A 72,089-nucleotide genomic window follows, 5' to 3' on the forward strand; every position below is an offset into this window, starting at 1 on the left:
TGCCACTTCAGGAGGATGCATTCGTCTGTATCGTGTTTCTTTTGCCGGTGGAACCTGCAATACTTGTTGGGTCCCCCTTCGACGATATCTTCATGCACTCCTTCTTCGGGAACACCACGATCCCCTGGTCCTCCACGTGCACCAGGATGGTACCCACAGGTTGTGTCAGCGGGTGAGATAGCGTGTGGGGTTCAGCCTGGGCCCCTCGGCATACTCACGTTGATGTGGCCGCGGCGCCTTGCGCTCCTCCTGGGGTGCTTTGTCCTTTTTACCTCTCCCTTCCTCCTGCTCCTTCTTCCTCTTCTCGGCGGCCTCGGCGTCAGCATACCGGGCTGCCATGTCTATTAGGTCGGTATAATTCCTGGGGGGTACCTGATGAGGTCCTGGTGGAAAGCGCCCGACCTCAAGTTGTTTCGAAAGATCGGCATGGCCGACTTCCCATCAAAGTTGGCGACCCCCATGGCATCCTTCTTCCACTTCCTGAGGTACTCGGCTAATGACTCCGAGCTCCCCTGCTTTAGATCACACAGGTCGGCGATTTGCTTCTTTCGCTGCATGCTGGTGGCGAAATGGGATAAGAACTGCCTGGTGAGGGCGTCAAAGGTAGAGATGGACCCCTTCGGGAGGGACCCGAACCAGTCATGCGCCTGTCCGTCTAGGGTGGCGAAGAACCCCCTGCATAGGATTGCGTCGGTAGCCCCAGTGATCATCATGGCAGCCCTGTACCTGGTGAGGTGCGCTCGCGGGTCCGTGGTCCCCGAGTACGCTTTGAGGGTGGGAAAATGAAAATCTCGAGGTAAGGGCTACTCCATGATGGTGTTTGCGAACGGGGAGGATAACACATCCTGGGGCTATGGAGACCCGTCTCTCTCATCGATCTTTTTCTGGAGCTCGTCCATCCTCCTCCGCAGCTGCTCGACCTCTTCCCGATGGGAACTTGGGGCTCTACCATTCGTTTCACCTGATCGTTTGACCCGGGAGGCCTACTCATGTCGTGGTGGGGCTTGAGTCCCCCGACCTGGTGACCTTCGCGAGCCCGCCTCTTGTCGCAGCTGGGCTCGCGGTCCGTGGCTTGGTGACCTCCGGGCGACTGATTGTCGGCGTGCTTGCCTGCGGGAGCATGATTCTGCTGCCGGAGGCTCGTTGGCGACAAGCCTTAGGCCCAACCTCTCTCGGGCTGGCACCCGGCTGCCCAACCTCTCCATGGCGGGCCTGGTTTGGTTTGACCTCCTTCCATCGTCCTCATGACGTCGGTCACGCCGTGAGTCCCCTCCTCCTCGTGTGTTCGTCTAGCAAGGCGAATTGACCTCCCCCTGGGTGACGGGCGCCTAGGGTGGCCGGGTGCTTGGACCGCTGCGCCCCTGGGTGGGAGGAGGTGGAGGAGATGCCGGCACCCCCTGGTCGACGCCTGGGTCGGCCAGTATGCTAGCTCGGAGACCTTGCGCGACCCGGGCCAGCGCCGTGGAAGCTTGCTCGAAGACCGCCACCCTTTCGCGGACGAGAGCTAGGTCCAGAACGGGGGCGACAGAAGGTGAAGCACCGCCGCTGCGGTGGTTGGTGAGGCGATCCCTCATGTCTCCCCCCGACCTGACAGAGGTGGCCAGTTGAAGGTTGGGGACCCCGTTGGGGCCGTTCCCGGTTGCGACGAGCTGGGTGCCGCGAGAATCGTTGGTGTGGCGAGAGTTGGATCTCGATTTTGCCATAGTAGCTGGTCGCGGTAGACCACTGAATGTAGAACACGCTTGAGCTGGTACAGCAGCTCTCAACAAGAGCACGAATGATGGATTTAATTAACGCGGGATGGACCCGAATCAATAAATCCGGATAAGAACGTAATATAAATAATAAATAAATAATACGAGACGACGTCGTAAAGGCCGTAGAGACCGTATATTATATTAAATGCCATGAATTGGCTATTACAAAGATTTAGTAAGACAAAGTGTGTAGAACATGGAGTAGGTGTCCTAACAAGGTGAGGTGGGGGGTTTTATACGCAACAAACCCCCCAACCGCTCCCCCTAAACAGGGGGGCGGTTAGATCACCCTTTGACCGGGGACCCTGGTCGACCGGGTCGGGTCGGGTCCCCGAGCCCGGGTAGTGCCGAGCTCGGGTAGGGTCGAACTACCCGACCCAAGCCCAACATCACTCTGCTCGGGTCGGGGCACCTCCGAGGTGCCGTGGGCCGGGGTGCTTTTGGGCTCCAATGTGGTGCTCTGGGTCCGCGTTGCTACCCTGGGTCGGGTCGTGTGTATAATATATCTGTCAGTGATAATATTTATGTAAAATTTGTTACAAAATAATGTATAAAAACTTAGATCCTATTGGTTATACAAAGTTGGACATTCTGAGGAAGTATGTGTTCGATCTTGACAATATTTACATCTCCATGTCGTCCTAGTAGAAGTTCCAAAGTCCATTTCATTTGGAAAGCGATGTGTTTGTCGTTGTCCTGGATGAGTAGGACGCCTCGTAGAAAGTGGTGGAAGACATGTCAAAGGAATTGTCCACTGGATATTTGTGTCTAGTGGAAAGAAATTATCTTCATAGCACCTTTTGTAGTTATCGATAGAGTACACATTAGACATGAACGAGTCATAGTGTTCCCTATGATACTTACACACTACAATAACATGTGGACATGGTAATCTATCGCTCTTCCACTTTCCACATTTACACATATGGTTCATTAAGTGAACTTCGACATTTGGTGCTGAACCTTGGGAGACGTTTCCTGTGGCAAGAGCAATGGCGTACAATCCAATGGTGTCATTAAATCTTTGAAAGGTTGCATTGTTTGCTTGTTGTTCTACTTTGTAGCTCGTTGCCAATAATCAATGGCCAGCGCAAACCAACATCTTGCATCCTTTGGCCCGCGGTACGTCTGTCGGCACATATAGCGACTAACTTGTTGAAAGTAAGTGTTGTTATTGCCGTGACTGATAGCATTCGACAACCCTTTAGAGAATTATTAAAGGATTCAAATGCGTTTGTTGTCATTACGCCAAACCGGTGACCACCATCGTGAGACAATGTCCACGCTTCGGGCTGGATTTCAGACAAATAATTGTATGCTTCTGGCCAGTGATGTTATATGCTTTGCATTAATGAACGGAATATCCTTTTGCTAACGGCAGTACCGGCTTCCCACACAAGGTCTTTTAAACGAGAATTTTTTAACCTGGACATCACATTACTTCTAATGTGTCACAAACAGGAGTGACGCTTCACCCGAGAACTTCGTAGTTGAGACAAGCTGTTAAATGCCACATCTATCCCGGCATGTCTATCTGAAATGATGCAAACTGAATGGATACTGGAAAAGACATGTGTTGCAAGCAGATTGAGAAACCAAGTCCAGTTGTCTCCGTTTTCAGAATCAACAATGGAGTATGCCAGCGAGTATATTTCCCTATTAGCGTTCCTTCCGACCGCTAATAGGAGATGACCTTTATACTTGCCGTAAAGGTGTGTACCGTCAACACTAATAATAGGTAGGCAAAATTAACCGTCGGTCGCTGGCTTAAAAGCCCAGAAAGCATACAAAAAATGCCCAAATGGTGAACTGCTGTCGGATTTGTTGAATACAAAGAAGGGAAGAATATTGTTTATACACAGTGTTACCTCTAAAGCACCTTTTGAAGGCACTGATATTGGTGAATGAATGAACTTCTTGCATGCCACCTCTAAATTACGACTTTATTATGTTAATTATTGCAATATAATTTAACTAAAATTGGTTTGTCTTCAAATATTCAAATATTCCCTAATATTTATATTGGCGAATACGCTATACTGTTTTAGAATATGGTTGAGTGTCTAAACGACTAAATTATTAGATAAAGACACCCAAAAGATGACTAAAAACACTAAATAGCTATGAATCTTACCATTTCCTATGCTTGGGAAGTAGAAAGAATGAATCTTGGGATGGGATCTTGCAAAGCTAGAAGATCCTCCTTTTGGCTTGAAGAATAAGCAAGGTTTCTTTTTAGAGAGATGATGGAGTGTTTGGAACTTAAGCTAGCATGAGAAATGAATGGAATGTCTTGCTAGGGATAGCTTGAACAACAAAACATGTGTGTGTCTACTTTACCCTTACTAAGGTTGGAAAGGCAAAAAGGGTAAAGGTACAAAACATAAGGCAAAATGTACACTTGGTTGACTAAAGAGACTAGTCAAATTCTAGTCCCTCGACTATTAAATTTTAGGATTTTTAGGAAGAAATTACCAAAGAAGGCTAGGATTAATTCTTTAATTAATCCCAATTAGCATTTAGATTTACGGGGTGTCACAGTCCGTCTTGTTCTTGTATATGAAGCTCCATTTATACCCCATCAGAAACTTACCGTCCTTGTCCGTAACCGCTTTACATGTTTCTTGGCCGTTCCAATTGCCCGACTTTTTACCCATCATCTTCCTTCCCACCATGCGTTAGGTTGAACCCTAGATCCCTTCATGGACTTGGCCTTCTTCTTCAACCTAGCTAGTGAGAAAGTATGCCATTTTTTCCTATGTATACTTAAAAATTTTGACGCAAGTAAATTTGCTTGTACATCAGCAACATAAAATTTTGCAATGCAATTTCTTGACCAGTTGCCCTTACACTTGTTCCTTTAATTTTTTTTCTTTGAATCTTTAGAAAATATTTGTTTAAGACTTGTAAATTGTATATCGTGTTGTAAATTAATTAAGATCTTTAAATTTCTAAAGTTTTCGAAACAGGCAATTTGAAAGACTCAAATTTATTTTTTTTTCTTTTATTTATTATAAATCTCATCATGTGTTTTTGTTAAAGTAAATAGATGGCAGAAAAGCATGCATGTTTTTATTGGAACATTTTATATTTACAAATGTAGTGATAATGGTCTATCAAATAGGCAAGAATGTCACTTTATAATGTTCTTTTATTATATGCATGCTATGTATCTATAAAATAATAGGATATGTGGTTCACAAATGAGAGCTTGATATCCAGAGCAACCCGAGTAAGTATAAACTTATTCCCTACTTGTATTTTTAAATTTATAATTTGCATATAGGTTGAAATTATTTCATGTGTTTTAAATAGTTAATTCTCTAATGTTATTATAAGTTCGGTTTACAAATGTAGTGAAATAAAGTTCTGTACAGTTTATGAAATAAGTTGTTACAAAAAAGCCACTGTCAACATAAAAACATACACCTATTACTAAGTTGTTACAGTTGGATTTGTAGAGTTTCTTTACCAATAATATAACCTCAACATCTTGCTAATCATCTTCCAGCAGTTCCTTAGACTGAAATCCTTGTCCATAACTAATTAACTTCAAGTTGTTCAGGACAGTAAGTAGACAACAGAGTTGTGTCATTTTTAATCTGCATCTCCTTATGTACTTTTTTGATAACCTAAACCATTAAAAATGGATTAGAAATCCATAAGTATTGAGAAAAACATTATAAGTGTACACTAACCTTTGACAGAGTACCATTCAGCTCAAAAGCTATCACACCTGACTAATACACAATATTGATGGCCTCTTTCATGACTTTATTCTTCAATTAAGCCTTGACTTTGCCGCAATCACCTCAACATTATAGAATGGTGTTCTCCTTATATTTTTTTACCTACAAAACAATGTATTAATTACATATTTATATTAAAATTGGTAATAAAAATGAAGTTTTATTACCTTTTCGGTATTCCAATGTATTCATCTTCACTGCCTTGTTGCAGAGTACATCGTGCAACACTTCGAAGTGACAGAAACCAATAGTTTAATACAAAAAATTAGATAAAGAGATAGAAAAGAAACCAAACATGAATATAGGAGTAATTGAAAAAAAAAAAAAAACTGAATAATTAGCAGATAATGTAGGTGAGAATAGAAATGTTTCTAGAAAACTGTGCTACCAAATTTGTCTGTCCACATGCATAATCCAGAAAAAATATCAATACAATTGTCAAAAAAAAAAAAAAAAAAAAAAAAAAAGGCCGATTTTTTTCAACAGTTATAGTGGATAGAACCTCCGCGTGGAATAAGCATTCTTTACTCTTACTCAGTTTGCCTCCTCTAACATCTAATACTTCATATGTTCTAACTAATCTAACACTTATTGCTTTTTTGGTGTGCAAGGGACTGATTTGCTTGATAGAAACATAAGGAGACGACATTTTTCTTTCTACCGAGCTTTACTTCTATAGAGGTTTAGTTATTCGCAATAATCTGGGATTGAAGTCTACCTGATTCGACCTCTTTATATTAGAGGTTGAACTAAATCAGGAGTTTTATAGAACAACGAAGAGGCAAGCTTTGAAACAATGAGTCATTTTGAAAGGATGCCTTCTATTAGATTTCAATCACTTTTAATTTATAATTAAAGTATGCAATGCTTTGGTTTTTTAGATTTTTTTATTTATTGTGTTTCTCTGTGTTTTGTTAATCGTGAGTTGCAAACGCATTTAATTCACCGACTCATAGATGCATAGGTAATACCAACAGCTGAACAAAATATTTTTAAACATCATCAGTAGATACAACTTAGTGTGAACATCATTTATTATTGCGTCTATCACCCCTAAACTATAAAATGATGCAGTTTTTAGTAGGTGGGAATGAAAATCATGAAATTGTTGCTTTATTATAGAGTTAGATTAAATTAGATTAGATTAGTTAATATAGTCATTTATTTATTATTCCCTATTAGAGTATTAGTTAATATAGTCATTCATTAGCTGATGTATGTCAATTTTCTCTTTTTCTCGAAGCTTCTCACAATTTTCACTAGCAAATCACAGGTCTGCCATTTTTCACTATCAGAGAAGTTTTCTATTAACAGCAAAAAAGCAACAAAAGGAACTGGTATTACAGAATGAGATATCATTGATTAAGTTGGAATGAAAAAAGCAACAAAAAGAAATTGGGCATTACAGAACATGATATCACTAATTAAATTGGTACCAAGCTATAATTTTGACGGGTAAGTAATTATTTAATTGTTCAGTTTTTTTTTTTAAAGAATAAAGTCAAATGTGGAAAGGGGCTAAGGTTTGAATGCTCGGGCTAACGTTTGAGCTTGAGCTAAGGTTTGATGTTTGGGCTAAGGTTTAAGCTTGAGCTAAGGTTTGAAGAGCAGATGTTTGGGCTAAAGTTTGAGTAAGGAGTAAACTTGCGGGAGTGGATTTGCATTTATTGTTACATTAAATGTTTTGCAAATCTATATGCATTCGGGTTTGCTACAAATAGGCAACCCCTCTCCATTGTAAATTCGTTCCATCCATCCCATTAGCATAACAAAGAATCCTTAGAGAGAGATAGAGAGTTATATTTGTAATTTCTATTGTAATATCCTTTTGCCAATACATAAAATTCTTCTTCAAAATTGTCTTATTGTGTGTATGATTTATTCTAAATCTTACACTAGAAATATTCTCAATATTTCCTGTCCAAGTTGTTATTGTAATTTGGTGTTGTGAACCCATATCGATCCTCACCAAGTGGTATCAGATCCCCAAATTGGTTCATAGATATATCTTTTTGTATCGTTTATGTTAGAATAAATTATGGTAAAGTGGTTGTACATGTCTAGGAAAAACTCTAGTTAAGACTTGGTATTTAAGCAGTCCATCTATGACTCACCTCTCTTCTCCATATATATTTTCCTGGTGTACTGTTCACAAGGCCAGTAGTGTTCTATTATACGATATTATTTAGATATATTGTTCAGGATTTGAATCAAGAACACCATTTACAATGACGACAAAGTATGAGATTGAAAAGTTCAATGTGAACAATTTCTCGTTGTGGAAAATGAGAATGAAAGCAGTTCTCAGGAAAGATAACTGCATAGCAACAATTGGAGAAAGACCAGCTGACTTCACTAACGATGCCAAGTGGACAAAAATGGATAGCAACGCTATTGCCAATCTTCACTTAGCACTTGCTGACGAAGTTTTGTCAAGTGTAGTAGAGAAAAGTATGGCAAAAGATATATGGGATACTCTCATAAAGTTGTATGAGGCCAAATTACTGCACAATAAGATCTTCTTGAAGAGGAAGTTATACACTCTCAGGATGATAGAGACATCCTCAGTAACTAAGCACATCAACACCCTCAACATTCTATTTTCCCAACTCTCGGCATTGAGTTATAAAATATAAGTGAATGAACATGTTGAAATTTTACTCCAAAATCAAGGAGTAATAAGAATGCCAACAAGGAATTTCCCAAAATTTCCAGAAACTTTTGGAAAACTAGAAAGAAGAGTGTTTACTAAACTTTTTCTCATTTTCAAAGTAAGGAATAATTCTCAATTCTTTTAGGAAATTAGGAACACACTTAAAACTTGTTTTCTAATTTGAGAACACACGGATGAACAGTAACATTACAAGCATCGATTCCCACATCCAACTTTTATTGCATTTCTTCCTCAACATTAGTATCCTTCACTTCTTCTCCGTCTTGGCGTATCTTTATTGCCTTGCTAAAGGTCACATATGTTTTCTCTTCTTTGACGAAGAGGTTAGGAAAAAGTTAGAGTCGTTTGTCCTTTTTGGGGTAAGGAAATGGCGGCGCCCAGGAGGGAGGAGATCGACCAGAGAAGCTGCTTGGCATTCACTTTGCCCTCTTCGTATTGTGTAAATGCTCGTGGGAGGGGATCTAGGTTTGCGCATTCTCGCAGCGGTGCTCCTGGTGCTGATAGGGCCACTGTTGGGATTTTTGGTCCATCGGAAATGGCGGCACGCGGTGGCCAGGAATAGATCCAGATCAATCGGCTTTTGGTTTTGGCTTCTAAGGAGACTGCTAGGGCTGAGTTTGAGGTGGTTGCGTATAGGTGGAAAAAACATTTCAAGATTTGGGTCATTTTGTCGCTGGAAAAAGCATTTCAAGAACTGGGTCATTCTATCGCACAACAAACAATTTGGGCCACAACAAAAATATACTTATTAAATGAATTTATCATTTCTAAACTGCAAGTTGGCTACTTAGATCCACCAAGTCTTTTCATTATTATCTACCAACTTTGATGATACAAGTTTTCAATTTCAGTTTTCAAAAACAGAGAATAGAAAACAAAGAATAGAAAACTGAGAATAGAAAACAGAGAACGAAAGTAAACGACCCCCAAGTGTTTTCACTATGGCAAAAATGGGCACTACAAGAGTGAGTGTTGGCAGCTCAAGAAGGATGGGGGCAAAGGCAAAAATCCCGAGACATCAAATGCTCAGGGTTGTGTTGTGAGTACATCAGATGGAGGCAAAGTTTTATTTAGTGAAGCAACAACAATTGTTGAAGGCAGGAAAAGTTTAGCTGATGTCTAGATCATGGACTCAGGAGCAACATGGCATATGACCTCACAGAAAGAATGGTTTCATGAATATGAACATGCCTCTGGAGGATCAGTGTTCATAGGAGATGATCATGCCTTAGAGATTATTGCTAGTATTGGTACTATTAAACTAAAAATGTTTGATGGTACGGTTTGCACTATCCAAGAGGTACGACACGTGAAAGGTCTGAAGAAAAATCTATTGTCTCTAGGACAATTAGATAATCGTGAATATAAAATTCATAACCAAGATGGGATCATCAAAGTAACCAAGGGTGCGCTTGTTGTGATGAAAGCTGAAAAGATAGCAGCCAATCTGTACATGCTTAAAGGAGAAACACAACTACAAAAAGAAGCATATGTTGCATGTTGCATCAGACAATCTTATAGTGGAATCAACGATGAGGTCTAAAGATTCTTGTTGATCAACATCTTCTTCTAGGCCTAAAAAAGGTTTCATTACCTTTTTGTGAGCATTGTGTTACAAGTAAGCAACATAGATTGAAGTTTGAGAGCTCTGAAGCAAGAAGCAAAGCTATCTTGGAGCTAATCCACACCTATGTATGGCAAGTACCAGTTATATCCCTAGGAGGTGCAAAATATTTTGTATTTTTCATCGATGATTACTCCAAGAGATGTTGGGTGTATCCGATCAAGCGGAAGACGGATGTATTTGAAGTTTTCAAAATCTTCAAAGCGTGTGTGGAACTTGAATCCGATAAAAGGATTAAGTGTTTGAGGTCGGATAATGGAGGAGAATATACTAGTGATGAATTTGATAAATTCTGTCTACAAGAAGGTACCAAACGGCAGTTCACGGTGGCATATACTCCACAACAAAATGGAGTGGCAGAGCGGATGAACAGAACCTTATTGGAAAGAACAAGGGCAATGTTGAGGACTGCAAAATTGGCAAATCCATTTTAGGCTGAAGCAGTCAAAACCGCCTGTTATTTGATCAATCGGTCACCATCAACCGCAATTGATTTGAAAACGCCAATTGAAATGTGGACTGGTAAGCCATCTAGTTATTCTCACTTACATACATTCGGGAGTCCGGCATATGTGATATACAACACTCAAGAAACATAAAAACTTGATCCAAAATTAAGAAAATGTGTTTTCTTGGGGTATGCCGATGGAGTAAAGGGGTATCGCCTGTGAGCTCCCACTACCCACAAGGTTATCATCAATAGGGATGTTGTATATGTAAGACAAGGTACAAGGAAGTGAAAGCACTGGGAATGAAAAACTAGTAACAACTACAGTACAAGTTGAGGGAAGGAAGGAAGAAGAAATTCCAGTTTCCTCCGAAGCAACAATAGAGCATGATGAACAAGATCAAGCTGAGTCTTCAACTTCATAAGTTCGACGATCAACTCGGGAGATGAGACAACCAGCTTGGCACTCAAATTATTGAGTAAATGGTATTTATAGAGTAAATAAGATTTTTTTTTTTTTTTACAAGGCTAACAACATTTTCGGTCAGTGTAACAACCAAATTTTTGGTCATTGCACTGGCCGAGTGCCGACAGGCGACAGTAACCTCTAATGGAGGTCAGGCTAGTTGCAACATGCAACAACTAAATCACGCCGCAGGCCTTCAATGTGGCAGCTGGCCAAAATTAAATAAATGCTTTGTGGCAGCGGGTCCTGTGTTGGGTCCCATACTTTTTTTTTATAGGACCTGAACTGATCCTTTATATGTCGGTTCCGGTCCGAGCTAAGCCTGACCCATGTCCGGTGAAATTCAAGTCTACTTTTTCTGGACCAATTCAGAACTAGTTCGACCTTAAACTACTCGTACCCACCTCTAGTGAAGATAACCTTCTTCTTCTTCTTCTTATTATTATTATTATTATTATTATTATTATTATTAAAGGTGATACAAATATACAATGCAAACAAAACCTCAAGTGCTCATATGAATCGGGTTTTGGCAACGTGACCTGACCCATTTTCACAACGGAACAAAACCCCAGCTGAATTGAACACTTGCAGCCTTCTCAGGGTTTATCACTGTCTTAAACCCTAGTCTACCTCTTTACCCTTCTCTCCCTCGTCTACAATGGCGGCCTCTGATCACATCCAGGGCATGAACGATATCGCTCTGAAGCCTCAGCTGCTCCGCTCCTTATTGTCCGAGTATGTTCCCACCGAAAAGCATCCATTTCGGAGGCCTTCCGATCTCTCTTTCGTTGTCTCTGTCGTTAAAACTCATCGTCTGTTGTCGGAGTCTGCCGCACCCTCCGTCGATCAAAAGTTAATTGATAATTGGAAATCTGTCGTAGATGCCTGGTTCAAACGTTTTCTCAATCTTGCCTCAAGCAACATGGTAAAACGAAGCTTGTATTATACAAATACTGCACGAACACATTTCTTTTTCTTTGCATTGAACCCTTTTTGCTTGCATGGATCGTTAATGTGATAAATGATTGCACAAAAGTGCGGTTCTTTCATATTTATTCTTTGAAAGGGGTGGCTTCTAGTCAGTGGCGGAGCCAGAAAAAACATTGATTGGGGTGAAAATTGACTTGAAAACATTCTTGTTCTATCTCTCCAACTAGAACTATGATGATCTCTTGGAACACATCTTAAAATAAAAATTTCACTATGTTGGTAATCAAACGAAAGTCAAATGTTGCTCATTAGAAACAGAAAAAGTGAAAAGAACTTAGAAACAGAAAAAGCAGAATTTAAATGCACCAGGTAGTAGTTGTATACTAATTATTTTTAGAAATTGTTGTCTATGAAAAGTATTGAATTACCTACGATAGCATTTTTTTTCCCCCTTTTTTAAGGAAAAATTTTAAAGATAAATTTGCACAACCTTTTTAGAGAATTTGATTGCACTAGAGATCATATAAATCCATCATTACTTGGGGGTTGACCATCTTTAGGATTAAACTTACTTACCCTTTGGTAATCCACCAAAACCTGATTTTGGGTCTGTAAATTAGGCTTTGGCACTTGTAAACCAATACTTATCTCAATTGGTCAATTCCCTACCCAGGAAAGCTTCAGCAATCAAAGCAAGAAAAAAAATAAAAATTCAGTGGGGGCCACTGCCCCCCGTTGAGTTGAGAATGATTTGAAGCAAATACAAATGTAAACACAGATAGACTCCATTGGTTCTGATCCAAGCATGAATCCTGAAATTGTGGTGGAAAGAGTTTCTTTTAACTTTTAAGCAATGACCTCAGTCAATAGTAGGGAATTTAATGTACTATTTTTCAAACCAATGCTTGTACCCTGTGAAGGTTTTTTTGTTTTTTGTTTTTGTTTTGTTTTGTGTGTGTGTGTGTGTGTTTTTTTTTTTTTTAATATGAATTTCCATTTCTTATGATATATCAAATGGAAAATCAATATTTTATAATGCAATATTTTGGAATATATGTGTATGAGGTTTTCTTAATCTGAATTATGGCGCTCTTTGATCTATTTAATATGTTTATGTGGATATTGGAAGTTTCAAAATTGTGAGATTAATCTGAACCATTGTGTTCTTGGTTTTACAAATGCCTTGTAGCCAGATAAGTGCTGGGCTGGGATATGTTTGCTTGGGGTGACTTGTCAAGAATGTAGTTCTGAGCGTTTCTTAGCTTCATACTCTTCTTGGTTTATCAAGCTCTTATCATATATTCAGGTATCCAAGCTGATTTCAGTGAATTTCATTATTTATACTGTTGTGTTATACTGCTATTATTATTATTATTATTATTATTATTATTATTATATTATTATTATTATTATTATTATTATTATTATTATTATTATTATTATTATTATTATTATTATTGTTATTGTTACATGTTTTCTTATTTCTTTTTTTGTTGTTTATGCAATGTATCTTTATTGCTCTTACTGACATTATTGTTTTAAATATGTGAACTATATACTAACTATTATGATGTGTATTGACAATGGTTGAAATATTTGTACCTAACAGAGCTGCTGAACAGCCTGAACTTAAAAACTCTTTAGATAACCCTAGAGATCAATGGAAATATTTTTCACAAAAAAAAAAAACAAAAACAAAAAACAAAAAACAAAAAAAACCTACCATTTAGTAGTTGGAACTAAGCTTCAATTTTTGAAGTTCATTTTAATAAAATTGCTATATTATGGTTACTTACATGTCCTCACTTGTGGTCTCTATGATATAGAAGTAAATTATGAACTTATCATGCATTCAAGCCTGTTTCTCTTGGAAAATTGCTGAAAGTTTTTTTTTTTCTCCTTTTTATTTATCGGGTATTAGCTTAATTTTCTTTCAAAATATTATAACCCTACTGTAAAACTATTCACTGATCTGATGGTTGAGATAGTGATGGCTAACATTAATTTTGCTCTACTGGTATCCTGAACAATTTATTGCAATTGGTGATCAATATATTTTCCTAAAGAAATTGTTTAATAAAGAATTGTTGGCTACCACCTAAAATCTAACAGGGTTTACTTGTATATGTCATTTAAAGTAGTCCCCAGCAGATTCTCACTTTGTGAAGGCAGCTTCTTGTGCTTCAATATCAGATTTGTTTACAAGGTTTGTTTTCTTTGATCTCGACATTGAAAAACAAGTGTACATTGCCTTTCTCATTTTGCAACGTTTCAGAAGAAGCATACTGTTGCGTTACTTTAATCTAAAAAGGTTGTGATTTGGAATCCTTAAATGGAACCATGTAAGTAGTCACTTGATCTCCTTTCCCATTGCTTGCAATGATTTATTTAGGTCCTATTATTCTTAAATAGTTTTGCAAAGAGATAGTTCATATTTCATAAACCAGAAACTGTTTTAAAGTGGGATTTGTTTTTATAAATTACAGTATACTCGATTCAATCCCTTAATGTCAATGGTTTTGTAGTTTGAAAGTCTACGAATCTTAGTTTTGTTTTCACTGCCCTGTGTTGCGCATTATTAAGACTATTGTGATAACTCTGCCCAAGACCCCAAAACAGAATCCAGTTTCTTTTATGCAGCCTCTTTGTGTTGAATCATAACTAAATAACTAATAACATGGTGCATTTACTTGAATAGGTTGAGTGGGTTCACTAGTGCAAAGAAAGATGGGGTGTCGCAAGCTACAAAAGTTATTCAACCAGTGTTGAAGTTGCTAAATGAAGATACCTCAGATGTTGTTTGGGTTGGTGAAAAACCATCTTAAATTCTTCATTATAAGAATTCCTTCAGTACAGTATACGTCTTATAATGATTTAGCCTCATATTTGTTGTACATGTTTTAAATCTTTTATACCTCTAGTAACATGTTATATTATTCCAAGTTAATTTAAGATTCTAACTTTGAGGCAATATCTGCAGGAGGAAGCTATTTCTCTGTTATGCACAGTAATAAATGTCTTTCCTTCTTCTGTCCAAAGATGCTATGATGAAGTACGTTTGGTATCAATTTTGTTATAATTTTTCCTTTCGAACTTTTGACTTGCTATTTTCTAAACCTTTGTTAGTGTTTCAATTAATTTCTAAAACAGTGGCATACTTATGCATTGCATTACTTCTATGTAGAACCATCACAGTCTTATCCAGAATTTAAAAATAAAAAGATTAAATGATGTAAATCGTTACTCTCTTAATAAGCAGTCTAGTTTAGAGAATTGTATATTCTGTCAAATAGAAATTAACTCGGGAGAAGCATGTATCTTGACAAACCAAATTTTAATTGTCAAATTGCTGCTGTGATGGGTATGGCATGGGTGATCTACTATATCTGTGCATGATGTGTGTGGTAATATGGGAATACACTTCCAAGGACAAGTGGTTCTTAATCTATCTTTGTTCTTCCTATTTTTGGGTAGGAGTTTTTATTCTCTCCTTCCCCTTTTACCTAAACCTTTCTATGTATAGTGTGCTTCTTTCTTTGAGATTCACAATTTTGGGGCTTCCAGTGGGTGGGTATCCCATCAACACTCCCTCCTTAACTTCTTGGATAGATTCAAACTTTTATTTTGTTGTTTTTGTTGCTCTTGATGTAATTTATCTAGGTGTTACCCCCTTGGTGCTACATAATTCAAATCATTACTTATCAAAAAGATATTAGGCCTTGCAATGGAGCTGCATTTAGTTCCCTATCATTTTACATGATTTTCTGAGATAAAGTAATTATGGCAGGTTGAATCTGCTGTTGTTTCAAAATTCATGTCAGGGAAGTGCAGTCAAAGTATGTTGAGGGTAAGTGAATAACATTGTATCTTGGCATTGCCTTGTATTGTTATTTAGTTGCCAAAAGCAGACATTTATTTTGGGTTAGTTTTCAGAAGCTAGGTAATTGTCTGGCACTGCTTCCAAAGGCAAAAGGAGATGAGGACAGCTGGTTATTGATGATGCAGAAGATCTTGCTAACAATTAATAATCAACTAAATGATGTCTTTCAAGGTTTAGAGCCAGGTAATTACTGTATATAGCATGACATTGCAATTACTAACTGTAGGGTTTAACTTATCCCTTTTTCTTTTGTGTACAGAGACTAGGCATAATGAAGCCATGAGGTTGTTGCTTTCCCCAGGGAAAGATGCACCACCTCCACTAGGAGGTCAAGATACTTCAAGAAAAATCTTAGCAGAGACTACTAATAGACTTGAACATCAATTGATGTCCCGAATTTCTATATTGATGCTTTGTTGTTCTACCATGCTTACTAGTACTTACCCTGTTCAAGTAAGTTTACATTTACCTTCTATATCTGCTAAGAATGTTGGAACATTTGTTTTTACTTGGTAGCATGGGATTTAAAGTATACAGTTTATGTTCAGTGCATAAAATTGGGTACCTTTTTAACTGACAGGTTGCTGTACCTGTACATTCATTAGTAGACCTCACTAAGAGAGTTCTGATGGTAGATGGCTCAGCTTCTGGCTTATATTCTTTCATGACTACCATGAAACAAGAATTGGTTCTTTCGGAACTCCCTGTTCTGCATTTGGGCAGCTTGGAGCTCATCACTGCTATTGTGAAGGGACTCCACAGGTGAACTTTAATTTCACATTCGATGTTTTGTTTTTGGTGTGATTATAGCTCTCCTCTCAATTCACCCATAAACTAGGAACTTTCTTAGCAAGTCTGATTATTCTCTGTTATTGGGCATTCTCTCTAGTAGTTGTGCCATAAAAAGAATTGATGAATACTTTTCTTGGAAAATGAAGGAGTCCAGATATAGGAAATTTGTTGATGGTTTAATTTTGTTCATAGACTACTGATGTACGGGATGTAGACTTCTAGAATCAAGATATAGTCATGCCAATTATAAAGAGAATTCTATTAAATGTTTGGTGTTGTGGGAAGATCATAGATGTACTATAGAATGTAGTTCTTTCCGAAGCAAACAAGTTCTATACCTGGTGAAATTTTTTGGAGTTGCAACTTCCTTCTAAACAGTTATAAAACATGAAACAAATAATTGAGGAGGTACTCCAAATGTAGATTACAGTTAGCACACTGCAATCTACATTAACTATTCCTGTTGGTGCCCATCTATGTGGAGAGTATTTACACTTTATTAATCAATTTGTATTTTTGTTTGCAGCCAATTATTACCACATGCTGCAGGTATTATACGGCTGCTCACAGAGTATTTCCAAAGATGTGTTTTGCCAGAGATACGGATAAAGTTGTACTCAATAATGAAAGTCCTGTTATTGTCAATGGGGGTTGGTATGTATATTTGAGATGATGTGTTTGCTTTGCTGCTATTTTTAATCCTTTTCATGTATCTGCCTCAAAAATGTTAATGTAGCCAATGCTCACTTTCATATTAATGAATATTCCATCTTGTGATATGATGGGTAAACTTTTACCCAGAATGGCAACCTATGTATATGTATTTACACAGGCAATAACAATTTTCCCTTGCTTTATATCTTGCTTGACATTTGCCCAAAAAGTGGATTCCCAAAAAGAATGTTTAAAATAGTTGTATTGACTTAAGTTTGGAATGAAATTCTATACATATACATTTGCAGGGGTTTGAGAGTATTTATGAATGCCCCTGAAATGAACACTGTTGGAAATATATATTGAGCTGGGAGCCACTTTAATTGTGATTTTTATAGTTTGTGATGGCATTGTTTATTTGATGACAGGGATAGCAGTACACTTGGCAGAGGTAGTTATTGACAATGCTACTATGGATTTAAATGAGGGGGCTACATCTCCTGGTGATCATGCAAAGATCTCTGTGGAGGCACAGCCACTGACCAACCAGAGGAAAAGGAAGCATGCAAACGCTATGGGAGCTCATGAAGACCAGCCTGATGGGAATGTCACAGAAGTAAAAGTGCAACAGGACTCAACTCTGATATCTGTGAAGATTGCTGCACTAGAGGCATTGGAAGCTCTTCTAACTGTGGTATGTTACAATCACAATCTTTCTGGTTCCATCGTAGCATGCATTTAGATATAAAAATCTGGGATTCCTCTCACTCACACCACCTCTCACCAGCTCATTTACATGCGAAAGAAATTAAAAGTAAAATGATTCTGTTATAACAGTTTTTTTAGTTTTCACTCAATAGGGTGGTTCTTGGAGATCTGAAAGTTGGCGCGCAAATGTTGATAACCTTCTTTTGGCTGTTGCTAAAAGTGCTTGCCAAGTAGGATTTTCAGTAGAAGAGAAAAGTATATTTCTTTCTGGCACACCAACCGATAGCTGGGCAAATTTTCAACTTGCTGCTTTACATGCACTTTTGGCTTCTCTTGTTTCTCCTCGTCTTGTTCGGTTAGCGAATGCAGCCCAATGTCTCGTACCTGTTCGCCCTCCTCATCTAGCCCAAGGTCTTGAACTTTTTCGTAAAGGTAATGCTTTGGTTTTGCAGAAGTGATCCTAGTATCCTACAATCTTATGCTGGTGACTTGATATTACTTTACCAAAGTATACAAGATCTCATCTATAGATTAACTTAAAATATATTCAGTATCGTAAAGTTAACTACAAGTGACATGACTAAACTTTGCATCAATTTTGTCATAGATACGTTGTTTTTAGATATGACCTCTTGGATTTTTCATCCCTGCAATACTGTTATGATAAGATTCAATTATTGCCTTCTGCTTTAAAGGCAATCCTTTTCAAGCCTAAGAGATAGCCCTCAAGCATTGAATTCACTTCTGATTTTTGAACACTCTATATCCAAGCGTGTTCGATACTTGGTTGATGTACACACAACTAGTTAGTTCAGCACATTTCACAAGAGTCCTGAATTCCACCTTACCTTTAAGACATAATTGGAGCCATATCGAAGCACATATTCATGTCTGTGATAGTGTGATCTGTGTTTGATATGCTGAATAGATGGACTTACTGCAGTATGAACAGTATAAATGCATTTATTGAATTGAGTGTTAATGGACTAAATGCAAATCCTATTTCAAATTCCCGTGGAAATGGATAATTGCAGATGTAGAAAGTGATTTTACCTCATACTACAGTACGGCAGATTATACATAAAAGGATTAAAGGGGAGTAATTTCTCCAGGGTATCCTCACTGTTTACCTATTCTGGGTATTCTGGTTGGCAGAAAGGATTTTCCAACAAGAGGATTGAACCTAAAAGATTATCCGGGTAGAGTGAGTGGTTAGCAGAGCTCTGCTCAAGTGTAATTACGAAGTTAGCCTTTGCATTTAATTCAGTTATGTGTGTGTGTGTGTGTGTATTGCATGTCGTGCCTCTTACAAACTTGCTTCTCTTTTAGTCAACTGGTTGGTCTGAATCATTCTATGGTCACTACAGGAATGCAAGAAACAGGAACAAGACATTCTGAATTCTGTGCACATGCTCTTTTGACACTGGAAGTGCTCATACATCCAAGGGCTCTTCCATTGATTGATCACCAGTCTCCCATTGATTGTGATGGCCGAAACCAGAGGATTATGGATGGCAGGAAATTAGGTGGCCAGAGACAAACTGTTACTTTTGAGATAGGAACATCAAGAAATGGACCTGACGAGCAAGAGTCAGAAGGCGACGAGCTCCATGAAAATTGGACAAGGATTGAAAATGAAACAGAAGCTCCTTCATCTGACCTTGCTAAGGATAAAAGTAACTCGATAGAACCTTCAGATACCATGAATGATCTGTCATCAAAGAACCTTCCTTGTGATGATGCATCTGCTGAAAAGGTTTCTGAGGGAAGTCAATTCAGGGAACCAGCTGCTGCTTCTGCAGCGGAACACTTGGTAAACAGAGACAACACCACGCTTGACCAACAGCACTCTCAAGAAGCAAGTAAGCAGCCCGGGGAGAAATCTCCCGTTGAAGCAGGAACTTCTGCTCCTATTGCAGGTGCCGAAAACCATGCTAGATCTGGTGCTTTCGTTTCAGGAAGCAGCGCATCAGATCCCATGGAAAGTGACACAACACCTTTGGCTAAAAGCCATTCAGGACTGGAAAAAGCTGCGGCCAATGACATGTTGGAAGGCAAAGACGATGGATTCTATTCAGCACTGAATAAAGTATCTTCTTCTGTATCAAATTCAGACAGCAGTGGTAAGGAGCCTATGCAAGAGTCAGATGATGATGACTCGGAATCCATTCCTGATATTGTTGATGTTGAACCTGATGAGGATAGCGAATAGGAAGTATCAACTTGAGAACGGTAAGTAAAGAATTTTTGGATCGCCAATTTTCTTTTAAAAATTATTTTGTTATAAAATTATAATTGCTAGTTATGCTTTGCTCGAGTATGTACCAATTTTCCCCTGAAGATCTTAGACTTCCTATCAGAAAGCAACTTAAATTTTGTATAATTTCACTCACTAGTACTTTGAGTTTTCTTTTTTCTGCTTTTTATTGTCCACATCATTTTGAATTGAGAATAGCAGATCTCCCAGTACAAATATGGGTGAAAATTACTGTACTATATGCATGGTTGAAAAAATCACTAGGCGCCCTCCGTGTATTTTTTATTTTTAAAAAATTTGTTTGAAATTTTTAATTTTTTAAGACAAATAATTATAAATTATTTAATACTTTTATAGTTAATACTAAAATATTAAATATTAACTTAAAAAACATCTGGAGTTTAAACAATTTAGGGTTATTTCGTTTAAAATCATGTTTTGAGTGAAATAATTAAAAAAAAAAAAACAATAGCTAATCGACAAACTAAGTGACCTAGTTGGTGCCTAGGAGACTGTCTAGACCATTGATTGTGGTTATACGCTAGGCGGTCGGTCGGCGTCTATGACATTATACTAACCAACCCTCCTTTTGCATTAGAAAGTAATTGCAGATCTATTAGCTGCCAATGTTGAGACTCTGCACACCTTTTTCATCTGCCTAATATTTGATTATTTGATGCTTAATATATAATTAATGAATAATGCTTTCTTTCATCCACAGTTTGGACAGCTGAATTTGACTTTTGCCATGTGGTCAACCACAAAAACTGTTTAACTAAGTTCAAAACTCAGTTGCAATGTGCTCTTTTAACCCGAAAATGATATATGAGCTCTTAGGGAGTAAAAGTTTAACTTAAAATTGTGGCATTTATAATATTAAGATTAAGATAGAATCCACTATTACCTATAATTTAAGATTAAATAATTATTTAAGTTGTATACTCTTAAATAAATCTATTTTATAATTTATTATGCCAAATCCTATCAGTATTACCGGTCTTATATAGAAAAAAACTATTTATATTTTCATTCATTGATTATCCAAGTATAAAGATTAACCACATTTTTATCTTTTTTTTTTTTTTTTTTACTTGTATCAAGCATCACATTATGAGTGAATGTGAAAATATATAACGTAACACTGTATTTTTGTAATACTTAATCTTCTTACATGAAAGGTTGTGTATAATATCGTTATTTGTTATCTTAGATGATTAGTCGAAAAAATCTGAGTAGACAAAAAAAAAAAAAAAAAAAAACTGTTTGTTAATTCTAGTAAAATAATACGGACTATTCAATAAATTACTCACCAAAAGAAGATTTTTTTTTACTCCCCAAAAGAAGTTTTTTTTTTTTTTTTTTTTTTTTTTTTTTTTATTCTGTTTTAAAAAAAAAGGGTGAATGGAGAAATTCATAGTGAGAGTGCACTGCCATTGGCAGGAATTGTTTGACCTGAAAGTGAAAGTATGCTTCATTTTGGCACAGAGCTGATAATTGAGTGGGATAGAATTCCACCTATTTGGGTTGGTGAACAAATGGCATCAGTCCAAAATTGAGTACTACTATTCTTAAATTATTTAATTTATTTCATATTTAATATTGTGTAATTCTTGTTTTAAATAGATGCTTTCAAGATTCACAAATTATATTCTTTATTATGTCTTGTATGTCCCTACTCTAGTGGTGCTTTTGGAATTTAGAATAGAGTAATGCTACTTTGAGGGGGGAAAATATTAACCACACGGATTTGACTAAGAAAATCATGCTCTACTCAATCTATCACCCCTTTCGAGTTAAATGAATGAATACAATTTTATTTGAATGACTTTTTATCTTTTGACCAATTTATTAATAGACAATTATTATGAATAATTTTTGGATAACATTAAAGATGAAATCATTTTATTTCGGAATTATAATATGATATACGATTATAATTACATACTTACATCTATTTTCTTTTATTGAATGATAATTTTATATCAATTTTAAAATTTTGTGTAATTTTATCAAAATTTACAAATCAATTTACAAAAACTAATTTGATCGATCAAATACGTTATTGCCTCCTCATGGTATCACTGTTTTTCCCCATCAGTCTACTAATAAGCTAGTTAGAAGGGGTTTTTATTAAAATAGGAACATTTGATGTGATTTGAACAAAAATAAAATTAAAAATTTTAGTTTTGGACTAAAATGAAAAAAAAAAAAAAATCAAAATGTGTTTGAGTCAATTGGTATATATATATATATATATATATATATATATATATATATATATATATATATATATTATGTGTTTGGCACAATTTTAATGAAAAAAAAAAAAAAAAAAAAGAGAGTAAATTTTTTGTCAAAACACATCCCAAATGTGTTTACCAGAAAATGCACTTACAAAAAATTCGTTAAAATTGTGTCAAACGCATATGACATGTATTTCTTTCACTAGTTAATTCAAAGGCATTTTGGAAATAAGTTTTTCCCCATTTTAGTAGAAAAAGAAATTCAAAATATTCTTTTTTTTTTTGTTTTTTGTTTTTTTTTTTTTTTTGTTTTTGTTTTTGTTTTTTTTTTTTTTTTTTTTTTTTTTGGAATAAGGGTCAAATAGGCCATCGAACTGCACACGATAAAACAATTAGGCCATTGAACTTAAAAAATCAACAATTAGGTCCCTAAACTAATCAATTTCAAACAATTCTTCCAATTTGAAGGTTTCCAACAAGTCATCTCCCAAATTAATTATTTTTTTAAAATATAAATTTTAAAAATTAATTATTTTTAAATTAAATATAAAAAAAAAAAACTGGAATCCAGCCGGAGACTGTCTCCGGCTGGAACCAGTTTTTTTTTTTTTTTTTTTTTTTAATTTAAATAATTAATTTTTAAAATTTAAATTTTAAAAAATAATTAATTTGGAAGGATGACCTGTTGGAAACCTTCTAATTAAAAGAATTGTTTGAAATTGATTAGTTTAGGGACCCAATTGTTGGTTTTTTAAGTTCAGTGGCCTAATTGTTTTATTGTGTGCAGTTCGATGGCCTATTTGACCCTTATTCCTTTTTTTTTTTGTTTCGGGTGACAATGGAAACCTGCAGTCCACTACCTAAGAGTATGCACTGGGTAAGCTCCGTTCATGTGTAACATCCCACAAATCACACAAAAAAAGGTAAATCTCACTAAAAAAAAAAATAATATACAATGAATTTGACCGAAAATGTGTTAGCAAGACTCGAACTCATTATATTCTAAACCATATCAAATGTTTTCATTTTAGTAATAAAAAATAAAAAATAAAAACAAAACAATCTCAAGTTTGAAAGATCATATTGAGTTAGATTTTTCTGAATCATATAGTATAATTAGATAAAATTGCACAAATTTTCAAATTTGGTATGGTGTATAAAATTATGAAATTTAAAAAGTCAAAATATAGTTGTCAAGTTTTCATGAGACAACCTCACAAAAATTTGCAATTCTTTCACTAATAAAACTAATATGAGAAGTTTATACGAATTAAACAATGAATAATTTGTACGAATTAAAATATAAATTACAATGAAGATCCGTTGTGCTTAGATAGGGGTATTAAAGAACAGAACTTTCGGCAAACTACTCGTGTTCGTGTTTGGTAAGCGTGTTCGTTTGTTAAGGTAAACAAACCATTAACAAACAAAAATTAGACCTCGGTTAATAAACAAACAGAGCTTGAACAGTTGTATGCTCGTTTGCTAAGAGATCGTGAACAAGCTCGTTTGTGTTTGTTTAAAAATGTTCACAATGTTCGTGAACAAGCTCGTTTGTGTTCGTTTAATAATGTTCGCGAACATGAACATATATTATTTATTGTTCACGAACGAATTGTAATCATGAACATGTGCAGGTGTTTGGTTATTAAAGGTTCACGAACGTGCTCATAAACGTAAACCAACATGTTCGTGAACGTGTTTGTGAACATGTTCGTTTACGTTAACGAACATAGAACGTGTTCGCAAACGTTAACAAACAATAATAAACGTTTAACAAACGAACACGAACAAGATTTTCAAAAACCTTGACAAACAAATACGAACACGAATACTCCAAAATTCTTAACAAATGAACAAAAATAACCTTTGTTCGTTTATGTTCGGTTCGTTAACAGCCCTATGCTTAGAGTCTACATGCAAGAGTAAAAAAAAAGGTTAAAAACTTGAGGATTGATGGAACCACTGGCAATTTACCTCCTCACATCTCTTGGGTAAAGATTCTTGAGAGTTTAGAATTAATCTAATTTATCAGAAAAAAATAAAAATTTACTATTTAAATAGAAACGGCGACGTATCAATGTAACGAACTACTCCAGGCAGGACTGGAGTGGACCCCACACCAGAAAATCAAACTACCAAACTCTGTCGTTCAACAATGGAGTCCCAGCAATGGCGGCAGCCACCCATCTGCTCTATATTATACTTATATGAGCACACCTTATTCTCGTATATATATACACACACACACATCTCGCTGTAAGATCCAACATCGCAAATCCTTTCTGTTCTCTCTCTCTCTATCTCTATTCCTCGCTTTCTCTGCCTGTATCCATCCTCTTCGGAAATCGGAATCAATGGCGGAGGAGAAGAAATGGGTGTTGATGGTGACAGCCCAGACGCCGACGAACATAGCCGTGATTAAGTACTGGGGGAAGAGGGACGAGACCCTAATCCTCCCCATCAACGACAGCATTAGCGTCACTCTCGACCCCGCCCACCTCTGCACCACCACCACCGTCGCCGTCAGCCCTGCCTTCCAACAAGATCGCATGTGGCTCAACGGAAAGGTACCAAATTTATACTTCTCAAAGTTTTTTTTTTTTTTTTTTTTTTGGGAAATCTTAAATTTTTAGTACCCCGGACTTGCTTGTATTTTGAAATTACAGTTCTTATTCCCTATTTTCCCTACTTGCCCACAAAGGCGAAATTTCCTCGGCCCCAAGTCCTCACATCCCGGCTCACAAGGAGTCCACCACATTAGGTGTAACTCCACCACATCGGGTGTAACTTTCACACTGTGGCTATGACTAATGTCTGTGCCCACAAGGAGTTCACCCTACCCTACACTAGTGCCCACAAAGAGTCCACCATACATTAGTGCCTGCCCACAAAGAGTCCAACCATACTGGGTGTAACTTCTATATTGCGACTGTCAGGGCTTGATGCCTTGATCATGTGTCCTTGTCCGTAATCTACCACTTAAGAACCAACTGAGCCGCCCATGCGGGCCCCTATTTTCCCTACTCTTTGTGAGTAAGTGTGGTTTACTCAAGTGGAAGCTCTAAGTTCAACCACTCAAGTCTTGATGAAATGGGGGCATGTGTGTGGTGGGATTTGGTCTATTACTCTAGCCATGGACTGGAGACTTGATCATTTATTCCCATTTGGGTTATTGAAACCATGGAGTTGTGGGTTGAAAGAAACTTTCAAAACACAACTTATAATTGTAATGCTGGTTTTCTTGTATTGTTCAGGAAATACCACTCTCTGGAGGCAGATATCAGAATTGTCTAAGGGAAATTAGATCTCGTGCTTGTGATGTTGAAGATGAGAAGAAGGGTATCAAGATCTCGAAAAAGGATTGGGAGAACCTGCATCTGCATATTGCTTCCTATAATAATTTCCCTACTGCTGCGGGCTTGGCTTCTTCTGCTGCTGGTTTTGCCTGCCTCGGTATTGTGCCATTGTCTCTTCGTTTTACACCTTGCTATAACTTCGGCTATATGAAATCTATAATCATGGCAGAGTATTTCTCGTTATTCTAATAAAATGGAGGATCTTCAAATAGTTACTAATATAATAAACACAAGAACCACAAATGAAACTTGTAAAAGAATTACTGTATAATTTAGGAATTAATGAGTTAAATTTACTGGTAATTAAAACAGGAAATAATGGCATTGACTTTTTGTTAACATCTTGTGTGTGGCAAATTTATTCACAAAGTTCCTGAGGTGAACATATACAATGCATGCTATGTTGGAAGATGATGGTGTTTACATAGCTAGTTCTAAAACTTTCACCTTTCATGTCATTATCTTGAATCAATGCCAATAAAGATGATGATTTTCTTCATGGCAATATTGAAAATGGGGTTTTTCATCTTAACCTGGGATTTTACTACCTGTTCTGGTATCTTTGTCGTATGACTCTAAGTTGAGTACATTAAATTTTGCCTCCTAATGCAGTTTTTGCCCTTGGAAAGCTAATGAATGTGAAAGAAGATAATAGTCAACTTTCTGCTATAGCAAGGTAATTTTTCTTTTTGCTGTGTGTGTGTGGTGTTTTTAATTTTTATTTTGACAGTAATGATCAGATCAGAGAATTCATTTACTGGATTTCTGTTTCCAGACTTTAAATTTTTGCTTAACAGAGCTAATTTCGATTGTTTTTTCCATGATGATATTTCATACTCTCTCTGTCTCATTTTACCTGTCATGTTTACTATTCATTGGTCAAACCAACTCTTTCTATTTTTACTTTTTTTTTAGTATTTTTTAATTTGATATTTTTTGTGTTAATAGTATTTTGATATAGTTTTTAAATATATAATAAAATTTAAATATTTAATATTATAAAAAATTGAATTAGCCTAGTTAACCGAACCAAACACATAAAATGGGACGGAGGTAGTATTAACTATTAACTATGCTTGGGAAGCAAGCAAGATGACAACTTTATTTATCCATAATCATATGCAGGCAAGGTTCAGGAAGTGCTTGCAGAAGTCTATTTGGAGGATTTGTTAAGTGGAACATGGGAAAAGTAGGTTTGGGTTTGGTTTCTAAATTTGAAGTATGTAGCATCTTTCAAGAAAGGTTTCCATTGATCTATCTACTCATTATTAAAATACATAACCCTTATTAATGCATGAAGGATGAAAATGGAAGTGATAGTCTTGCTGTTCAACTCGTGGATGAGAAGCACTGGGATGAGTTGGTTATTATCATTGCAGTGGTATGTTACTATTTTTCTTAGAATTGGCTATTGTTTGATTTATTATTGTATTAGACTATAAAAGAAACCGAAAAAAAGGTTCTTAGGGTCAAAGAAAATAGACCCTTCTGCTTTATGTTCTCAAATTCTCCAGCTTTCCAAAAAACTAAAGAAATTCTCCGGTTAGTAAACGGGTCAACGATGTTACAATGAGGCAAGCTTACCTCATGTACTAACTACTAACTACTAAGTAATCAATTTGGGATTTAAGATCTTGTTTACTTTTTTTTTTTTTTTTTTTTTTTTTTTTTTTTTTTTTTTTCTGCCAATGATACCATCCCTTGTTTGAGTGTTTCAGGTAAGTTCAAGGCAGAAGGAGACAAGTAGCACTAGTGGAATGCGTGAGACTGTTGAAACCAGTCCACTTATACAGCACAGAGCAAAGGTATTCACTTCCACTCTCATTTATTTTGGGTCATAGTTCCTTAAAACTGATCATCACCCTTTCTAATTGCGGGTTGAATGCTGAAGTTCTCACTTTTTTGATGAGTTCTTATAGGAGGTAGTTCCAAAACGCGTCATTCAAATGGAAGAAGCGATTAAAAACCGTGATTTTCCAACTTTTGCTCACCTAAGTTGTGCAGACAGCAACCAGTTTCATGCAGTCTGCCTGGACACTTCTCCTCCTATATTCTACATGAATGATACATCTCATAGGCAAGTTTTATCTTCCCCCCTTGTCTTTTTCTTCTTTCTTTCTTTCTTACTTTAGGTATTACATTTGATGATCATTCCCAGGTAGAATTTCATACTTTTTAAGCTTAAAATCACCTTAAACAAAAAAGGCGTGGATTTAAAACTAGAAGATATGTCTCACCTTTCAGGATAATTAGCTGCGTCGAGAAATGGAATCGGTCAGAAGGAACTCCACAGGTCTGTCCTTTCCTTTCCATTTCAGACCATCTGCTTGACTCACTGTCTAATTGGCATCTCAAATAGTTTAGATAAAACTTTCTAGAGATGTACAGTTTGTTAATATTACAGTTTATTCTGAAAACATTAACATATAACAACTATAAATTGTAGTTCTGTATAGGCTTCGCCCTCTCTTATCCGTATATTGAGCAAGGCTTCAAGAAACTAATCAGATGCGACTAGCTAGTCAAAGATTGTCCTTGGTATTCTCTTAGAAAGAATGTGTCAAATGCTTGTTGATTCATGCAAGGAACTGGATGTTGGACTTTCTCTAAGTTTCTCTTCACAGTTCATACAAATTCTTTTAAGTTGCCTGATGCGAATATGTGATACTATACCAAACTTTAATGAGCCATGGAGCACAATTATTATACCCTTGTTTGTTATGGTTGATGGTTTTGTTTATCGCCTTCTATTCTCTGCAATTAGCTTTTTTCAACATTGTGTTAATGCACATTTAAAAGCTCTACTTATCAGAAACATAATGGCCTGATTGACTACAAAGCTAATAATAATGGTTTTTATTTTTTAATGAATATTGCAGGTTGCTTACACTTTTGATGCCGGGCCAAATGCTGTTATGATTGCTCGCAATAGAAAGGCTGCCACTCTCCTTCTTCAAAGGCTGCTGTTTCACTTCCCTCCAAACTCAGACACTGATCTAAGCAGGTATTCATTCTATCCTGTTGAACATCAGACACCTGTTAATTTTAGTGGTGAAACACATGAATCAGGCAGGGTATAGGCTGAAATGAGCTTGAAGCAGCTTACATTTACTCATATGTACATTATTTATTGATAGATGCATTCTTGCTGTCTGGTTTTTTCTCCAGCTATGTCATAGGCGATAACTCAATACTAGATGATGCTGGCATTAAGGATTTGAAGGACATAGAAGCACTGCCTCCACCTCCCGAAGTTAAGGATAATGTTCCTGCTAAGAACAAGGGTGATGTTAGTTACTTCATCTGCACAAGACCAGGAAGAGGTCCAGTTTTGATTACCGACGAGAATCAAGCTCTCCTCAACCCTGAAACAGGGTTGCCCAAGTAAAGCACAGAGTTTCTGTTCTTTTATCATAAGCGCATTCAATCTTGTCAAAGCTTCAGAAATTGAAACTTGATGCTGCTTTTACCTCTTCTTCGCCTGCAGTTTACAATTCCTTTCATTCAGTACACTACATATAGAAAATAGCTTGTACTCCTTGAGAAACATGTTACTTTTAGAATTTAAAGAAAATTTGCACTGGCAATTTCCTAGTGATTACATAAGATGTTCAAGGTGCTGCTCTTATATTGCTTGAAACTCTGTGCATACACAAATCACATGAAATATCCTACAGTCAACATGACCCATGGTGAGATGACAAAATTGACTATACAACCAAAGAGAAATGCGATCTCTACACTTTCAGGTCATGCGTTACTGTATTCTCCAAAAACAAGCAGATACTAAACATATTTCACCAGGCTTGCAACAAGTAATAGAGCATAGGTATTCTCCTTTGCAAAAGCTGTTTCAGAACCACCAGAGATGGAGGAGAGAATTTGTATTGCAACAGAATTAAAGCATATAACATTACATGCAGAAGCCTGCAGAACATAAGTTCTCTGTACAAACTTTCCTGAAAGTTAGCCATTTGTACCCATAACTATTATGAGCAGATATTAAACTAAAGTGAACTGAGGTGAGAAATAACTCAATAAGGGAGAGAAATCAATTGGGATTTAATTGAGATTATGTTATTAGTCATTAAGTGAGATTTGCTTTGATACTACATTTCCTATAATAAATTATTAATTGCTCTGAATCCCACTCTTCCTTGAATTTCCCCGAGACATCAGGCAAATTCTTTCCCTTTAAGCTTTGGTTTCCTGATCTTTGAGGAGATGTGAGGTGAAGCAGATAAGGAAGAAGAGGTGGTCAAAGAAATCACAAATTGCAGATTCCAGAACCCCAACATTATGATACTAGCAATCACTTAAAACCACCTTTGGCTTGCCAGACTATGTAGTGTGGTAAGTGGTAACCAGTAACTAGAAACTCTCAGGTTGTTACAACTTAATGTATTTCAAACAATCAAACCATGCCAGCCCACTTCTTAAATTCCTCAACATATTCAATCCTCTTTTTTTGCACCTCATTTTTAGCATCAAATACTTTCATGTGTCGATAAATGTCCTTGTGAAGCTTCAGGAATTCATATTTGTATATCCACTTGTCCAGGTACATACTGCTTTCCTTCATAAGACCAATGATATCCATCACCCTCTCAAAATAACCACCTCGAAGAAAATTCAACAATAGTAATTCATATAAATCACTGTCTCTCAACTCAATACCATTTTCTATGTTCCTCTTAATATCCCCCCATAAGATTGTAATTTCACGATACATTCCCATGGAAGAATAGCCATGAACTAGATTGATAAATGTTGAGACAGTTGGTTGGATCTTCATCTTTTGCATTTTTCTGTAGGCCCTTTTAGCATCTCCTATCATTTGGGCCTTCATGAAGAAGTAGATAGAAGAATTAAACTTATAGACCACAGAAGGAGCCTCTTTTTCGTCTTCTCTCATTTCCCGAGCAATAAAGTCAGCCAAATCTGATTTTCCAGTAGAAGTTAGTTTTTTCAAATCATATGTTCCTTCATTTTCTATCTTGCTCATAGATGCTGAAACCATCTGCTCAGCAGCATTTGAGAGACCACCAGCTTTCCCCATTTGTTTTAGTACTACATCTGCTTCTCTAAACATCTTTAGGTTGTGATACGCTGCAAAAAGAGACATGTATGAACTACTGGATAGTCGATTTCCTTCCATCTCCAAGTCATCCAGAATATCATGGGCAGTTTCAAGCCATCCAAGACAAATACAAGCATCAATCACATCATGGAGAATGTTGCTAGAACATGGTGAAGCCTTCTGGATTCTACTTAGAAGCTTTGACAACTCACTAATTCTCCCACATCTCTTGTAGTGTAGCATCAGCTTGGCCAGTGCTTTCGTGCTAAGAACAAGTCTCCCATCTTTACATGTGATGAACCTGTGATTGCATCCCAGATTAACAATGGTATCTTGCTTTAGTAAATCTGGCAAAACACGTAGTGAAAACCCCATCCTAAGATGGTGAGATCCTAGTGGGATGAGGCAGGGTTTCACTGGTTCCATCCTGTCATCCGATATTTGGACAGATACTAAAGGTCTATACATATCCAATAAAAGTTCAAAAGCAGCATCAATATCATCAAATTTGAAATGCAAGCTCAACAGACTTTCATAAAACTGTTGATAGTGACACATCAGCTTATAGGTTGACACCTGATCTATATGCTCCTTAAATTTGTTTAGTTCATCTCGCATACCATTCTTCTCATAAATAAGGGAGATAATCACAATAGTTTGCACATCAGCTATGACTCCAACTTGCGCCATCAGCTCAATAATGCTCTGGCCTTTAAAAGATGACCCAAACCTTGCACAAGCATCAAGAACAAGATTAAAAATCACGGTATCAGGTTTTGTGCACTTCATGCAAGCAGACTTGTTTGTGCTGAATTGTTGAAACATATCACAAATCTCAACCAAAACATTTGACGCCAGGACCGTTCCAGTCTTTGTTTTCACTAAATGAAGAAATATCATCTCCAAAATATTAGATGGTGGTAACCTCCTTTTCAGAAGCATCTGTCTAAGAACAGCAGATGCCCGGATAGGCATTTGAGCTCTTGCTAAGGACAGGGAGAGCTTAGTCATTAAGTCTGGCAGAAGTAACCCAAATTTATCCTTTTGAATACAAATGACTAAATCACTTGCCTTTCGAAGCCATTTGGAATTAGATGAATAGGACAGTTCAGTTACCAATCTACTCAGAAGAGAGTGATCGGGAAAACCATAGAGGCGCTTGAAATCTTTGTAAGTATCCCAAGCCTCATCCAGTTTGTGATGCATCAAAGCGATTTCAAGCCTTCTCAGTAAAACAGCACGGGAGGATCCTTCCCAACATAACCTCTCCGGTTTTATATTAGCAGATAAAGGCTTAGAACACCAATTTTCACTGCGCTTATCACATTCATATGAGAAGGATAACTTACTCGTCATGTATTTAAGAGCATAACTTCTGTTTGAACTCAGTTTCAAAGCAATATTATTGGTACTTGAAGCGACACCAAATACTGAAGAGTAATATCTTATCAGAATATAGTGTGATATAGCTTTTCTTAATGTGAGTGCCATTCAAGAAAACCATTTAAAGACACTGTGCAGCAGTATTGCAAAAGCTAAACTCTCTTGCCAGCAGCATTTTGGTGCTTGAACCTACCCAGATAATCAACAAATAGCAGTAGATGAAAACTGATTAGTTCTAAGAACCTTAAAATGGAGTGAATTATAATCAATCGTTGGCAATTATAAGATCTTGGAAATTGAAAATATAATATCATAGGATACCATTGTTTGTAGAAAATTAAGATTATTTCCATGTAGGGATAGAAATAGGCTAGGCCGAGCGGGGCTTTAAAAAATTAGGCATGAGCCTATATGAAGACTTTTTTTTTTTTAGGCTCAAGCCTGAGCCTACAATTGCCTAACCTGGTCTGAAGCCTTTTTAAAAGCCTATTTGATATGTAGGGCATTAAAAAGGCTTCAAAGTAGTCCTAATTAGGCTTTGAGCCTATTTAAGACCTTATAGGCTTTAAGCCTTTTTAAGGCTTATGTATTTGTACAAAAAAATTAAAAATAAACCTAATACAATAATACAAAACTAATATATAACCACAAATTCAATGCACGGTCTAGAAATGACATAACAATCAATCAATAACCACAAAGCACAAGTTTATAATACCAAAACACACACACACACACAAATATCACAATTTAGCTCAAAGTATACCTAATTTGGTAATAATAAACCTATGATTACAATAAAATATACAAAAAATTAACTAAAAAGTATTTCACATCTCACACGTGAGACAATCTCATACAGTACTTATTCTACAAATACAAGTGGGTAGCTGCTGGGTGGATCTCATCTTATAACAAGTTATAGAAATGGAAGAGAGATAGACGGGCTTTACCGAAGTAGGTAGAAATCATTATTTGGTTGCATTCATATCATATTGCTATATCTCAATCTGATGCTACTTGAAGTTTCATCAAATTCCAGGAATCCATCCCTAGTGGATGGAAAGAAATGAACTTCCTCATCTCTGTTTCTGTGTATTTCAAATACACAAAGTATCATCTGTCGGGGATGGAAATGAGCATACACCTCCAATACTTCTCCAACCATTGTTGCCACCTCAAATTCAATTTTTTCATATAATTTAGACTAAATATATTTTGGTTCCTTTACGATCCAAGCCACCAGTTGTTTTGCTTCTCACACTAACACCAATTCCATCGAAGTAATTATGTTCAAAACCACTGTTAATGATTTTAAAGGATGTATGCCTCAAAAAGTTTTGGAATATAGCAATGTACTAAATTTTCAAGGACTTGAAGCGAAATCTGGACAGTATTATCTTCAGAATGTGCCTATGTCAAGTTTAAACTAATAACAGCCGCAGGCAACAGCTTCAGCCGCAACCGCAGAACTGCAGAAGCGACCAGCCGCAGCGTCGCGACCTGCTGCGGTGCTGCCTGGCGCCTGCTACAGTGCTACTGCCAACTGCATCAGTATATTATATATCACATGTTCACAACTCAACTACGAGATTGCCAGTCTACTACGAGCTTACGATTCCCACGAAGGTACAAACGAATAGGAGATACCGAGATAGCCAGATAGTTCATGGGTGAAAGACATACCTGTCAGTGCCGGAGTCGGTCGCCGCCCCAGTCTGGACTCTGGAGTCGAAGATCCGCAGACGATGTCGTCCTCGTCGCCGTGAATCAGCGATTTTAATTTTGAGAATTAGGAATTAGAATGGGGCTAAGATTTACTAATAGATAAATATACTTAGGGTTATTTTGTAAATATATAAAAGTATATTAGGTAAAACTGTAATATATAACTAATATTTGTATCCGTGCGATGCACGGCCATATTGTTAAAGTATAATTATAAATTAGGAATAAGGGACAAATAGGTCATTGAACTGTACACAGTAATACAATTAGACCACTTAACTTATAGAAATAACAATTGAGTCCCTAAACTAACTAATTTCATGCAATTAGGTAAATTTACAGATTTTTGCATGTTAATAACAGGTCACCCAAAATTTAAAATATTTTTTAAAAATTATTATTAAAAATAATAATTTTAAAATTAAAAAAAAAATATTCTCATCTTCGCCAAAGACGAGTTTCTTCGTCTCCATGGCCGGAGACGAAGAGACTCTTCGTCTCCATGGCTAGAGACAAAGAGACCCTCCGTCTCCGACCATGGAAACGAAGAGACTCTTCGTCTCCAGCCACGGAGTTCTTCGTCTCCGACCATAAAGACGAAGAAACCTTCTTCGTCTCTGGCCGGAGACGAAGAAACCTTCTTCGTCTCTGGCCGGAGACGAAGAAACTTTCTTTGTCTCCAGTGGAGACAGGTAACGTTTTTCATTTTATTTTAATATATTATTTTTAAATAATAATTTTTAAAAAATATTTTAAATTTTAGGTGACCTGTTACTAACCTGTAAAACTTGTAAATTAGACTAATCGAATGAAATTGGTTAAGTTTAGGGACCTAATTGTTATTTTTTTAAGTTCAATGGCCTAATTGCATTATTATGTGCAGTTCGATGGCCTATTTGATGCTTATGCCTTACACTAATTTTTTTACGCGCATTGCGCGATTGAATAATGTCCAAATTTTATTTTTATTTTTAAATAAGTACTTTAAAGTATATCAAGACAAGATTATATTGGAATTGTTCATGCATAGATAATTGAATGTTGAATTTGCGTATTTGAATAGTAATTCTAAGTTTACAAATGCAAGATAATATAGTCAAAATTGATTATAATTGTCAATAAAAAATAATTGGATAGGTATGGTTGAAACCAAATACGAGATATAAGGGAGAGCAAATAAAAATTAGGGCATAAAATATTAAATATATACTAATATTGAAGAGCTAACTGTTGATTGCCTGCGTGGTAGTTTCTCACTTCAATTTGTTGTGTGATTTGAATACTTTTTTGTCAATAAATCTCCCAAGTAGTTAATATGATTGGCTTAATTATATTTTTTATTTTTTTAAAACAATTATTATTATTATTATTATTATTATTATTATTATTATTATTATTATTATATGTATACCCTTAGGTCATTTTACATATTAATCTAAACAGTTAATTTTTTCAAATATCTTTTTACCAACGGTTGATATAATTCACTGGTCAAATCCGTAAATATAATCCGCAAACTGCAGATTGTCAAACAAGGACATTGCGAGATAGTTCTCACTTCAATTTGTTGTGTGATTTGAATACTCTCTTTGTCAACAAAATCCCTCTAAGTAGTTAATATGATTAGCTTTATTAATTATATTTTTTTAACTTTTTCATGGTATTAATAAAATACTTGGTAAATAAATATATAGCATTATTTTGTATTATAACTTTGATATTTAATTAAAAAATAGTGCACAAAAAAAAATAGACAATGTAATGAATATAATCAATTGATGAATTTGAATGTAAAGAATTTTTACATTGGAGAAAAATAAAGACAATATAACTAATAAAATTATTTCTCTTAATTAATTTATTGATAATGATTTTTTTTTAATAAAGACATTGTAGGGACAATTAGGGATGGCAACGGGGCGGGGCGGGGGCGGGGAATGGGGTCCCCGTCCCCGTCCCCGAAATGTCCCCCCATTCCCCGTCCCCGCCCTGTTCCCCGGCGGGGATGGGGAATTATTCCCCATCCCCGTCCCCGCGGGGATTTTTCGGGGACGGGGAATCCCCGCCCCGTTTTGATTCATGCTTACTTTTTTTTTTTTTTTTTTTAATTTTAAAAAACACACATAATATAATATGCATTCTTAACAAAACTAGAGAAACACAGTTTTGTTAAGGAAAAATCTTAAATCGCAAAGATGAAAAAAAAAATCATCTACTAATACCATGAGAATATGCAGAGATAGAGAATGAAGAATATAATACATTGATGTTCAATAATAATTTAAACAAATAAACATAGCCTATTTATACAAGATATATGTACGGTATTACGGTAACAATGAACATAAAATGTATGTACCTAAACTAGAATACTAATTACATGGAAATTCAAGAATATGATTAAATATATACAAGAGAGATATTAATTTATATATAATATTAATATTATTAGTCAGGGATTCGGGGATGGGGCGGGGATCGGGGATCGGGGTCGGGGCCGGGGCGGGGAATGCCCTCCCCGTCCCCGTCCCCGTCCCCGGCGGGGATTGGAAAATTCCCCCCATCCCCGCCCCCGTTCCCCGAAATAAATCCCCGAACCCATCCCCGTCGGGACGGGAAACGGTTTTCTCCATCGGGGGCGGGTTCAATTGCCATCCCTAGGGACAATGTAGCGAATATAATCAATTGATGAATTTGAATGTAAAGAATTTTTATATTGGAGAAAAATAAAGACAATATAACTAATGGAATTGTTTCTCTTATTTAATTTATTAATAATGAATAATTTTTTTTTTGAATAAAGATATTGTAGACACATAATCTAAATTAAAGAAATGCATATGTATTTTTTTTTAGCACTATATTATTATTTTAATAATTTAATAAGAGTAGAATAGAGTACTAAACTACTAATTATGCCAACTTCGATTGGGATGGTGTTCGAACTAAACATTTTCTTATTGAAAGCAATGAGTAAGTTAACGGTGAACTAATATAAATTAACGGAAAATATAATATTTAACGGAAAATTATATTCATTAAGGATAAATTAGGAAATCTTAAGGAAAAATTAAAATCTGATTAATATGAGCCATTCATTTGATTAAAAAATTTGACCGTCATTTTTTCTACCCATTATAAGCCTAACTCTCCTGGCTCTTATTAGTATAGTAGAAATTATTAAAGGTTCAAAACATAGTAAATAAAAGTAAAAATATTTGCTAACATTAAACAGAAATAAAATTACAAATTATTAAAAACCTTCTTTGTAAACAACATTTTTACACAGGCAGCCATGTGTTAGCACAGGCTACTGTTTCTATGTCTGTCCTGGGTCCTTAGGACTCTATTCCTCCGGGTTGTATCTCGGGGTTGATATGATTTTGGCTTAATGAAATTTCCGTTTTCTTCAAAAAAAAAAAAAAAACATTTTCAGTAGTGTTTAAAAACTTTAGGTTCACCACAAATTAAAACCTTAAGACCATCGGGATTATTAACCCTCGAAATTGCTACGTACAATTGGTCATGGTTAAAAACTGTTTTTTTAGTAACAAACCGACATGTGATAATGTCTGACCTTAACTTTTGTTCATTGTCATGGCGTACATAACTGGTGACGGTAAATATGTTACCGAAAATATAATATTAGAATAACGGATCGTTATATTGCAAGTGTTTGAGTACAAAATAGTGAGCGTGTTTTAGTACAGAGTATTGAGCCTGTCTCCCTAGCTGAGGAGAGGTCATTTTTATATCAAGTCCTAACGGTAATGTCATGATGAGAAATAATGAGGAGCCATTATTTCTCTCTCTTCAATGGCACAATGGCCCTGTGGTAACGTTCCATCCATTAGTAATCTGCCCGTTGGAGTTCTGCCCGTTGGGTTTCCATGTGGTGCCGGGTCAGGTACCCGTTTGACAACCTGGGTCAGGTGTTGGCACCATTACTCCGTCACCAGCCCCCTACTCCCGAGTCTGGGATGTGTTTGAGCTGGCTTGGGAGTAAAACCGAGTCAAAGATTCATTTTTTTCTGCTGACCAAGGCGGGTTTTGGCCTACGTTGGCCGAAGCCGCATCGGCCAATTTCTGACCGAGGTGGTTCTCGGCCTTCGCCATTGTTTTTTTTTTTTTTTTTTGTTTTTTACCAAAGCCCCGTAGGTTGGCCGAGACGGGCCTCGGCCAATGTCGGCCGAGGCGTGCGCTTCGGCCGATTTCGGGTGAGGCGTCGCTAGGCGTGTGCATCGGACGGATCAGATCGGATCGGATGGCTATTCCGTTCATCCGATCGGATTGCGGATTGCAATTTTGAACTCCTATCCGCTTTTTTTGTAACTAAAACCCTATCGGATATGCTATGTCGGATTTTGGATTATACGGATCGGATGTCGGACTTAATTCGGATTTGGAAAAGGTCATTAATAATTGAAAATTAAAAACTGAAACAACATAATATTATTAATTTAATATGATAATATCTAATCTACCAAGTCTCTATTAACAAAGTAAGTAATAACTAATAAGTTAACAAAATAAAACATGCAACAACTTTTTAATGTACAGTTTGCAAAGCTAAATAATTTAAGTTTACAAACAAAATTGCAAAAAGTAAACCAAAAATACAAAATTAATCTAAGTTTAAGTGTTTAACTTTCAAAACATCAAAAATTCGAAGTTAATCACTTAAACTTCAGCAATCATTCCAATCTAGGCCTTTTCAGCAAATCTGCTGACATCAATCATCATTTCTACACTTCTTCCTGTTAATATGAAAACTTAACACAATATTAGATTATTAGACAACATATGTAGTAAACAGCTAACTAAGTAACAATATTATGCTGTAGGGACATTAGGCTAATAGCCTTATAGGCTCAGATTGTAATTTTCCATTTCAAGTAAGGATAGTGGCAAATTGCTCAAATGTGTTATAATAGCACATGAGCAACATGGCAACACTATACCATTTGTTCAGGCAGTGGTGGAAGCATCATCATTGCCAAAAAAACAAGTAATAAATAATAATGCATTAAACTGAACAGAGATCAATTCAGAGGATGAGAGGAATACCAGCAGAGATCAAGAATGGATGTAATGGGACATCAGTACTGAATAGTGAATACTGCTCAACTCTAAGTGGGGCAACATTTCTATAATATAATTATAGAAAGTTGCCAAGCCACTTAGACTGTTAAGACTCTTAGAGTTTCATCTTGTGAAGGCCAACAGCAAACAACAGTATAACACCATAACATATAAAGATAAATAATTAGTTAAACAAATAATAATTATTGAAAACATTACAGGAATGGATGACAACATTGATGGTAGAGTAGTTGCAGCTCCAGTGGGTAACTCTGCAAAACAGTTAAGTATAAGTAATTAGTTCTAGACTTACAAAAAGTAAAAAAGAAATGATTTAAAAAAATATATTTACCTTTCTTCAATTTTTCAACCTCATCTAAATTTTTCTCAAGTGTGATTGGCTGATTATGTAACCTCAACCAATCTTGGGTACACAGTAGGGCTTCCACAATTTTAGTAGTCAAGGAACTCCTAAATGCATCAAGCACCCTTCCACTTGTACTAAATGCACTCTCAGATGCAACTGTGGAAATAGGAACTACAAGCACATCTCTAGCCATTTTGGAGAGAATAGGAAATCTCTCACTATGACTCTTCCACCACTTTAGAACATCAAAATTCACAGATTCATCATCCTCAACCAGATTTTCACTCAAGTAAATTTGTAGCTCTGTCTGCTTACTGTTTCCATCACCACTCTCCAATCTCTCTTTTTTTTTTTTTTTTTTTTTTTTTTTTTTTTTTTTTAAGTTCACTCTTCATCCTTGAGACATGCCTACCAACTATACAAGTAGTAGGCTGAGACTGGACAGGTTGGTTAGAGGATGAACTGTCAAAGTATGTAGCTGCATAGTCATTATATAATGCAACCATTGCAGTTTGGACCTTGGCAAAACATTCTTTGCCTTTGACATCTCCATAAAACTGGACAAACTGGTGAGGCATGTACTCCTCCTTATCTCTGGGGTCCAGAATATTGGCAAAGAAAATGAGATGGTTCATTTTTTCTGGATCTCCCCAGTATTTATCAAACTTGTCTTTCATTTTTGTTCCCATTGCCTAATAAATACAGAAACTCAGAAAGCATAAACATTTAAAAACACATACAACTTACAAGTTATACACAATTACACAAATAAACACAAGTGTTTTACCTTTTCAGTATTCTCAGCTTTAGTCATATCTTCCAGCATGCAACTTAGATCAGAGATCTCAGAGAAGAATGTGTTAGAAGTGACATAAAGAGAACCAGATATTCTCACTGTCATTTCATAAAAAAGTTTTCAAAAGCTTCATTAAGCTTTCAACAGTCTCCCAATCAAGGAAAGAAGGTGCAGAACCCAAGTCAGCAGAAAAAGAAGGATCATTTTGATGATATGAGTCAAAGACACTTTGATATTGAATTGCAGTGTTGAGCATAATGTAGGTGCTGTTCCACCTTGTAGGGACATCAAGCTGCAAAGTTGATTTGGCTTCCACCCCAATGAGTTCAGCAAGCTCTCTGAACTTATTCAACCTAGCAGGTGAGTTCCTAACCCATCTCACTGCATCCCTCACCCTTTTAACTAACTCATCTACAAACCTCAAGCCATATTGAACCACTAAGTTTAAGATATGGGACATACACCTCATGTGCATATACTGCACCCTAACAGAAGAAGAACCCCAAGACAACAGCTTGCTTTTAAAAAAATCCCATAGCTGTATCATTAGAAGAAGCATTGTCCACTGTCACAGTGAACACATTTTTAATCCCCCACTCCAACAGACAACTCTCTAAGGCTTTGGCAATATACTCCCCCCTATGAGAAGAAACAGGGACAAAGGAAATTATTTTTTTTTCTGAAGCCTCCACTAGTCATCAATAAAATGTGCAGTAATGCACATATAATTAATCCTTTGGACAGAAGTCCCTGTATCAGTGGTTAAACTGACCCTTTGGGTGCCCACCCTAAACAACTTCTTAAGACTCAACCTCTCATCTAGAAAAATTTGGTAGATATCCCTAGAAATAGTCCACCTAGAAGGAATCTGAAACCTAGGACAAGTTACAAGAATAAACTTCTTGAACCCCTGACCCTCAACAAACCTAAAAGGGAGTTCATCTATGATGATCATCTCACACAATGCCCTCCTAATGGCCTCTTGATTAAAGACCCATGTCCCCAAAACCCCCACATGAGCCTCTGTAGCAGAAGTTGAAACAGTATTGAAAGCGAGAAGGGACTGCCTAGTATCCTTTGCATGAGGATTTTTAAGGCATGCCACCATATGATTTCTCAAAGATGATGTGCCATGTTTCTTAGACTCACAGACAAACACTTTCAGGCAGTAAAGGCACTTTCCTTTAACCACTACATTTTCAGTGTTTTTGATCTTTTCAAAGTGATCCCAAACTAGAGATCTAGACTCAACCACCTTCCTCTTTTTTTTGCAGGAACAACAGGAGCAACCTGAGGCTGCTGAGCAGGATTCTCAGTGCCTTGGGCTTGTCCTCGATGTCCCTCTTGAGTTGAGGGTTGAGGTCCAGAGTCAGGAAGATTGATGCTCTCCATCTAAAATGATGGGCATCAATTAAAGGTCCAACAAATACAATTACTTCAAGTACTCAGCAAAGGCAACAAGCCAACAATCACATAAACATACAAAGAAATCAAGATTCAGACACTTTTTGTGTCATCATGTATCAAGATTTCACATTTTCATATTTACATATTTACATTCAATTAAGGGTAATACATCCATAAACATACTCAAAGAATGAAAGAAATCCAGATTCAGGAATTGTATCCAATTCATCATTATCTGGATTTCAGTTAATGGCTTCCACCAATAAATGGAAATTTCAAGTTTGAAACTTGATAATTTCACATTCAAGCCTTTAACTTTTATGCAAATATTATCATTTAAATATTTAATGGCTTCCACCAATAATTCAATAAATGCAATATGGAACTTCTCAAGTATCAACAATAAAACATTATCTCAGTCCACACAATCAAACTATCAAAGTATCACAAATTATACACAAGTGACACTGTGACATGCAATCTGGAACTTTTCAACAGATCACAATATCACATTACCAATTTATCATAGTCCACAGAAATCACAATCACATAAACCCTAATCAAACTATCAAAAGTATCACAAATTAGAGACAAGTGACATGCAATCTGGAACTTCTCAACAGATTACAATATCACAGTCCACACAAATCACATCTACAAAACTAGGGTTTGTGCTTCCACCATAATAGATCACAAAATAGAACAGAACATCGCATAATCTAACACAAATATACGAATATCTGAACATGCAGAGAGAAAAGAATCAACAAATCACAAAAACAAAAACTAGGGTTTGTGCTTCCACCATAATAGATCACAAAATAGAACAGAACATAGCATAATCTAACACAAATATATGAACATCTGAACATGCAGAGAGAAAAGAATCAACAGATCACAAAAACAAAAACTATGGTTTGTGCTTTACTTGGTTTCCCCTTAATATTCCCCGGAGAACAAGGGCCTCTAATCACCAGTCCACAGTCCACCACCAACTCGAGAAGGGCTTCCACCAGTCCACCACCGGACAATCGGACAATCGAAGACTCCACAGAGTCTCAGATAGAGAAAGTAGAGAGTAGAGACTCAGAGTCTCAGACAGTCAGACTCTCAGAGAGTAGAGACTAGAAAGAGGTGAGACTGTGAGAGTGTAACACCCCGTGTTACGATCCCTAAAAACCAATTAAATCATTTAATTAATCACCTAAGAGAAAGAATTAAAGCACAACAGTTAATTAGGGAGGCCCACCATAGTCCATGGGCCCTTATCCCTAAACCCAATCCTTAGTCCCAAAAGGAATAGAATTAGCAAGCCTATAATATTAGTTCCTAACTAGGACTCCTAAATATATAAATAGGGAACATAAGGAGGCACCTAGAATCCCCACCACAATAATCCCTCACCACAATAAATGGAGGTAGACACATTTTGCTCATCAGATTGTTCTCCAACTTGTGTTTCAACTTGAGAATTTTGATTTTCTACGTGAGGATCTCCATTAGCTTCCACGTGTCCTTCACTATTGCAATCAATATCCAATTGCTCCATACCCTGTACAATTTGATCTTTAAAAGATATGTCAGTATCATTAAATGACTTTTCAACTTGACAACTTTCTTGATCATTTTTGTTGCTTTGGGTTTCCTTCTTATGAGCTTCATCAAATGTAACATGAATTGACTCTTCTACCACCATTGATTTCTTGTTCAATACTCTGAATGCTTTGCTGGTAGATGAATATCCCAAAAATATTCCTTAATCTGCACGCTCATCAAAAGTCTTTAGATATGTTTTACCATTATTAAGAATAACATATTTGATGCCAAAAGTATGAAAATAACTAAGTTTAGGTTTTCTCCGTTTCCATAATTCGTACGGAGTCTTATTGTAAGACTTGTGTATCAAGCTTCGATTTTGCGTATAGCAAGCGGTGTTGATTGCTTCAGCCCAATATCTTTTAGGTAGCTCAGCTGACGTAATCATCACTCGTGCGGCTTCTTTTAGCGTTCTATTTCTTCTTTCGGCTACACCGTTTTGTTGAGGTGTACGTGCGGCAGATAATTGATGTAGAATTCCTTGAGAGTTGCAGTAGGCTTCAATTACTTGATTTACGAACTCAGTTCCACGATCAGTTCGGATCCTTGCAATTTTCAAGTCTTTCTCGTTTTGTAGTAGCTTGAGTAATTCTGGCAAATTTTGCTCCAATTCATTTTTCTTCTTGAGAAATGTCGTCCATGTGTACCTGGAAAAATCATCAACAACAACTAGTGTATATTTCTTACCACTTAGACTTACTGGGTCTACTGGACCGAATAGATCCATGTGTAGTAGACTTAGCGGTCTTGTTGTAGATACTTGAGCTTTGGATTTGAAAGATGACTTGATTTGCTTTCCTCTTTGGCAAGCATCACATATCTGATCTTTCTTGTAGACAATGTCGGGTAGACCTTCAACGAGTTTGTTTCTTGCTAGCTTGTTGATAGTCTTGAAGTTTAGATGATTCAACTTCTTATGCCATTCCCAACTTGTTGCGTGTGAGTTGTTTGCTAGTAGGCACACTGATTCTTTGGTTGTGTTCCAATCCACAACATACATATTTTTCTTCCTTATTCCTTCGAGCACAACTTCTCCCGAGGAATTAATCTTCACTTGGCATTTATCTTTGAAGAACTCTATTAGATATCCTTTGTCACAAAATTGACTTGTACTCAACAAGTTGAATTTTAGACCTTCAACAAAGGATACATCTTTGATTTTCAAACCATTTCGAACTATTGTACCAATTCCTTTTGTTATGCCGTATCGTTCATTTCCACCGAATACAACTTTTGGTCCTTCGATATTTTTAAGATTCACAAGACTAGATTTATTTCCAGTCATGTGTCTAGAGCATCCACTATCGAAGTACCAAACTTCCTGCAAATAAATTACACATTTTTAGGTACCCAACTTGATTTGGGTCCTTGGGTGTTAGTCATTTTTGGTACCCAAATCCACCATGTACTCACTGATCTAAGTCTAGGTGATTGGTAACCATTAAACACATTATAATCATATTTAATTTTTGAAAACAATTTTTGTGCTGGTTTTTGAAAATTTACTCGATTTTTTGGCACGTGGGAGGTAGATTGTTTGAGCTTATGATAAGCATTAAATCTGGACTTAGTCCATGATTTAATATTATCAAACCAATCTTGTTTGGAGGGATAAGATCTCCCTGCCTCAATTCTTGGATTCCTTCCCATTCTCCTATGAGGGCTTTGTGCACTAGACTCATTGGTGTATTTCCATTTGGGAACAAACTTTTGTCTTTTTACATACTGTTTAGGCGAAATAATGTTTCTTTGAGGCTTCGGCCTAACAGTATTTAATTTGACATTAGTTTGGTGACCAATTCCTTGTCTCACTGTGCTTTCTTGACCTTTTACAAATTTTACTACTTGGACTTATTATTTAAAGTAGTAGTAGAATTGGCCAAGTTCTTGGAGGCTTGAGAACACGATGGATCATAACCAAGTCTGATTTTATCACTTGAGGATTTTTGCATATTTACCATTTTGTCCATTATTTTGGATGAATGTGTAAACGTTGCTATAACCTCTCTAAGGTTGTGTTCTCTCACTTCCCTTGATTTACACTCTTCTTGAAGATAAATAATTTTATCTTTCAAGTCTTTCACTTCAAGTAGAGCATTTTGCAATTTTTTATTTAATTCATCTTTTTTCACGAATTAAAAAATTATTGCGCTCTTTGAGTTGAGAGTGAGTGTCCATTACGGTTTGACATTCTTCCATTAAGTGAAAGAAGGACTCTCTAGAAAATGAAGAATTGACAGAATCATAAGAATTAGATGTTACCTCATTTTCTTCATTTCCATTTGCCATAAGACACATGTCCTCGTAGGGTGTGTTGTTGGAGATGCTCATGCAAAACATTGCATTGTCATCCTTTGAGGTGTCACTTTCATCACTTGAAGATTCTTCTGACTCACTTATCTCAAGTGGGTCACTAATAAGTGCTTTTCTTCTCTCCTTTGTGAATCTTTTATCTTTGGGCTTGAATTCTTCCTGTTGAGAGTTAGAAATATTTGTGTATTGACTTTTACTTACCTTGGGGTGTGGGCAACTCGCTGCAAAGTGTCCAGGCTTTCTACAATTGTAACACAAATTCGAGTCTTCCTCAACCATTTCTTTCTTCGAATTCTTTGTTGCATTCCACGATTTTCCTTGTGGATTTTCTTGTAGTTGCTTCTCTTCATGAATTTCCTAAATTTCTTGACAAAGAGAGCAAATTGATCGTTAGGCAATAATTCAACATTTTGTACTGACCTTGAAGTTGATGGTTGCTCGGCTACAAGCGCGTTGCTCTTTTCTTCATGATCTTCCTCTAATTTTGATTTCATCTCAAATTCATAAGCTTTTAGATCACTAAAGAGCTTATCGGTTGATAGGGTTTTTAAATCCCTATGATCTCTCATGGCCGTGACCTTCATGTCCCATGTGGATGGTAGACCACGTAGAATTTTGAGTGAGATTTCTTTTTGATTAATATCTTTTTCAAGATCATTAATCTCTCCTAAGATTTTAGCAAATCTTATTTCCATGTCGGTAATATTCTCGCCGTTTAGCATTTTGAAATCCTCGAATTTCTTTAATGCTATGGTGAGCTTATTATCCTTTTCTTGCTCATCCCATTCACCAATTTGAATGAGCGTTTCCCAAACTTCCTTTGCGGATTGACATTTTCGAACTTTTGGGAATATCGTGTCATCGATAGATTTAAACAAAATATCCTTAGCAATATTATCCAAGTTATTTCTTGTTCTATCTTCACGAGACCATTCCGCTTTTGGTTTTGGAATGTATTGTGGAGTGTCACTTGTTTGTACGGACGAAGTGTTGACTTGTAAAATCTCAATAGGACCACTCGTAACAACTTCCCACATTTCATCATGTAACGCGGATAAATGTACCTGCATGCGAATTTTCCAATCATCAAATTTTTCTAAGGAAAATAATAAGTTTTGGGCAAGAGCCATATCTCTTTTCATCATCTTGATTTTTCGAGAACTGTCTAGCAGTCAAAGTTGACTCAATTAGACAACCGCTCTGATACCAATTGTTGGTCCCGATAGGGTTGTGAAATTCTAGAGGGGGGGGGGTGAATAGTCTTTCAAGCTTTTTCAAAATAAATAATTCTTTGGTAACTTCAACTCTAAGTAACAAGTAAATAGAGTAAGTTTAAACTGCACAGCGGAATAATAGTATGTAAAGAGTTATGCCCAACCAATAATTTAAATGTGCATGTAAGATGGGTACAGATGATATTTAAAGTGACAAAGATATCTTGAATATATAAAGGAGATGGTTCACTCAATATATAATAATAATATTCAAGATTGTAAACAGATATCGTGTCACGTCGACCGGGTAACGAACGTTACATGCAACACGTCAAACTTGCTTAGAATAATTCAAAATTTAAGCTCGAGAAGTTTGAGTCACATGCATATGTGAGAACACACTAAACCCGAACGATTAAGATAGACTGTGAATAGTAAACGGGTTAGTCGGATAAGATAGATAAATAAAACATATTATGTAAGTGCGATATGTAAATGAGAGAGGCAATTTATAGTGGTTCGGAAGTGGCGTAATCTTCCTAATCCACTTTACTCCATTCACTTCTAGGAGTAATTCACTATTTTCCACACACAGTTACAATAGTGAATAGCGCTACACAAGCACTTCTTCCGGATGTCTTGCACACAGCTACACCCAACTCCGAGTGTCTCGCACACAGCTACACCCAACTCCGAGTGTCTCGCACATAGCTACACTCAACTCCGAGTATTTCGCACACAGCTATACTCAACTCCGAGTATTTCGCACACAGCTATACTCAACGCCAACTAAGTGTCTTGCACACAGCTACACTTAGCAACTACGAGTGTTTTGCACACAGCTACACTTAGCAACTACAAGTGTTTTGCACACAGCTACACTCCCTAGAGTATTTTGCACACAGCTATACTCTTTTTACAATTACAAATACAAAGGTAATTGTATCTCTCTCCAACTAGATTTGAGACTATTCAGACTAAGTCTCTAAGAATATCTGAACACTTGCACTTTTGAATTTTGCACTTTGTTTATCCGTGTTTATTGCACCTCTATCTCTTCTGTTGTCTTCAAGTCTTCATGGCTTTTTATAGGCAATCAAATATATCCGTTGGAGTGGGATAATTTGATATTTGAGATTTGAATCTTCATAGCCTGATATTGTTGACAATAGTAGATCTTCAATTTTGATTTGATTGTCAACTTGTCTGACAAAATAATATTTTATCTCAACTTGATTTTCAAGTTATTTCTTAGAATATTATTTTTGTTGTCAATTTGAATATCCAACGAATCTTTGAAATAAATTCATCTGATAGAATTTATTTCTAGGATAAGTTTTTATATATTCATGTCTTCATAAATATTTTTTCGTTCTGATCAAATATCTTCAGGCAATTTTGGACTCTTGTGGCATGTAGGCTGATCCAAAATAAATTCCTTCGAATTTATTTATTTTATGAACATCTTGCTTCTGTGCCACATTGTGCTCCTTTGACTTGGGCACTTCTTGCTTGTTTGACTTGAACATTGTGTTCTTTCTAATTTGGTCACATTGTGCTCTTTCTAATTTGGTCACATTGTGCTCCTTTGAACACATTGTGCTCCTTTGAACACATTGTGTCTTTTAGAACATTGTGCTCCTTTTCAGACATTGTGCTTGTCTGCATCGTTCTCCTTTAAGAATATTGTGCTCCTTTAAGAACATTGTGCCTTGTCCGAAAACTTGATATGTAAAAAATAAATCCTTGGGGGGAATTGATCTCAAATGTGATCATTTTGAATAAAGACTTCTACCATTTCGCTGTTAGGCTCATCCAATCATTTCTTGCAACGCCATTCTTCTATGCTTCTTTCTCGGATGAATACTCGTAGGACCAAAATTAATTTCCCAAATTGATTTTGTTCTTCCTATGGTAGATTCCTTTTGACTCGATATTCTGATTTATGATGCTTGTACTAAAAGACCTAAAAACCAAGGGGATCTAAAGTACATTTGGCTCATCAAAACTTACAAAAATATTCATATCATCCTCCATTATTGATTTGTTCTCGAAGGTCACCGGGCCTCCCGTTATTGAGCTGCTCTCGGAGGTCCCCTCCATGATTGTTGGTGAGTTGGTCTCGGAGGTTACCTGAGGCATTGTTGTTGTTCAAGTTGCGGGAACCGTGGGAGCTGTCGGACACCATTCTTTCAAGCTTGCCGGACACCATTCTTTCAAGCTTGCCGGACACCAAGAGCTGCGAGAATGAGTTGTGTGTGTTGTCGCCTGCTTGAGTGTTGGACCAGGCTCTCAATGAAAGCACCAATGACGGTAAATATGTTACCGGAAATATAATATTAGAATAATGGATCGTTGTATTGAAAGTGTTTGAGTACAAAATAGTGAGTGTGTCTTAGTACAGAGTATTGAGCCTATCTCCCTAGCTGAGGAGAGGTCCTTTTTATATCAAGTCCTAACGGTAATGTCATGATGAGAAATAATGAGGAGCCATTATTTCTTTCTCTTCAATGACACAGTAAATGTCCATGTGGTAATGTTCCATCCATTAGTAATCTGCCCGTTGGGTTTCCGTGTGGTGCCGGGTCAGGTACCCGTTTGACAACTCAGGTCGGGTGCTGGCACCATTACTCTGTCAACTGGAAATTGTTTCCTTTGAAATTTAAAAGGAAGTCTTGGGTCTGAAGGAGTAAATACCAACCGTGAGATCAGAACATTTGTACCTGCATTGTTTCCACATAGAATTTGTGCTTCAATCACATGGTTTCCTAATTTTGAGACGATCAAACCGTGTGTCATTAAAGAGCCAATGAGTGGTCTATATTCCTCAAAATCATAACTGGAGATCCAACCTTTAATGTTAAAGAATGGTTTGGTACACCTGAACACCTCAAATTGTTAAGAAATTTGGTAGTGTGAGCTTCATATAACATATCAACATTTGTATCCAACTTGCACACAAAATCACAACTCAAATACGTCTTAGACGATGCTTTATTCATACCGATCATGTATTCATTAACATAGTCGACAACATCTAATGTTAGAGCCAATATAGCTCTAGTCTCAAGATGTTTAGGATCCATGTTACCACAACGGTACAAAGAAAATATGCTAAACATAGACCACAGTGTGGCCAATCACCGGATACACAAGAGAAAGCCGAAAACATAAATAAATATAGACCACGGTGTGACCATTCACCGGATGCACAAGGGAAAGCCAAAAGTTGTAGGAAAATAAATAGATAAAGATCTTACCTCACCAAAGATTTGTCCACGTCGATAAACAAACCTCGAATCAAACTAATCACCTACAAGTTTTATTTGTAAATTAATATACTAAATGGATATTAATTCATAGCAATACCATTTCAAACATTCTCAAAATAATTTACAATTCACTAAAATACTAAACCAACCTAAATATAATAATATATTTAAAATAATTTTCAAAACTTGATAAATTCAAAATAAATTATCAATGATTTGAAATATAATAACAATAATTCCTAAAATACACAATAATTCCTAAAATTCAAAATATATTAACATTAATTCATAAAATTTGAAATAAATTATCAATAATTCAAAATATAATAACAACAATTCTTAAAAATCAAAATATTATAACATTAATTCCTAAAATTCAAAATAAATTATCAGTAATTCAAAATATGATAACAATAATTCCTAAAATACACAATAATGCCTAAAATTTAAAATGTATACATTAATTCTTAAATTTTGAAATAAATTAATAATAATTCGAAATATAATATCAATAAATATTAAAATACACAATAATTTATAAACATCAAAATATATTAATATTAATTCCTAAAATTTGAAATAAATTAACAATAATTCAAAATATAATAACAATAATTCCTAAAGTACACAATAATTCTTAAAATTCAAAATATATTAACATTAATTTAAAAAATTTGAAATATAATAACAATAATTCCTAAAATTCAAAATATATTTACATTAATTCCTAAAATTTGAAATAAATTAACTATAATTCAATATATAATAACAATAATTCCTAACATACACAATATATATATATATATATATATATATATATATATATATATATATATATATTGTAATTTTGCATTTCCTCAATTTAAGGATATTAATAGGATTAAATGACCGATGGATTAGACTGACAGAATCGACGATGATATCAGTCAGTTAGATAGATAGCTGATTTGATTGCAGAAAGAGTAAACTAAGGCAGACAGCAAAAACCAACACACAAGATGTTTACCCAGTTCGATACAGTGTGTATCTACATCTGGGGGACGATCACAGAAGCGTCCAATCCACTAACTCATAATCCAATGTACAAAGGTAGAGAAATAACAATCTCACCCAAGTGCCCCACACAAGGTACGTACGCAGTCTACACAGGTTTAGTGGATTGTTGAAGTTGGAGAGCCATGCATACAGAAGTCCAATGAAATCCCTTCACTTGGAGAGCTAACTCTGATGCAATCCACTTCAGTGATGCATCCCAAAGTTGTTCCCACAACTGTGTGATCTTAGCGTCCTTTTCATTTAAGCAACGGTATCTCTTCTCAAGTTCTTCATCATAATCAACAAGAACAAATTGTCTTGAGAAGAGGCATGATAATCAAAGATGTGGTCTCTTAGTATATGTCGGAGTGTTTCTTTCTTCTCAAAAGCGTAACCCTAATTCTTGATCGAATAAGAGTACTTATAGTTCCATAATAAGAACACTCTCCATATATATCTCTGATTGTAGATGGTAGGACGATATAAGAGGAATGTAATCTTAAAGATCCGGTCCATACCTTTCCAAGACAGATACACTGATCTTCTTTCTAAAACTGACTTCTTAAACCGCGTTCTGCAAAAAAGAAACATCTTCTTAATACAGATCTTCAGTGTCAGTACGTCTGGTGCTGTATTTGATCAATCAATCTTCTGTAACACAAACCGACACCAAGCTAACCTTATTTTAGATTGCCATAATAATAATGCCAATTATATGTTGGGGGGTTTTTGAGCAATTAAAACACTAACAAACTCCCCCTTTGGCTATTATTTGACAAAACAACTCGACTGCTTATAAAAACACAAACTAGATAGGACTAAGATAGTAATTGCATAAAAAACCAAATATCTGATTACAAAGCATAACAAAAAGACAGCAGACAAACTATGCTGAACCAAAACAACATTCTTCATACGAGAGGTGCCATCACAATCAGACGCCCAGACAGGGCTAGAAGGTACAAAAAACATCAAAATACTCCCCCTGAGTTCCACACTCCCCCTTTTTGCCAATGATAGTCAAAGCACGGCCAAGCATTGGAGGGGTTCTCACTGTCAAACTTAGCAGCATCAGTTGCAGCAGATTTAGTCAAGCTCAAGCGGAGAAGAACGGTAGCCAATTCAGTACGAGCCCCTGTCAGCTGCTTCGCAATGATTCCATGAACAGTCTCAAGTTCAGATACCCGGGCCTTTAGACGAAGAGAGAGTTGGACATCTTTCGCATGTGGTGAATCATCAGCCATTGTATCAGCATCAGAAGTGGAAGGAGCAATCACCGGCGTAACGTCTCGGATGTGACCTCCAGTCAGAAGATGAGGATCAACAGTATAAAGAAGAGTCAGACTGATCACCTCACTAGGCATTGGCTCAAGGCCCTGCGATGTTAGAACTCCAAATATCATATTAGGGAATGGCAATCGTACCTTCTGCTCTCGAGGATGGATCAAAGTGAGGATATGATAATAGAACCAGGAACCCAGATCAATATACATTTTTGTCCCAATACGAAACAAGAAAGCTGCCAATTGCTTGCCGACCGTATAAAAGTGAGCCGATGGAAGCCAGTTGTGAAGTGCAAGATGGTGGAAGATGACATATTTGGAGGTGAGCTGTAAGCTAGGCAGAGTATCTTTGTCACCCGTAGGATCAGTTTGTCCACCTGTGAGGGTCTTTGCCACCAAATCCCAGTCTGTGATTTCTTCCTCGTGAACACCTTTCAAACCATAGTACTCATTTATCATGTCAGGGCCAAAGACATACCATTTACCTCAAATGAAGATTTGCATTGGTCGCGTCCCGATCAAATTGTCAATCTCCTCATTAAGATTACAGTAGAACTCAGCAAGGGCAAGATGTCGCAAACAGAGTTCAAATGGTGTTCATCAACAGACCGCTGAACAATAAGATCTCTCCGGATCATTGTGACACCCCGAAATCCACATTCAATTAATGGATTAATTGAGTAATTAATCCTATTTCAATTGGTGAATTAATTCCTAAAATCCTGAAAATTCAATACTTGGAGACTACTAATTAACTAGTCAACCCCAAAGTCTAAGTTGTGCATTGAGCTTTGTAAGGAGTTCCCTTGTTCTTTACACTTCCTTATGTTAGTAACGGTATTCTTGACCTTTCACTTGTTGTTGGTAATGTAACCTAACCTAGTAGACCACCTTCATTCCCTCCTTACACTTTTTTAAAAATCTAGCTCCACCATCTCTCTAAAAGGTGAGTAGCTTTTCTTCCAAGCCAAGTTGGAACCTTGCCAAAACTTCAAGAGTTGCTTCCAAGATTCAACCTTTCTTATATTTGGGCATCTAGGAGGGTAAGATTTAAGTTCATCTTGTGTTTTTGGTTTTATCTAAGGTGTCTTTTCTTAAAGATAAAATCTTTATGATCTTTTGGTGTGTTCTTGAAGTGGGTTTGGAAGGTGAGCCTAGTGAGGAGCTTGTTGAGGTGAAAAGTGAAGTCTTTAGTCTACAAGAGGTAACCCATGCTTTACAAAATCTATTTTGCTTACCTATGTGAATATTTCTTGGATTCTACATGTGATTTTGCTATGAAATGTGAGTGTTGATGCATGATCTTGTGAAAATGCATATCTAGAGCTTGTGTTTAGGGTTCATTTGTGCCATTGCTTGGAATTTCCTTTGATTCAAGTCATTTTGTTGTATTTGGTGAGATTTGACATGTTTTGGACTTGAATTTGAGTTTGGAGGTGAAAATCCGCGAAGTGTATTATTGTGGTACATGGATGTACCCGCGGGCGGAACGGCGGGTAGGCGTCTAACCTGCCGCCTACCCGCGGGGTACATTGGTCGGGCAGCCTGTTCCCGCGGGCGAAACCGCGGGTAGAGGCCTACCCGTGGGCCTACCCGCGGGTACGTATTGTGATGTTGATGGGGATTTGTTCCCCGTGATTCTTTTGACTCGGTATTTGGTCTTTTGACTTCCCGATGTTCTTTTGTGGAACCATTTGAGTGTCTTCTTGATGTTTCGTATGTCTAGAACTATATGGTAGGTATCCGTGTAGGTTTTGGTGTCTTGAATCGTGCTAAGTGTTCAACATTGTGTTTCGTTGAACCGTGATGAGTCTTGTGTGTTCTTCGGAACTACCTTTGGTTTACCCGTTTGATAAGCATGCTAGTTTGGTGTTTAAATGCTAGCATGTGTGTTGTTTGTACCTTCTTATAGGTTGATGATAACTTGTGTTATTCATCGTTGTTGTTGTTGGACTGTGATCCATTCCTTGATTGAGTATGGTTTCATATCTTCGTTGTGATCTGTTGATTGATTCCTGTTGAGGTGTGATGTGTGCGTGGCTTTACCTGGATTGCACGATTAGTGGTATGGGACACTAGTCACCAAGGTATTGCAGCGGTCCTCGTGGTGGCCGTGACGTGATTATGGAGTTTGTGACCTTTGTGTAAGGTTCACGTATTTCTTGGGAGGCATGTGTTGACGTGTGTGTGTACGGTACCCTCGTGTACTATGAAATTGGTGGTCTCGTTGGCGGATGGGGACGACGGTCCTCGGAGGGAAAAGGTTAGACTTGGTTGTACAGGGGTCCTGGAGGTAATGGTTGGAAGAAGAAATAAGGTTGGGGGTAGCCATAAGGTTGGAATCGGGCATAAGGAAGGCATATCAACTCGTGATGGGTGATGTCACGAGGGCTTGTGTAGCCGTTGTAGTGAGTTCTTCTCTTGTGACGTGTGTAGTCACAAAGGCATGTGTTGTCTTGGCATGTATTGCCGTTGAGTGTGTCCTATTCCTTTGAGTTATGCATGTCGGGTTTGATCTATTGTGTGATGATGGATCATACCTTGAGACTTCTTGTGAGTCGTGTTGTTCTTTGTGGTCTCGGGATGTGTTCCCGTGTTGTTGTTGAGAGTGTTGAGTCTTGTGTTGACTATTGCTCTTGGTTTTGTACTTATATACTTATGTATTCCGTTTTGAAAATGGCTTTACAACCTATATCATATCTATGTATGTTATTTCGAATGTATTGGTGGGTTACCAGCATTATTCGCTGACCGGGCGTCGTCCCATATTTTATTGTGTTCTTTCAGGTGATGTCTAGGCGAGTGCGCAGTCTAGTGCTTGCTAGTGTAGCTTCTCCCGCTTGTTTTATGGCCTGTGTGCCAGTTTAGTTGTAGACCTTTGAGACTATGGATTAGTTGTAAACAATGCAGATATTGGCCGTAGCGTTCATCCTTTTTGGTGAACGTGGCATAACACCCCGTGATTTGGATTTATGTTCATCCAGCTATCTTTCAGTCTTCCGCTATGTTTGTTGTTTAGTTCAGTTATCTGCATGTTTAAGGCTTTTAAATAGCTTGTTTTTAGGTGGTGTTACAGTTGGTACCAGAGCCTAGGTTTGAGCCTAGGATGGAGTTAAGTCTAGACTTACTAAGTGGCTATGTGTGGTTTGAGACCTTTAAGTGACCTTAAGAATCTAAGTGTTAGACTTAGGACTCTAGGTTGCACGGTGAGCTGAGTGTTGCTTTCTGTTCTTTGCTTGTTTGCTATCTTTTGGTAACCGTGTTGTTGTTGTAGAAGTTTGCGATGCCTCCTCGTCCTCGAGCTCGCACCCCGGAGACCCCAACAAACGAGCAGCTCGCTCAGAATCTCCACCAGTTGACGCAGACAATGCAGATGCTCAGTGAAGCCTTGCTGAACAACAACCACGTTGTGCCGCCTCCTCAACCTGCTGGGCACCGCGATATAGGTCGCCTGGTGTCGGGACATAGACCGCCAACCTTCGCGGGTGAGGAAGACCCGGTGGTTTTGGAAGAATGGATGAGGGTGTTCGACAAGATCTTCACAGTTGTGGGTTGCCCCGAAGAGAGAAGAGTAGAACTGGCAACGTTCTACTTCTGCCAAGAAGCTGATCTGTTGTGGGTCCATGAGGGTCCGACCCTCCTTGAAGAGCCTGAGTTTGGTTGGTCCGCGCTGAAGGATAGGATGCGCGAGAGGTTTTACCCAGTGCATGTGCGAGCCGCCATGTTTGATGAGTTCCTTCACCTGCAACAAGGATCACCGTCTGTGGTCGAGTACCACAAGAAGTTTTTGGAGTTGGCGCGCTTTGCTCGGGTGCTTGTGCCTACGGAGCATGCTAAGGTTGAGAGATTCGTTGCCGGTCTGAATTATGAGGCACGAAAAACGTTGACGGTAAGTAGGCCAAGTTCCCTTAAGGATGCGTATTTGAGCGCCGCGGATCTGTATCGCGTTCAGCAGCTTCAGAAAGGATCTTACGAGCTAGCCAGGAAGAGAGTTGAGAGCGGAGGTTCTTCTACCTTCAAGAAGCCACGACTGGGTTTTCAGGCCAAGAACGTGTCATCTTCATCTCAAGGACCAATCAGGATAGAGCATCGGGATCAAGCCAAGACGGTTGTTTGCCGTAGATGCGGGAAGGTGCACGCAGGCCAAGATTGCAATGGCCAAGCGTTCCGGTGCTACCGATGCGGAGAACGTGGTCACAAAGTCGCGGAGTGTCCCAAGCAAGCCGGTCAGAGAGCGTTGCCGCCACACCCGGGAGCCGAGGAGCATCGGGAGGTAGTTCGGGTCGTGGAGCAGTTGGAGCTAGGCCACTTGGGAGGGTCTTCGTGATGGCACGTTCGCAGGCAGAGTCTGAGGGTTTGATGGAGGAGGAGTTGGCAGGTAATCCTTTCCCCTAGCCTATCCTTGTTTTTCGCGAGTATCGTGTTCTTTGTTGTCTTGTGTGTTATCTTGTGTTTCGTCGTTGTCTATTTGAGTTACTTGGCAATCCTTTTCATGCTTTTCTTTGGTAATGATTCTTTTGGAGTTAGGTGTAAGCTCTTCTTGTTAAGTGACTCCCTTAGTTTTGCGAATAAGTTTCGTTGTGAAGTTAGCTATCCATCTTTGGAGCGAATCGTGTTTGGGTTAATCCTACAATCCTTACACTTAGTTGTCCTTGCAACCTTTCCTTTGTGAACCCTCTAAATTTCCCAAGTATTCTTTGAAATTGGAAATAGCAAATCCATACCAAAAATCCTTTCTTGTGTAGCTTAAAAGTCAAGCAAAATGTTTAATTGTAACCCTTGAATTTCTAACCCGAGCCTATTTTTTGCCAACCCAACCTCTAAACCACTTGAGCTAATTATCTTCCTTAGAACTTACCCAATTTTAATTCTATCTAACCCATAAATTCCCACTTTGCCCAAATCCCCAAATTAAATCATCTTTTCCCCAATTTTTTCCACAATCCCTAATTTCCCAAATTTCTTCCCTTCTTCTTCTACCCTACCCGTGAACCACCGAGCACCCACCCCCACCCGTCGCCACTAGCAATCCGCCACCCCACCACCGACGCAGCAGCCTGCCGACGCACCGCCGCCGCCGTTCACCGTCTGCCGGAGCTTCGCCGCCGTTCTGCTTCGTTGCCGCGACGCCGAGAGAGCAGCGGGAGATCGAGAGGCAGCGAGAAGAAAGAAAGAAGAAGAAAAAGAGGAGAAAAAGTGTTGGGTCCTTTGTTTGTTGAGCTTTGGGTCATCTTCTACCATGCCTAGAAGGTCAAGCTTAGCTAGAAAAGCGGAATGGGTGGATAGCCACTACCTTGTTCTTGAAGGTAAAGCCTTTGATCCGGAATCTTTTCCTAATTCTTTGTTGGATACGCTTAGATTCCAGGGTTTGTTGGATGGGTTTCTCGCCATAAGGGCCGAGACTTACCCGAGTTTGGTTAAGGAATTTTATCGTTACATGGTTGTGACAAAGGAGGGTGATAAGCTTGAGATCACTTCTAAAGTGAGAGGTGTGGAGGTTGTGTTATCTGAAAAGAGGCTGGCTAACCTTTTGAGTTTAACTGCTTTAGGAGTTGCTCATTATAGTGGTAATTCTTGGATTAGTACGGATACCATGGGGTACCAGGACTATTTGAGTTATCTGTTGGGCCGTACAAGTGGTTTCACTCAAGCTTCAAGGCCGGAGAAAAAGTGGTTGTCCGCGGAGCAACGGATTTTGGTTATGTTGGTGTCGGATTGTTTGTTGCCTAATAACAACAAAAGCAAGTTGTTGGGAAAGTTGGAGTGCACTTTTGCCATCTGCCTCAAGAATATGGTTAAGTTCAACTTGCCAGCGTTGATGTTGCAGCATATGGTTTTCTGTCGGGATCATAACCGGAAAAGTCTACCGTACGGGATGGTGTTGAGCTGGATTTTGGTTAGAAAGGGTGTAAGCGTGGATGGTTGTCTTCCGAAGGCCGTGGGAAAGTTGGTGTTGGATGCCACCAATCTTCGGAGTTGTAATCTGTTTCAGTAGGATGATGGTGAGTACATCACGCTTGAAGAACTTGCAAGGAAAGCCCCTGAAGAGAGAGCCGAGTTGGCAACGGAGCTTGGGATCCATGCCGGGAAGTTGAGCCTCGCAGTCCAGAGTTTGGGTGGTGACGAAGAAGTTGAGGAGGAAGCAGGCCAAGAAGAAGAAGTAGAAGCACCGGAAGCCGCCGAAGCCGAAGAAAGTGACTCGGAAAGTGAAGAGAACCAGCGAAGAAGAGAAGCTCGCACCAAGAGGGAGCATGATGCCATGGCGCATGAGGAGCGCGTTGTCACCTAGCTTCGCCAACAGAACAGTATGATCGCAGAAGGCTTCGCGTTTATGAAGGCGCAGTTCGTCGCAGTGCACCAGAGGTTAGACCAAATCGAAGCCAGTTCAAGCCGCAGAGGAGAAGATGAAGATGAGTCTGAGGAAGCCGAGGAGTCGGAGAGTGAGGAGTTCTAGCTTGTGTTGTGGTAATCACGTTCGCCTTTTCCTTGTTGTGGTTTTCTTCTTAGCCGTTGTTAGTTTGGTAGTAGTTTGTTGTTTGCCTTGTATGCTTACTTTTGTTTGCTGCTTTGTTGTTTAGTTAACTTAGTAATGGGTGTTGGTTTGTCTAGTTCTTAGTTGTTGTCTAGAAGTTGGTGTTTGTGTTGAGGCTAGAGTTCTTGATGCTCAATCTATCCGTTTGTTAAACTCTTGCCAATCCTTGATTTGAAATGCCTTCTTTCTTGCTTTGAATACTTCATTGCCTTGGAATTTTGTGGAATCTTTTGGAGGCTTTGACCAAAAGAGTTTGTTCTTGCACCTCTTGTCACAATGTTGTTTCTTTCACCGTTTGCTTTTAATTCGTCGTACCCAAGCTTCGGGGACGAAGATTCTTTGAAGGGGGAGAGGATGTGACACCCCGAAATCCACATTCAATTAATGGATTACTTGAGTAATTAATCCTATTTCAATTGGTGAATTAATTCCTAAAATCCTGAAAATTCAATACTTGGGGATTAGTAATTAACTAGTCAACCCCAAAGTCTAAGTTGTACATTGAGCTTTGTAAGGAGTTCCCTTGTTCCTTACACTTCCTTTTGTTAGTAAGGGTATTCTTGACCTTTCACTTGTTGTTGGTAATGTAACATAACCTAGTAGACCACCTTCATTCCCTCCTTACACTTTTTTAAAAATCTAGCTCCACCCTCTCTCTAAAAGGTGAGTAGCTTTTCTTCCAAGCCAAGTTGGAACCTTGCCAAAACTTCAAGAGTTGCTTCCAAGATTCAACCTTTCTTATATTTGGGCATCTAGGAGGGTAAGATTTAAGTTCATCTTGTGTTTTTGGTTTTATCTAAGGTGTCTTTTCTTAAAGATAGAATCTTTATGATCTTTTGGTGTGTTCTTGAAGTGGGTTTGGAAGGTGAGCCTAGTGAGGAGCTTGTTGAGGTGTAAAGTGAAGTCTTTAGTCTACAAGAGGTAACCCATGCTCTACAAAATCTATTTTGCTTACCTATGTGAATATTTCTTGGATTCTACATGTGATTTTGCTATGAAATGTGAGTGTTGATGCATGATCTTGTGAAAATGCATATCTAGAGCTTGTGTTTAGGGTTCATTTGTGCCATTGCTTGGCATTTCCTTTGATTCAAGTCATTTTGTTGTATTTGGTGAGATTTGGCATGTTTTGGACTTGAATTTGAGTTTGGAGGTGAAAATCCGCGAAGTGTATTATTGTGGTACATGGATGTACCCGCGGGCGGAACGGCGGGTAGGCGTCTAACCCGCCACCCACCCGCGGGGTACACTGGTCGGGCAGCCTGTTCCCGCAGGCGGAACCGCGGGTAGAGGCCTACCCGCGGGTACGTATTGTGATGTTGATGGGGATTTGTTCCCCGTGATTCTTTTGACTCGGTATTTGGTCTTTTGACTTCCCAATGTTCTTTTGTGGAACCATTTGAGTGTCTTCTTGATGTTTCGTATGTATAGAACTATATGGTAGGTATCCGTGTAGGTTTTGGTGTCTTGAATCGTGTTAAGTGTTCAACATTGTGTTTCGTTGAACCGTGATGAGTCTTGTGTGTTCTTCGGAACTACCTTTGGTTTACCCGTTTGATAAGCATGCTAGTTTGGTGTTTAAATGCTAGCATGTGTGTTGTTTGTACCTTCCTATAGGTTGATGATAACTTGTGTTATTCATCGTTGTTGTTGTTGGACTGTGATCCATTCCTTGATTGAGTATGGTTTCATATCTTCGTTGTGATCCGTTGATTGATTCCTGTTGTAACACCCCAATTTTCATATCCAAAATTTCCTTCAATTTCTTTTTTCTTAATTTACAATTTACTAAACTCATAGCGGAAGCATTAACTAATCAAAAGAAAATGGGTGTTACCGCCACACTTAGGCAACCAACAACCTAAGTGCTAAGGCTAAATTTACAACTTGCAACAAACAACTCAAGATATGTACTAGTACAAAAACAACTAACAATTCAATTGTCTAACTAATAAATGATATCTCTAGCTGGTTCGCTCATTCTCATTCCCAATGCTCATGCAAGAGTTCCTGCAAAAACAATTAAAGAATAGAAAACAAAGAAACATACAAATTCAGCATTAAGCTTGTAAGATCTTCTTCACCCCGTAAAACATTTTTGCACATAGCATGTAACATATAGGAGAAGATAGTTTACATCTAGAATGACCCCTTAAACATTTTTATTCTCATTAATAATACCAAATCAGTATTTCTCACAATAGGAATTTTAGGAACCTTTCAAAAGTAATATATATTTTTGCAATATGGAGGGACACCAATTTCAACACAATGGGTAGGGTCTTGTTTCATCAAGCCCTAGTGAACAGTAATCACCATATTGAACACTACACAAAATCCCATTCAATCTCAAGTAATGAGCAGGGTCTTAATTATTTAAGCCCTAGTGAACAGTAATTCTCTTTACTGAACACTACTAAAAAATCCCATTTAAGTCAACCAAATAATGGGCAGGGTCTTATTCAATAAACCCTAGTGAACAGTACTCACTCTACTGAACACTACGCAAAATTCCCATTTAAAGTGGAACAGAACTAATACCTTAAGTGTGCACAGCCCCAATGGGTTTCCAAGCCCAATGGGTAGTAACTAGTCCTAGTAGCCAGGATACGTTTCTACTAACTACTACTCAACAGGGTAAATACCCTAGTGGTAGACTCCGCTAACCACTCCTCAAAATATAACAGGACTAAAAGTCCTAGTGAGACAGTATATGTTTCTACTGCTCACTCCTCAGAATAACAGAGAATTTTTAAGCTCCCCCAGTGAGTCGGTATATTCAACCGCTCACTCCACAACAAACTGGGTCATAACCCAAGTATCCAGAATTTCACAACAGGATACTACATAAGTCTTAAGAATCAATTTCCTTTATCCTCAATCTTTATAAAAGTGACAACATTACTGATATTACTCAAGCAAACAAATTCTCAACACCTCAAATAAGGAATTGACATAAATTTTCAGAAGGCATGACCTGAATTGCAAAATTTATAGAAATATATTGGTAACACATTTTCAAGTGAAATTTTCCAGATACAAGGTACAGTGAGTCTAGATTATACACAAAAAAGTTTCAAATCAATACAAGGTCTAAAAGTATTTTTCCCGAATTATTTCCCAACACTGCGCCCGACAGAAATTGAACTGGCAGCACACTGCCTCCACTTTACGAAATTTTTCTGGAAAAATCGAAACATATTTTTAACCAAAACTTTTTACAAACATCAATTATATCAAGTCTAGATTCTCCAGAAAAAAGTTTCAAGCAAAAATAAGTTTTAGGAAGCATTTTTCATGAATTTTTCTTCGCACCAGTCAGATTTTTCTCAGGCAATGATCAAATTGAGTAAGCTTTATCCGTCTTAATCACCAAAAAATCACCATATCACATATGCAGGGATTTCAAACACCTAAACTCATATATCTACTCATATAATATAACCAAATAACTTACAACACCAAATATCATCAATTTTTCAAAATCTTGAATCAAATAAACAATTAGTAAAATCAGTTTTTGATTTGGGGTAAAAGGATTTTAGTGAACATAAATCTTACCTTGAACCAGAATCAACAAAATCCTTGAATAAAATCCTACAATGAACAGAGCCAGATGATAACAGAAGAAGACCGACGACAAAGCCAGCGATGACAAAAAAAGACAGCTATGTATATTTTTCTCTTTAATTTTGTGTTCGGTGATATTGGGAAAAAGGAAAACGATGAGAGTATCGACTAATGATTATGATGAAGGGGAGGATTTAATGAATCAGCTACTGATGAGGATGGGAACAATTAGACTCCTACTTAAATACTTAACTAATAGCTTATATTATAAATAATAATTCTAGTTGTAGGGAACTAAAATACTTAAAAGCTTAATATAATAAGGTTTAGTAATAATATAGATATTAAGTTATATACGAACTAAAATATGTTACATGCATATATATTAAGACTTTAATTATACGGAGCTAACATATATATATATATATATATATATATATATATATATATATATATATACACTAAAACTTTAAGTTTATCTAATATATAAACTTGCATTACGACTTAATACTAGTTTTAGGATTTAAATTAGTTGTTATACCATATTAGTAATCTAATCTTAAGAAATAGTAATAATCACAAAATAATACATAATAGTAGTCTAGTTTCAAATAGTTTTGGAACTCATAAAATAATATAGTTTTGGTTAAAATAATATCTATGTCAAAATAATACGTATAAAATAACTGGGTACTACAATATACCCTCCTTAAAAGATGCTTCGTCCACGAAGCATAACCATAGGAAAATACCGGGTACACCTGTTGAGGTGTGATGTGTGCGTGGCTTTACCTGGATTGCACGATTAGTGGTATGGGACACTAGTCACCAAGGTATTGCAGCGGTCCTCGTGGTGGTCGTGACGTGATTATGGAGTTTGTGACCTTTGTGTAAGGTTCACGTATTTCTTGGGAGGCATGTGTTGACGTGTGTGTGTACGCTACCCTCGTGTACTATGAAATTGGTGGTCTCGTTGGCGGATGGGGACGACGGTCCTCGGAGGGAAAATGTTGGACTTGGTTGTACAGGGGTCCTGGAGGTAATGGTTGGAAGAAGAAATAAGGTTGGGGGTAGCCATAAGATTGGAACCGAGCATAAGGAAGGCATATCAACTCGTGATGGGTGATGTCACGAGGGCTTGTGTAGCCGTTGTTGTGAGTTCTTCTCTTTTGACGTGTGTAGTCACAAAGGCATGTGTTGCCTTGGCATGTGTTGCCGTTGAGTGTGTCCTATTCCTTTGAGTTATGCATGTCGGGTTTGATATATTGTGTGATGATGGATCATACCTTGAGACTTCTTGTGAGTCGTGTTGTTCTTTGTGGTCTCGGGATGTGTTCCCATGTTGTTGTTGAGAGTGTTGAGTCTTGTGTTGACCATTGCTCTTGGTTTTGTACTTATATACTTATGTATTCTGTTTCGAAAGTGGCTTTACAACCTATATCATATCTATGTATGCTATTTCACATGTATTGGTGGGTTACCAGCATTATTCGCTGACCGGGCGTCGTCCCATGTTTTATTGTGTTCTTTCAGGTGATGTCTAGGCGAGTGCGCAGTCTAGTGCTTGCTAGTGTAGCTTCTCCCGCTTGTTTTATAGCCTGTGTGCCAGTTTAGTTGTAGACCTTTGAGACTATGGATTAGTTGTAAAAAATGCAGATATTGCCGTAGCGTTCATCCTTTTTGGTGAACGTGGCATAACACCTCGTGATTTGGATTTATGTTCATCCAGTTATCTTTCAGTCTTCCGCTGTGTTTGTTGTTTAGTTCAGTTAGCTGCATGTTTAAGGCTTTTAAATAGCTTGTTTTTAGGGGGTGTTACAATCATTGTGGACCATTTTCCTTGAGCAGTAGAGGAGACAAACTGAGGTCTATAGATAGATGTGTCAGGATTCTCAGCAGTAGGTTGAACCTCAGGCGTGATACTTCGTCCTCTTGAGCGAGTAGTTGGCTTTCCCTTCCGGGTAGAGGTAGTAGGAATCACAGCAGGTGCCTTGTTCTTGACAGAGGAACGCAGAGTTTTGAACACTTGTTGCACGGGAGGATTTGCTTCACGATTTACTGATTCAGCAGACTTTCTTCGCTTCTCAGGTTGAGCTACATCAAAATGGTCATCACCGGATTCAACAACAACTTTTACAGGGACACTCTTGCATTTGGATTTTCTAGTTTCCTTGGATTGGGAAGGCTTAGAAGGACTTGGTGATACTGAGTGACTTGTGTCTGATACTGGGGCAAATGAGGTTCCCAGAAGATTTGTAATCACTCGAATCTTGAAAGTGGTTGAATTTGGATGCGTTGTTGCTTCAACAGTAGGAGGTCTAGAAACAAGGCTTGTGAGCCATACACTTCAGCAAGGATCTTCTCATCTTCACTGGAGGATTCAGAAGGATGAATAACTCGATACGGTTCTGGAATCGAGGGAGAGGGTAAACCTGCAAAATGTCGGACGTGCTCCAAGCTCTCAGCCAAAGATGAAGATGTAAAGACAGGCACCCCATCTATTTGATCAGATGCATGATGGCTTGAATTACTGGCAACCTCAATCTCAGTGGGCAAATTGGAGGGATTATCAGATGGACAGATCTCAATAGGGGACACATCAATTTTAGCATAAGGCATAGTAGATTTCACAGTATCAGCATAATACACAACCAAACTTAAATTGTTCCCCAATTCAGAGGTTTTATTTTTCTCATCATACACAACATCAACAACATCTTTTGTAGGTTCAGACTTTTCAGAAAGGATACATGGAGGATCAACAGATACAGAAGTGTTCTCAGAAATTAACGCCTTCGTATTATCAGATTGAACAATAGGCATAACAGACTTAATAGCATCAGAATTTAAATCATCAAGCTTGTCAGGAGAGATTTCAGTAGGAGATTCAAAGGTATTGGACCTGTTACGAAGAAACTCAATCCGGCGTGTGGCTTCATCCTGGGCAGCTTGTAGGTAGCGGGGTTGAGCTGCTGCTGGAAGACGTGAGACTTCTTCGGATTCAAGAGCCCGTTGAGCAAAATACTGAAGGAATGCCCCATCACGATTACCATCTTGAGGCTCTGGGATAGAAGCAGGACTAACCTCATCACTCGCTTCTGAGGCCAGCATCAAAAGCTCACTGGTGTCGTCCTCAGACCAATCGGCATAGAACTCTGGATAATATGAGAGCACAGTAACCATGATTCATCGCGTATAATAGAGTCAAGCTTCAATTTCTTCTTCATAGCTAACTGGAGTAGTGTTTTAACATGCTTTGTGGCTGTTTCCGGTGAATGGATCTTCCTTCCAAGCTTGATAATGATATTCCTTACAGCGTCTGCCATTGTTGTGCGATTTGGGAATGCAAGAAGGTAAACCCTAGGTAGAGGATCAAAGAGAAAACTATCAGAGAGCAAGGATATCTTGAACTCTTCTTCCTTCACAATTGACCCAAACCTCATATATAATCCCAAGGGTGAAGAACCCTATTTAATGCGGCTTGTCAGAATGCATGCAGAGCTGATGTGATTGACGCAACGGTATACCTCCTTTTTAGGAATGAAATGGAAGGGTTGAAGATTTGAATTTCGAAAAGGCGAATTAATTTATGGTAAGAGGGGTTAAGATATTAACTTAACTAAACAGAAGGGAGATTTAAAAGGAAGTCAAAGGATGAATTTTGACTCGTAAGTGTGACACCATATACTCTCCTTCTGTATAGCTTACTGCCTTATTAATCAATCCTGTAGATTCCCAGAGCAGATCTGAGAATCTCAAATTGATTTGCATCCATCTGTTTGAATGTATTCCAACTCTATTTCCTTGGATTCTACCAAATGTAGTGATGCCTTATATCAATATGCTTCGTTCTGGAATGTTGCACTGGATTCTTTGAGATATTGATGGCACTCACATTATCACAATAGAGAGTCATAATTCTTTGAGTAAGGCCATAGTCTAGTAGCATCTGTTTCATCCACACCAATTGAGTACAACAACCTCCAGCAGCTATATATTCTGCCTCTGCAGTACTTAAAGAAATCGAGTTCTGTTTCTTGCTCAGCCATGAAACCAAGTTCTTTCCAACAAAGAAGCATCCACCCGAAGTACTTTTTCTGTCATCAATATTTCTTGCCCAATCAGCATCACAGTATGCAACCAGACTAAGCTCACTGTCATTGGAGTACCATAGCCCATATTGAATTGTTCCTTTGATATATTTCAGAATTCGTTTAGCAGCTATCAGGTGCGACTCTTTCGGATTAGATTGATACCTTGCACAGATTCCAACACTGAACTTTATATCTGGTCGAATAGCGGTTAAGTAAAGCAGACTTCCTATCAGACTTCGATATACTGTGTTATCAACTGATGTACCAGTGTTATCTTTGGATACTTTTGTGGAGGTAGAAATGGGTGTCCTAGATGGTTTACACGATTCCAGATCAAACTTCTTGACCAAATTCTTAGCATACTTTTCTTGTGAGATAAAGTACCCTTCAGGACTCTGTTTCACTTGCAGCCCTAGAAAGTATGTCAGTTGGCCAACCATGGACATTTCAAATTCTTCTTTCATGACCTTTAATAAGTCATCAGTGTACTTTTGTAAAGTGGAACCAAAGACAATGTCATCCACATAAATCTGAGCGATGGTAACATGATTTCCAGTGGTTTTTACGAACAGAGTTTTATCAACACTTCCTCGCTTGTACCCATGGTGTAGTAGATACTATGTCAGTCGTTCGTACCATGCCCTTGGAGCTTGTTTGAGACCATAGAGGGCTTTTCTGAGCTTGTAGACATGAGATGGATGGTCTGGATCTTCAAATCCTTTCGGTTGAGCCACATAGATATCTTCATGCAGGTACCCATTCAAAAACGCTGTCTTAACATCCATCTGAAACAGTGTGAATCCCAGTATGCATGCGACTGCCAACAAAATTCTGATCGACTCTAACCTTGCCACAGGAGCAAACGTTTCATCATAGTCAATTCCCTCTATCTGAGTGTATCCTTGAGCAACTAACCGAGCTTTGTTCCTTGTAATATTTCCAGCTTCATCAGTTTTATTTTTGAAGATCCACTTTGTTCCGATTATGTTGACACGATCAGGTCTTGGAACCAGATCCCAGACATGATTCCGGTCAAATCGGTGCAGCTCCTCTTGCATAGCCTTGATCCACAGATCATCCTGTAAAGCTTCTTTTACACTTTTTGGTTCTATTTTTGAGGTATAGCAGGCTGATCCGGATATTTCTATAAGATTGTTTCTCATCCGGCTTCTTGTATTCATCCCATCTGTTGGATCACCAATAATGTTGTCTGAAGGATGATTTTTTCTGAGTTCTGGTGGGCTTGTTCTTACCCACATTATCGACGAGGGACGTCTCCTGTTCAGAAATTTCTTGATCTTCATCTGATGAATCTTGAGTTTTGGATCTGGTGTCCCCAGCTGTGTCTAACTCACTAAGAGGAGGTTCTGTCTCTGGTTCAGTTACTGATGCTTTTACAGATTCGTCAGGATAGTCATCTATAACAACATTTACTAATTCCATTACAGATTGAGTTCTTTTGTTGTAGACTCGATAGGCGCGACTGTTTGGAGAGTACCCCAGAAAGATGCTCTCATCACTCTTAGGTTCAAACTTCCCTCTTTGTTCCCTGTCGATCAGCACATAACACTTTGTTCCAAACACATGAAAATACTTCAAGTTCGGCTTCTTCCCCTTCCAGATCTCATATGGTGTTTTGTACGTACCTGGTCTAAGGTAGACTCTATTTACAGTATGACATGCTGTGTGTACTGCTTCAGCCCAGAAACGTTGTGGCAGATGCGATGCATGTAGCATAACTCTAGCCATTTCCTGCAAGGTCCGATTCTTTCTTTCCGCCACACCATTCTGTTGAGCTGTTCTGGGAGCAGAGAATTCATGGGCTATACCATTCTCGGAACAGAAATCTGAATATAAAGAGTTTTCAAATTCTTTCCCATGATCACTTCTCAATCTTTGAATCTTTATTATAGGTTCGTTCTTTTCTTTTTAAACCCTTATGCACAAGGTTCTAAAAGCATTGAAGGCTTCAGATATTTCTCTTAGGAAATATACCCAGCTGAACCGAGAGAAGTCATCTACACACACAAATATGTATTTCTTTCCGCCAATGCTTTCAGTTTGTGTTGGTCCCATAAGATCTATATGAACCAGTTCTAGGCATCTTTCAGTAGTAATTACTTTTACTGCTTTGTGAGGGGTCCTTATTTGTTTCCCAATGGCACATGCACCACAGACTCCTTCTTGTTCTATTATGATCTTAGGTATTCCTCGCACATCATCTAATTTGATCATTTTATCCATATCTCTGTAGTTTATGTGACCCAGTCGTCTATGCCATAGTTTTGATTCATCTGATCTAGATAGGAGACAAACATTTTCATTAGTCACCACATAACAGTTGTCAGAGGATCGTGTTCCTTCCATTACCAGTTGATCTGCTTTATCACTGACTCTGCAACAGTTCCGATTGAAGCACACATTCCAGTTTTGATCACACAACTGACTGATGCTAATAAGATTTGCTTTCAGACCACTGACTAATAGAACTTCTTCTAGGTGAGGTAAGCCTGGTACATTTAGAGTCCCTTTTCCAACTATTTTCCCTTTTTGTCCGTCTCCATATGTAACTGATACACTGCTAGGTTGAACAACCATAAGACACTTGATATTTCCTGTCATATGTCTGGAACACCCACTGTCGAAATACTATCTTGCTTCAGTTGTAGAGGCAATCAGAACTATAGTGGGATAACATATTACTTCTGACTTCCGGACCCAAACTTGTCTTGTGAACGGTGTAATAGTCTTGTTCTGATATTTCTCCTTCCTTTGATCTTTGTAAAAAAAATAACACTCAGGTCGAGTGTGACCTTTTGTTTGACAGTAGTGACAGATAGGTGTATATTGTCTGATTCTGGCAAATTTAGCTTTGAACTTTGAGTACTGAGATTGAAACCCCACTCTGCCAACATCAGTTTTTGCAGTTCGAGCATGTATCTTTCCTTTTTCCTTTGTCTGAACTGACCGGGATGACTGACCTAGGTCATACTTGCGAGCTGGTGTATTAATTGTCGTACCCTCTTTGACAAATACAGGAATAGTCTTTGAAGGCTCTCCTCGTTCATAGCCAAGACCCTTTTTATCATTTGGATTTCGACCAGAATCCAAAATTTTGTCTAGAGTTGATGTGGTGTCGATCATTTTTATGTTCTTCTTCAGATCCTCCAACTCTTTTATCAAATTTCCCTCTCGAGATCTTATCTGAGTTATAAGATCTTCTTTTGTGACAAGTTCTGTGTTTAGTTTCTTCAGAAGATCATCTCGCTGCTTCAGTTCTTCATTCAGATTTTTATTAACTTTCACCAGTTGCTCCCAGCTTGCAACAAGTTTAGCAAATTCCATTTCAAGTTGGGTATGCCTCTCTTCAAAATCATCTGTCGAAATATAAGACTCTTCATCAGATTCATTTTCTTCTGACTGATTCTCTGTAGCTGAGAAGAAGGCCACAAAGTTTCCCACGTTGTCATCTGTCTGATCATTAGATACTTCCTCCTCATCATCACTTAGTGTAGCCACAGACATAGCCTTCTTCCTCTTGAGATAAGTTGCACACTCCGCCTGTATGTGACCAAATCCTTCACACTCTCGACACTGCACTGACCGGTTGAGTGATCTACTTGTGTCAGTCGAACTATTTCTGGGTTGTCTTGTTCGGCCAGTTTGGGACTGATTGTTCTGTGTGAAAGAGGGTGTTTCTGTTTTCTGATATGAGGAGTTACTACCTTTGTATTGTGTCCTGTTGGGTTGTCCTTGACTCCTTCTGTTAAAACCTTTCAAGATCTTCTTAAAATTCTTGGTTAGCAAGGCCAAGGCGTCATCATCTATGTCATCCGTGTCCGTTTCTCGATCAGCTTCAGCAACAAAAGCCACTGACTTGCCTTTTCTGTTGATAGCAAGATCATCATCAGCCAGCACTTCAAGTTCATACGTGTGTAAGCATCCCATAAGCTCTCCCACACTCTTCTTTTCCCAGCCTGTGTGTTCCTGAATTGCGGTTACTTTCATTCGGAAGCGTTTTGGCAAAGATCGAAGGATCTTTTTGACTACTCTTTCATCAGTAAACGGTTCGCCAAGTATTGAGGCTCTGTTCATCAGATTCTGAACACGACTGTGAAAGACTAAGATTGTTTCCTCTTCGCCCATTCTAAGAGCTTCAAACTCTGACAGAACTATTTGAAGCTTTGATTGCTTCACATCACTTGTACCCTCAAATCTGGTTTCAAGAATTTCTCATACTCGTTTTGCTTCTTTTACCCCGGTAACTAAGGTGAAAACAGATTCATGCAAAGATCCTACGATAGAGTTCAATGCTTTATTGTTTAAATCAGAGGCAGTCATCTCATTTTTTGTCCAAGTTTCAATGGGCTTTGCCGAAGTGGTTCCATCAGGATTCTGAATAGTTGGGTGGCTCCATCCGGAGAGAACAGTACGATAAACCCTGGTACCCTGTGCCTGGAGATAGATCTCCATACGAGCCTTCCAGAATGAATAGTTGTGACCATCCAATTCTGGTGGTTTCATGCTTGCATCCATCCTAAATAAAAACAACCAACCAAAAACACACAAGCAAGCGAACTGCCAACCGACAACCAGAGACACTTTCAATAAAAAGAGAGCAATGCAAAATCAAAAACTTTCCGTACGGATCAAGTCATTTTGTAGACTTAAAAGCTCTGATACCACATGTAATTTTGCATTTCCTCAATTTAAGGATATTAATAGGATTAAATGACCGATGGATTAGACTGACAGAATCAACGATGATATCAGTCAGTTAGATAGATAGCTTATTTGATTGCAGAAAGAGTAAACTAAGGCAAACAGCAAAAACCAACACACAAGATGTTTACCCAGTTCGATATAGTGTGTATCTACATCTGGGGGGACGATTACAGAAGCGTCCAAGCCACTAACTAATAATCCAATGTACAAAGGTAGAGAAATAACAATCTCACCCAAGTGCCCCACACAAGGTACGTACCCAGTCTACACAGGTTTAGTGGATTGTTGAAGTTGGAGAGCCGTGCATACAGAAGTCCAATGAAATCCCTTCACTTGGAGAGCTAACTTTGATGCAGTCCACTTCAGTGACGCAGCCCAAAGTTATTCCCACAACTGTGTGATCTTAGCGTCCTTTTCGTTTAAGCAACGATATCTCTTCTCAAGTTCTTCATCATAATCAACAAGAATAAATTGTCTTGAGAAGAGGCATGATAATCAAAGATGTGGTCTCTTAGTATATGTCGGAGTGTTTCTTTCTTCTCAAAAGCGTAATCGTAATTCTTGATCGAATAAGAGTACTTATAGTTCCATAATAAGAACACTCTCCATAGATATCTCTGATTGTAGATGGTAGGACGATATAAGAGGAATGTAATCTTAAAGATCCGGTCCATACCTTTCCAAGACAGATACGCTGATCTTCTTTCCAAAACTGACTTCTTAAACCGCGTTTTGCAAAAAGGAAACATCTTCTTAAAACAGATCTTCAGTGTCAGTACGTCTGGTGCTGTATCTGATCAATCAGTCTTCTGCAACACAAATCGACACCAAGCTAACCCTATCTTAGATTGCCATAATAATAATGCCAATTATATGTTGGGGTTTTTTGAGCAATTAAAACACACACACACACACACACACACACACACACACACACACACACACACACACACACACACACACACACACACACACACACACACACACACACACACACACACATATATATATATATATATATATATATATATATATATATACATACATACATACAATAATTCTTAAAAT

At 37.7% G+C, this 72,089-nt stretch overlaps 3 protein-coding genes and 3 long non-coding RNA genes across 9 annotated transcripts; 4 read left to right on the forward strand and 2 right to left on the reverse strand.

The window, feature by feature from the left end:
• Positions 1-6,175: 6,175 nt before the first annotated feature.
• Positions 6,176-29,626, forward strand: LOC109176892. Its single transcript, XR_002053481.1, has 3 exons — positions 6,176-6,306; positions 29,367-29,373; positions 29,616-29,626. It is a non-coding gene; the product is annotated as an uncharacterized LOC109176892 (long non-coding RNA).
• Positions 11,277-21,505, forward strand: LOC109176889 (proline-, glutamic acid- and leucine-rich protein 1). Of its 4 annotated transcripts, none has more exons than XM_019326287.1 (14): positions 11,277-11,646; positions 12,841-12,957; positions 13,793-13,857; positions 14,350-14,455; positions 14,632-14,703; positions 15,439-15,498; positions 15,585-15,714; positions 15,791-15,984; positions 16,112-16,293; positions 16,850-16,977; positions 17,406-17,671; positions 17,838-18,117; positions 19,053-19,917; positions 21,334-21,505. In XM_019326287.1, exons 1-13 carry the CDS (start codon positions 11,380-11,382, stop codon positions 19,895-19,897), a joined length of 2,712 nt encoding a protein of 903 aa, XP_019181832.1. In that variant the 5' UTR covers positions 11,277-11,379; the 3' UTR covers positions 19,898-19,917; positions 21,334-21,505. The 4 variants fall into 4 exon arrangements, with proteins under 4 accessions (XP_019181832.1, XP_019181833.1, XP_019181834.1 ...); XM_019326288.1 differs by having other exon boundaries at positions 21,339-21,505; XM_019326289.1 differs by lacking the exon at positions 21,334-21,505 and adding an exon at positions 20,664-20,685.
• LOC109176891 (diphosphomevalonate decarboxylase MVD2-like) lies at positions 24,323-29,145 on the forward strand. Its single transcript, XM_019326291.1, has 10 exons — positions 24,323-24,755; positions 25,443-25,641; positions 26,157-26,220; positions 26,670-26,733; positions 26,845-26,925; positions 27,263-27,349; positions 27,464-27,621; positions 27,789-27,837; positions 28,424-28,548; positions 28,713-29,145. The coding sequence occupies exons 1-10, from the start codon at positions 24,396-24,398 to the stop codon at positions 28,930-28,932; spliced, it is 1,407 nt and encodes a 468-aa protein (XP_019181836.1). The 5' UTR covers positions 24,323-24,395; the 3' UTR covers positions 28,933-29,145.
• Positions 28,845-29,339, reverse strand: LOC109176894. The gene is made up of 2 exons (XR_002053482.1): positions 29,147-29,339; positions 28,845-29,025 (listed from the first exon to the last, which is right to left on the reverse strand). It is a non-coding gene; the product is annotated as an uncharacterized LOC109176894 (long non-coding RNA).
• On the reverse strand, positions 29,345-33,891 carry LOC109176890 (pentatricopeptide repeat-containing protein At4g17616). Its single transcript, XM_019326290.1, has 2 exons — positions 33,694-33,891; positions 29,345-32,196 (listed from the first exon to the last, which is right to left on the reverse strand). Exon 2 carries the CDS (start codon positions 32,113-32,115, stop codon positions 29,959-29,961), a length of 2,157 nt encoding a protein of 718 aa, XP_019181835.1. The 5' UTR covers positions 32,116-32,196; positions 33,694-33,891; the 3' UTR covers positions 29,345-29,958.
• A 6,116-nt stretch (positions 33,892-40,007) lies between these two features.
• Positions 40,008-53,268, forward strand: LOC109176895. The gene is made up of 3 exons (XR_002053483.1): positions 40,008-40,096; positions 43,846-43,848; positions 53,259-53,268. It is a non-coding gene; the product is annotated as an uncharacterized LOC109176895 (long non-coding RNA).
• Positions 53,269-72,089: the final 18,821 nt, after the last annotated feature.

This window comes from Ipomoea nil, unplaced genomic scaffold, assembly GCF_001879475.1.
Source record: "Ipomoea nil cultivar Tokyo-kokei standard unplaced genomic scaffold, Asagao_1.1 scaffold0761, whole genome shotgun sequence".
Classification (NCBI taxonomy): domain Eukaryota; kingdom Viridiplantae; phylum Streptophyta; class Magnoliopsida; order Solanales; family Convolvulaceae; genus Ipomoea; species Ipomoea nil.

Excerpts from the sequence above, each read along its gene's own strand:
- LOC109176889 (XM_019326287.1), top strand. The coding sequence starts at position 11,380 with ATGGCGGCCTCTGATCACATCCAGGGCATGAACGATATCGCTCTGAAG. Across the intron at positions 13,858-14,349 it reads ATATCAGATTTGTTTACAAG|GTTGAGTGGGTTCACTAGTG; the intron begins GTTTGTTTTCTT and ends TTACTTGAATAG. Across the intron at positions 14,456-14,631 it reads ATACCTCAGATGTTGTTTGG|GAGGAAGCTATTTCTCTGTT; the intron begins GTTGGTGAAAAA and ends CAATATCTGCAG.
- LOC109176891 (XM_019326291.1), top strand. The coding sequence starts at position 24,396 with ATGAGCACACCTTATTCTCGTATATATATACACACACACACATCTCGC. Across the intron at positions 26,734-26,844 it reads TTAAGTGGAACATGGGAAAA|GATGAAAATGGAAGTGATAG; the intron begins GTAGGTTTGGGT and ends TAATGCATGAAG. Across the intron at positions 27,622-27,788 it reads ATGAATGATACATCTCATAG|GATAATTAGCTGCGTCGAGA; the intron begins GCAAGTTTTATC and ends CTCACCTTTCAG.
- LOC109176890 (XM_019326290.1), bottom strand. The coding sequence starts at position 32,115 with ATGGCACTCACATTAAGAAAAGCTATATCACACTATATTCTGATAAGA.